The sequence below is a fragment of the Haliotis rufescens genome, unplaced genomic scaffold (genome assembly GCF_023055435.1).
Source record: "Haliotis rufescens isolate VD_foot unplaced genomic scaffold, xgHalRufe1.0.p SCAF_9, whole genome shotgun sequence".
NCBI lineage: Eukaryota > Metazoa > Mollusca > Gastropoda > Lepetellida > Haliotidae > Haliotis > Haliotis rufescens.
This window is the reverse complement of record NW_025964383.1, coordinates 17,799,185-17,871,273: the sequence shown is the minus strand read 5'-3', so window position 1 is coordinate 17,871,273 and position 72,089 is coordinate 17,799,185. Positions and strand designations below refer to the sequence as shown.

The 72,089-nt window shown below is 43.7% G+C and overlaps 3 protein-coding genes and 1 long non-coding RNA gene across 7 annotated transcripts in view; 2 read left to right on the top strand and 2 right to left on the bottom strand.

Moving 5' to 3' along the window:
• Positions 1-4,259, top strand: part of LOC124119848 — an 8,500-nt gene extending 4,241 nt beyond the window's left edge. The window contains exons 2-5 of one of the 2 annotated variants that reach the window (XM_046482507.2): positions 1-87; positions 991-1,106; positions 1,313-1,388; positions 4,069-4,259. The exon at positions 1-87 is cut by the window's left edge and continues 61 nt beyond it. In XM_046482507.2, coding sequence (XP_046338463.2) covers positions 1-87; positions 991-1,106; positions 1,313-1,388; positions 4,069-4,174 — 385 coding nt within the window. In that variant the 3' untranslated portion in view covers positions 4,175-4,259. The remainder of the gene's footprint in view (positions 88-990; positions 1,107-1,312; positions 1,389-4,068) is intronic. The other variant, XM_048391190.1, reaches the window with a different exon arrangement.
• A 2,947-nt stretch (positions 4,260-7,206) lies between these two features.
• On the bottom strand, positions 7,207-9,106 carry LOC125377528. Its single transcript, XR_007219680.1, has 2 exons — positions 7,746-9,106; positions 7,207-7,565 (listed from the first exon to the last, which is right to left on the bottom strand). It is a non-coding gene; the product is annotated as an uncharacterized LOC125377528 (long non-coding RNA).
• A 1,212-nt stretch (positions 9,107-10,318) lies between these two features.
• LOC124119836 lies at positions 10,319-24,103 on the bottom strand. 2 transcript variants are annotated; one of them, XM_046482492.2, is made up of 4 exons: positions 23,979-24,103; positions 20,484-20,662; positions 15,522-15,611; positions 10,319-12,923 (listed from the first exon to the last, which is right to left on the bottom strand). In XM_046482492.2, exons 2-4 carry the CDS (start codon positions 20,611-20,613, stop codon positions 12,292-12,294), a joined length of 852 nt encoding a protein of 283 aa, XP_046338448.2. In that variant the 5' UTR covers positions 20,614-20,662; positions 23,979-24,103; the 3' UTR covers positions 10,319-12,291. The 2 variants fall into 2 exon arrangements, with proteins under 2 accessions (XP_046338448.2, XP_046338447.2); XM_046482491.2 differs by having other exon boundaries at positions 24,078-24,094.
• Positions 24,104-28,421: 4,318 nt separating this feature from the next.
• LOC124119851 (alanine--tRNA ligase, cytoplasmic-like) lies at positions 28,422-69,919 on the top strand. 2 transcript variants are annotated; one of them, XM_046482510.2, is made up of 22 exons: positions 28,422-28,476; positions 30,555-30,786; positions 32,468-32,656; positions 39,462-39,607; positions 42,080-42,271; positions 44,078-44,222; positions 46,174-46,319; positions 48,051-48,171; positions 48,577-48,615; positions 51,545-51,691; positions 52,400-52,520; positions 53,214-53,380; positions 56,500-56,616; positions 57,672-57,809; positions 58,022-58,162; positions 59,341-59,420; positions 60,049-60,157; positions 62,831-62,941; positions 63,129-63,248; positions 64,983-65,054; positions 66,449-66,550; positions 68,278-69,919. In XM_046482510.2, exons 2-22 carry the CDS (start codon positions 30,577-30,579, stop codon positions 68,458-68,460), a joined length of 2,796 nt encoding a protein of 931 aa, XP_046338466.2. In that variant the 5' UTR covers positions 28,422-28,476; positions 30,555-30,576; the 3' UTR covers positions 68,461-69,919. The 2 variants fall into 2 exon arrangements, with proteins under 2 accessions (XP_046338466.2, XP_048247178.1); XM_048391221.1 differs by having other exon boundaries at positions 28,435-28,476; positions 30,539-30,786.
• Positions 69,920-72,089: the final 2,170 nt, after the last annotated feature.

Here is a 72,089-nt window from a genome sequence, read left to right as displayed (position 1 = left end):
GAACGTTTATGCACAAATATTTGGGGTCATGTTTAGACCAAGGTTTAGAAATCTTATTGAAGATGGCAGACTGAGCCTTGATTGCAGGTCAGTATCGTAATTCGCTAATAAAATGTTTTAAAAACAATAATTGTTAAGCTGTTTCCTTTCAGAGAAAGTAATCGTCTACCTCTGACGAGTGAGTGAGTTAAAATTTAACGTCGCATCGGCATTATTCCAGCCTTATAGCGACGAGACCAAGTTAATAAGTTTACAATAGAGTTATTTATCTAAAGTTATATTTAAAAACTATTTATGAAACATATTTGAGCATAACAATATCATGTATACATTTAAAAACACGGGCTAATGGCAAAAACAAACATGCCGTGCCCCAACCCCACCCAAATATCGAATGACTTGGCCTCAAGAAAACGTACCCATAATGCAGTTCCTGGGTAGTATTTGACATGATATTTCCTGTTATGAAAATCATTCCAAGGTCCAGTGGATTGCTGAAATGTTGTTCTAACAAGGAAATCAGTCCACTATCAGTAATTATGTATATCGTAACTCTCCCATAGCCTAGAGTGTTATTGATGTCAACTATTGATATTTGAATTTGCCACCTTTGTACTGTCACGGAGACATGAACAATTGCCATACATTGGTAGTTCGAGCAACCATTACACTCATTAATCGTAACCATACAATCCCATCCGTATGTAATATGCTACATAGTAGAAGTCGGGTAAAGTTACAAGAGCCATTTTGTAAATATGACAACTTCTTACTAACTATTATTTAATGTGCCATATTGATAAAGCTGTTATTATTTTCACCGAACCACCGTAACATTGATAATGAAGAGGTTGGCACACATTCAAATTAATTGAAATACCAACGACTTTTATCAAGTTGATTTACTTTACATTCTTCTTACCTTCTACCTTCAGAATATAATTCGAATGTTAGGCAGAAAGACTTGCAATAAATATTTTCTCTTTGCAGCCAAAGGACGCTGACAAGAGCAGATGAATGCCAACGATCAGGGTATTTGAGAGGATCACGTTTCACAAATAAACATCTGAACTTTGCCCTCAATACCTTCTGTAGCCACAAACCAGGTATACGCATGTCCAGTTTTCTATGAGCAGCTGCTTCTGAAATGTTAGCCCGTGTACCACCTTGAGTGACATGTTGATACCTTAAATTGAACAATGCTATCCAAGATAACTACTATATACTATGGCAGATGTGTTTAACTTTACAAGACCTTCATAAATAACCATCAGATGTTATGTGTTGAATTCATCAAATCTTTCTGTTACAGAAATCGAGGGAGAGGCGTCATGTTGGACCAGTAAAGAATTGCCGGGGACTGTTGTTTCGTGTTTCAAAAAAGACAAGTAAGATGACTGCACAAGTGTCCATTGACATGTACTGAATAATACCTTAAGACAACTTACACAATCAGATTAACTATACCTTCTGTACATCTAGATGTCTAGATAAAACATATGGATTGATAGACTATACAATGCGTACATCTTGAAGCCGAATTATAACATACATGGATAGGTGAACTGTTTATTAGGTACATCTACAGGTGCAATGATAAGAGGTGAAATAGGATTTAATGTCACGTTCAGAATGGGTTGACTTGATAGTGAGTTCTTATTGTAGAAGTAGGGCCAAAAATAATCAACATAACATTCCCTTGGTCACGTCATGACGGCCGTTCTGCGATAGGTTCCATCATAAATGCCTGTCTGTGCACAGTATCGTCTGTAAGTTCTGGTGAAGAATAATATTCGAGGAAGAATTCACCTTTCTAAGTATAAATGACGATGAAGACGACAGAAATTGACATTTTAATTCAAGGAGTGTTGACCGTAGGTACCGGAAGTTCAGACGATAAGTACATTCGGAACGTTTCTGTGCGACTTCAATTACCTCGTATTTCATCACAACGAATTAATTCTAACTGGCATGTACACAGTGTCGCTATGTGGATGTGTGACGATATGTGGTGTCTGTACGGACAGATGGCCCCTTGAAGTGTCCAATATTTTCATGAAATGTAGACGACTTCCATGCATCTTTTGTAAATGCATTCGTGATGCATGTAAACTTACTGGATCTTTGCTAGACATCAGGCCGGTGTCAGTCACAAACGTCAGGGTGCGTACGGTAACGCACAATTACCCTTTAAAAGAAATTTAAATCTTTATTAATGCTTCAGTTGTGAGTTACTTTCGTTTGACTTTAAGACCAATATATCAGCTTCCAGCAAGGATCTAAACAGTAGCTTACTCTAACACTAGTTGGTTGGTTTGTTGTTTTACACCGCACTCGGCAACATTCCAGCTATATGACGGCGGTCTGTAAATATTCGAGTCTGGACGAGACAAGCCAGTGATTGATATCATGAGCATCGATCCACGCCATTGGGATCGATGACATGCATCAACCAAGTCAGCGAGTCTGACCACCTGATCCCGTTAGTCGCCTCTTACGACAAGCATAGGCTCCTTTTACGGCAAGCATGGGTTGCTGAAGACCTATTCTATCTCGGATATTCACGGGGCTGCTCTAACTGTGATGGTCCCAGTGTTCACGTTACTAACAGCATCGACACAATGCCCCTATATATATGAGTATCTGAGTGAGTATGGTTTTACGCCACTTTTAGCAATATTCCAGCAATATCACGGCGGGGTGGGTCTAAATAGATAAAAATTGCACTTGTTTATATACGGCCAAATGTTAAGACTCAAGGGTAGGAAAATAAAAGCAACAATAAGTCATTGATGCGTCAAATTTGAAAAATATTATTCTTATAAAATACTTTCAACCGTAAATTCGTTCCTGTAATCAAAAGAAAACGACTGTTAAATCATGTGTTTAAGAACCACTATCGGATTGTGGCTATTAGACCATTACTGATCGATCTAATAAATCTATATTCATGAAGTTTCAGAGAAACACTCTCAGCCAAATGGGTTTTTCATTTTGCCAGTCCAAGCAGAAATTCCGATCGATTTGCACAAACATACATCTCATCAAGGTGGAAGCAAATTGGACGCCCATGAGGATGCCTTTTTCTTGCCTAAATGTCCTGTCCCCAAATTTCCTATAGACGTTATGCACAAGGAAGTCGAATACTAGTATTTCACATATTGTTTTCTCAGCAAACCACAGATGACATTTGCTTTCAGTATTGACACATTATCCTGACCCTTTGGAAATAGTGATGAATCTATATAAATGGTCACCACGTTAGTGACAAATGGGGGACAGGGGTGGCCCAGTCGTCTAAGGCGCCGCCATTCGCTATGCAGAGTTGCGTCCCTTGGGCACGCAAGAAACCTATGATTGTGGGTTCGAATCCCGGTTCGCCCCGATTATGTTTTTAGGTTTGTCAGCACAATACCCGTGCTCGTGGATTTCACCGGAATGCTAAACGTCTGAAACCTGCATCACTTTGGGCTTTCCTCCCACATTAAGTTGACACGCCGTGATATAACTGGAATACTGTTAAAAGCAGCATTACACCCAACTCACTCACTCACTCACTAGTGACAAATGCCCTATTGATCAAGGTATTAAGTATGTCCTGAAGTTGGGATAGTGGTGTACTAAGTTAAACAATCAAATGTTCTGACATGATTGAACTTTGTTGTTTTCTGGGAGTAAACAATTCAAGCCAATCCGCTGAGTTTTCACATGGTCTCAATGCCATTTGTCTGAGATACTTGTGATTGTAAAGAAAGACCTTCCTTCTTAGCATTAAGGGTAATGGTAAATCTTTGAAACAGGCATTCGGGGGTACATTTGTTGGACCAAGCAAACTATTTCTCTTCGTAGTGGAAGCATCATCTAAGACCTGCCTCACTTCCGGTTTTCCTCCCTTAAGTTGACCTAAATAACAAATTTGCACCTTTATTATTATAATAAAAAAGACACTTGTGACGAGATAATTGCAATATATGAATCAAATCTCTCCATTAACGCGAGTGCCATATTTGGCAACAAGATGTACAATATACATGTAATTATTTACTAAATATATCTATTCTGTTTCAGATTTGCTTTTGCTGAGTGTGCCTACCAAGGTGTGAGCAATCTCAGAGAGTGTACCAACACTATTGGCGCCATCTTCCGGCAGCTGATTTTGGGTGTTTTTCGTTAGACGTATCCATGCAAACACACCTTCTGATAAAAGTGGAGCAAAACATCATGTTATGTTTGAATCTTAATAAATTAGTCTGAATTTCGACCATCGTTTCTTATATTTTGAAAGAATGTTATTGACTTTTTCTGTGTGTTGTTTAATCGATGAGAAAAGATATTGATAATAAGAACAGCGTGTGATCCATCCTTTTAAATATACACTTGACTCTGGGATGCTCTTGTTGAATGGAAGTCGCGGTATCAGGTGAGGTGAGGTGAAATTGGGTTTAACGTCGCGTCCAAGATTATTGCACTTATATAGCGACGTGCATGCACGTGTGTGTGTGGCTGCTTGTACTAGTCCGGACAGATGCCGATTTATAGTGCTAGCACACTGAGATACCATGCCGCAGTTTAACATGAATACCCAACTCAGACACAGTATACTGACTCCGAGCCGACCAGTCCTTGTTTTAGCTCTTTAATGCCGAGCGCCAGACAGGGTAACAAGTACCAACTTTTAACGTCTTTTGATATGACGCGCCCGGGGATCGAACCCCGGACCCTTCGCTCTCCGGGCGGACGCTCTACCACTAGACCACGGAGGCGGTCTAGTCGCGGTATCAACAATCCACCCCTTGTCAAGGGGTTCAAAGACACAGTGGAAATATTTGGTAGTTATCATGCCACCACGGGGTTCAATGGGAGAGTAAAATATTTACTGGGTACTCGTTCTCTCATCATGACTGGGTTGAAAAAGAGAGACGTGTTGATATTGAAATGGTTGTCTGACTTTCACTGATTTAGGATGCAAAGGGCACAGAACTGATGAATAAAGAATTGCCTGAGTGTGTATTTGGTTTGAGCTCCAGTGAGTTATGAATCGAAAAACCCATGTGCAAACCGCGTGAATCCGTGTAATTGATTATGTCATGAATATGTGATCATAAATCACCATCAAATGGTACCAGGTGTTCGCGAAAAGGTGAGCGCATCCTGCACCACCGGTGGCACCCGTCACAAACACATGCAAAAGCAAGTCAATTGTTCACCGGAAGTAACAAATCCAAATAAGGAATTGCATCTGACATAATTTTTGTCACGTATACGTCAATTTGGAAATGTCCTCAACATAATAAGTTTTATATCTTTACTGAGGCTCTGAATGTTGTAACCTTGATCAAACAACTTTTGAGCAAGAGTCGGTTGACGCTCTTGTCTCCATAGAAAGCAGATTCCATGGTTCCCCAGAAGTTTTGTTTGTTTGTTGTTCAACACATATTCCAGCTATACGACGGCGGTCTGTAAATAATCGAGTCTGGACCAGATAATCCAGTGATTAACATCATGAGCATCGATCTACACAATCAGGATACGATGACATGCATCAACCAAGTCAGCGAGCCTGACACCCAATCCCCGTTAGTCGCCTCTTACGACAAGCATTGTCCACTTTTACGGCAAGAATGGGCTGTTGAAGTTCTATTCTACCCCGGATCTTTACGGGTCCGTTGGATCTGTGACGGCTTCGGGATGTGATTGTACGCTCGTCGAACCATTTTCCCTAATAAGGGTCCTGTGGTTCGTGATATTCCTCTGTTGGGTCTTGAAGTCGATAAATCCAGACTTAAACATGTCAGGAATATATTGAGAAAGTTTGTTGACACCAACCGGCTGTGACGATAGTTAACAGATAGTTTCTCCCTAATTTGCCATTGGTCTTTTGTACAACCGTCCAAGTTTGACGAGTGATGAATACTTCCCTTAGGGGGCGGGGGGGGGGGGGGGGGGGGGTCCGGGTAGCCTAGTAGTTTGCTCGTCACGCTGAAGACCCAGGTTTGATTCCCGACATGGGTACAATGTGTGAAGCCCATTTCTGGTGTCCTCCGCCGTGATATTGCTGGAATATTGGTAAAAGCGGCGTAAAACCACACTCACACACACTTCCCTTAGATTGGCACAACACAGCCAGGGTTAGTTAGATCTGCGTATTGTCTGATAGATTTGGGCGTGGCTTTGCTGTCAATGGCACCACTAACGGTCTTCAAAAGTCGCCCTTCAAAGTGAGCCAAGGTTTGACCGTTGTAGTTCACACCAATAGAAAACTGATCAGTCTGTAAATTTACTTGTTCGTCTTGTGTAGATTCCAGTTTACAGTTGTAGAAATAAGTGATGTATGGCAAACCTTGGGCTGAGGTGACATTAAAAATAACAGATTCACACAAAGTAGGATATAAATCTTTAAAAATCATATATGAAATGATTTTTTATCAAAGAGAGAGTATGTTTACCAAATAATTTTGAGTTAATAGTTTTTTCTAAATTGGGTAAATACTTCCATTGCATTTTTAAAATATGTTTTCCCGTTTCTCAAAAATTGGAGTGTCCATTCCGTGGGGACCACCTTGTCTGCCAGAATGTTCCGACGTCTGGGGGATATTCTTGGCTAGAAATCGTAGGCCCAGACGATCCACCAGAGGAAAGAACCGAAAGGCCTCTTGAAGGAGAGAGTGTGTCGTCCCTCAGGCACCAAAACCACCGTCTTGGTGGCGATGGCAAGTTGAGTGTTCCAGGGGTGTTCCTTCCAACGTGTTATCACCAGTATAAGCAGCTAACTACAGGTTTTTGATGTTAGTTGAAAGTTAGTCAGGCTTTTTGACTAGCCCTGGTACCATTCTCTGCTGAAAGATTGGTTGGTTGGTTTGTTGTTTAACGCCGCACTCAGCAATATTCCAGCTATATGACGGCAGTCTGTAAATAATCGAGTCTGGACCAGACAATCCAGTGAATGATATCATGAGCATCGATCCACGCAATTGGGATCGATGACATGCATCAACCAAGTCAGCGAGCCTGACCACCCGATCCCGTTTTAGTCGCCTTTTACGACAAGCATAGTCTCCTTTTACGGCAAGCATGGGTTGCTGTAGACCTATTCTACCCTGGATCTTCACGGGTCTCTGCTGAAAGAAGTCGTCCACCTCAGCATCGTTCCACATATGTAAACTTTACAATCAGTAAATTACAACAACACACAAAACCAAATCCCAGTTGTTTTCAATATATGGTTTATTCTCCACAGAATCGGTTGGAATGGGTTCAAATCTCACACAAGAGGTGTACGGGATGAAAAGTTCTCTAAAATGGGTGGAATGTAAGTAGGTTGACTAAATACAATCACAAAGTCCTTCTAAAAATATTCATGTAATGCTGATAAAAAACATCTACATACAATTATTTATTATTGCATACATAAACCTAACTTTAAACACCTTACAGTTATCATCTAAACTGAGGTACAGACCACACAACACATATATTGCTCACTTAATAACATTTTCATTTTGATCAGTGAAAACAATTCCATATATAATTCTTAACCAAATGAACTGTCAACATATGTGACCAACCTTGAGTGAGTGAGTGAGTATGGTTTTACGCCGCTTTTAGCAATATTCCAGCAATATCACGGCGGGGGACACCAGAAATGTGCTTCACACATTGTACCCATGTCGGGAATCGAACCCGGGTCTTTGGCGTGACGAGCGAACGCTTTAACCACTAGGCTACCCGACCGCCCCTCGACCAACCTTGAGATCAGGGACCTTATGGGTAAAAAATCAAATTTTGACTTCTCAAATTTTAGTGAAGGAGTGAGTTGGGTTTAACACCGCTTTTAACAGTATTCCAGTAATATCGCGCGTGTCAGCTTAATGTGGGGGGAAGCCCGAAGTGATGCAGGTCTCAGACATTTAACACTTCGGTGAAACCCACGAGCACAGTAATGGTGCTGACAAACCTAGAAACATAATCGGGGCGAACCAGGATTCAAACCCACAATCATAGGTTTCTGGCGTGCCCAAGGGATGCAACTCTGCACAGCTAATTGTGGCACCTTAGATGATTGGGCCACCCTTTACTTTAATGCCCTAGATCAGAGCATGGGGAATGTAATAAGTATTATATATTGGGACTTCTTTAATGTTCGAAAATGGATCTTGCACTTATTGCACTCTTATTAAGCCCTTTAAACATTTAATGCAATAATTATCTGTAGAATGTCAGCACCTGGATGTTTTCCCACAGGAGATAATGGTCAAGTATGCACAATAATATTTGTTTGTGTGTTGTTTAACCCCACGCTCACTCTAAACACAATAAGGATGTCTGCTCATGTGGTCTTGATTTCACTGCATATTCAGGATGTGTCTGAATGAATCAGGAGTTCAATATATCTATCTTGAGTTTATCTCTCACTAAAATGAAGCCGTACAACCCAGAATCCTAGACGATTGGTCAAATTGTCAAAGATACAGCGTCATATATCAAAGAAAAAGTGAATCAATTCACATTTAGCGACAGGTCAATAGAGTAGCACCACAACATAGTTTAAGTTATGATGATTTTAGCCTGCTTAGGGCGTGCTTATTGAGTAGGGCACTTAATACGGCTACTATGGTAGTTTATATTGATATAAACTTTATTGCGACATCATTGTGTCCATTCTGTGCTATAATGCACTGGAATTTAATTGCTGTAGAAAGCATTCAATTGCATAAGTCAGATGTACTTTTGACATAACTGACCAATCACAACTGACCAATCACAACGCTTCATTTCACAATCTAACAAACCACATAATCATAAAAAGAATCACATTTCTATGATGGTACAAAAATGATACAATAATCATATACAGATGATACATCTGGCCAGTCTTATAGGAAAGATACATCATTGATACATTGAAATGAAATAACTGCTGTTAGTTGATATGTTGGGAGGATGAGCATCTTTAAAGTGTAAAAATCCACTATTGTTGCCACATAGCAATATTCCATCTGTATGACGGCAGTCTGTAAATAATCAAATCCGGACCAGACAACCCAGTGATTGACAACATGAGCATCAGTCTATGCAATTGGGATACGACATGTATCAACCAAGTCAGCAAGCCTGACCGATCCCATAAGTCACCTCTCACGACAAGCATAGTCGCTTTTTACAACAAGCATGGTTTGCTGAAGACCTATTCTACCCCGAAAATTCACAGGAGGGGTGCATAAATGTGTCACGCTTGTGGAGGGTGACTGGAGGACAAACAGACACACATCTTTCTTACAGACGGCTCTGAACAAGAGGGCCTATATACAAATGAAATCAAACTCCCTTCACCAGTAATATGTATGAATAGAGGCAGATATGTGGCCAAAGGCATACTGAAAATATCCATAAATATTTCCAAATGTTTCAGTGCTGTCTATCATCATTCTATTTTAATATCAATAGTTGGTACGAAAAAATTTAAATAGAAAGTGAAAAAATAATCTAAATTTCATTTCATGCTTAAAAAATAGGAACTTATATTAGAAAAAAAAGGTCAAACTTGCCAGTCTCAGGTACCTAACTGAACCTCCTCAAATGTGCCTTATCTTCAATTGGTAAGTATGCCATTGTACCTCAATATCTATTCGATTTATGACGGAACACAGGGCAATTTTTTTCAACCTATCTCCATGATCTGCAGTTTCAGAAACTTGTAACAATCTAAACAATAATCATGATAATATGAAAACAATTCAAACATATCATACATACAAAACATGGTGCCACAATAATGTAGCTCACCTGGATCTGAAGTTGAAAATGTCATCAAGGACAGGTACTTAACTTCAGTTTCTGTTATCACTCATATGCAAATATCTCTGCATAAATACTGAGAGTAAGTTGGGTTTTAACTTTTAACAGTATTCCAGTTATATCACGGCGTGTCAGCTTATTGTGGGGGAAAGCCCCATGTGATGCAGGTCTCAGACAATTTACCACTTCAGTGAAACCCACGAGCACAGGTATGGTGCTGAAAAACCTAGAAACATATTTGGGGCGAACCGGGATTCGAACCCACAATCATAGGTTTCTGGCGTGCCCAAGGGATGCAACTCTGCACAGTGAATCGCGGCACCTTAGATGACTGGGCCACCAATGCCCCCTGCATAAATACCTGAGGGTTAGGGCTTGGATGAGTCCAAATTTACTACCCGGGTACCCGCCCCCCTATTTCCCTACCCTACCCGGGTATCCACTGTAGGTCTCAAAATGTCCGATTGGGATCTTTTTAAGCATAGCCCTGGCAAAACATATTTAGATACATGTATTAAACAATCTGGTCATGCATATGCTGAAGTTGACTTAAGTTATATCTTTATTCAACCATATGAAAAATCAGAAGGAATGGGTGCATAGTCAGAAAGAAAAACAAACATTAATGACTTGTAGTGTAACCATAGATTTCTAGATAAGTTTATTCATTAGACAATATATCATGTGACTAACCACAGGTCCGGGTAGTCCTGTGGATACCCGTATCCTACTCAGTACCTACCCGAAACGGGTACCCGAGTTACCCATCCCAGCCCTACTGAGGGCCATAAATAACACTAACATCCTAATGAGGCATATGCCAAAGTTTCTCTTCCCCAATCTGCCAATTATCAGAGAAGATGCATCTTGTGAGAATTTAAGAGCATAGTGAAAACAGAATGGTTAAATCAAGGTCATCATTTACACAAATGCTTAAAAAAACAGAACGTGTGTTAAGCCCCTTCAAACAAAACACATACCAAATTTCATTAACTTTTGGACATGTGGCTGAATGATGGCATAACTAGTTTTTTCAATATGGATGCTGTGGCATATGATATGAGATATGATTACTATGCTTTGGCAGATGATGAACGATGGACAACTGACAAACAAGCAACAACATCTGCCCTTCTGACTTTCAGCCAGGTGAGCTAAAATTGAGTTATTGCTAAAATTTGTTCAGAATATATGTTATATGTTCAACAATGTTATAACTGCTTGACTGGAAACAGTCATGATCGTCACTTTGGTATATGTTTAGGTACACACTATACCTACAGAAACAAACATAGAAATGGAAGGACTGTACCAAAGTACTCAGATATACATGCATTCTGATTGGTTCATACTGTTTTCACACAGTGCCTAGGTGGACGAGTCTTCTTGATAGGTACGGATAGGAGCAAGTGGTTACAAAATGAGATAAATATACTCTTTGAGAAAAACTGATTTCTTTTTCCTGCTTATTTACAATTTTCTGACTTACCTTACTCCGTAAGTCATAGTATCAGAGGCAGACTGAAAGAAGTTCTGGCACAAAGTATTTGTTTCACTTAAGTTGAATTGAGTGAAATATTGTTGTTATATTTGCAGATAAATTTCATCACTAGGTACATCCTAAGTTATCATTATGCAGACAGAAGGTGCCTACACCACAACCTTAATCACAGACAACTTTATTTCCTAATCATCAAACCGCCGACTCATGCACACGAAGATTTCGTTGGAAATAAAGAGTGAGTGGGTATGGTTTTACGCCGCTTTTAGCAATATTCCAGCAATATCACAGCGGGGGACACCAGAAATGGGCTTCACACATTGTATCCATGTCGGGAATCGAACCCGGGTCTTCGGCGTGACGAGCGAACGCTTTAACCACTAGGCTACCCGACCGCCCCTGGAAATAAAGAACAATATCATTTGAGCTTGTTTTGTATGTCTACCAAATTTGTTATTGCAATATGGCACATTTTATATGATCACAGATAAGATACATTTAATATGATTACGGATAAGATGCATTTAATATGATTACGGATTAGATACATTAAATATGATCACGGACTAGGTGTATTGCAGATTCAGCTGTATTTCAATAATACAACAGTGCGTCAGCTTTGCGTCAAGGAAGATCCAGCCTTTTGGAAAAAAATAATTTATGACTCATCCCCAGGACTAATTGTAAACCATAATTCACTAGTCCTCAGAATTTGTATCTAGTCTTGCTTGAACCAGTAAAAAAATGTTTACTATGTTAAATGTCAGTCTCATTCAGTTGCAATTTGCAGCCAAATTGATGCCATTCTTTGACAGATTAACTATAGTAATATGAAAGAATCGTGTGGTCCTTAACTTCTTTTGAATAATATATCATAATAGAACGGTACACTGGATAATCGGGGATGTGATGCTGTATTAAGATGCAAGATGCACGAATACCTACAAAGTCTAATGACACTTCACATAAACAAACTAAGCAAATTCCTAATTCTACTACATCACACGTCCCAGCACGGTACCGAGCGTTGTCAAGACAACACACATAATCAACTCCTCCTTATAACACAGCTGAAAGAAAGGAATTTCATTTTTCCTCGCCCATCTGAGAAACACAACAACAGGAATAACAACGTGTAAGAAGTCCGGTATCATCAAGCCGATATTCCGAACATTCTGGAACGCTGTTCCATGTCCCTCCAGAACGTGAGAAATAAACTGATCCAGTCCGCTGACAAGAATATGAATAGTGTTGATGGTAACGATGGCAGAGATCTTCCACGATGCTACATCGTTCTGCGCGTTGCAGAGGCTGAGGACGATGACAGTGGCGATGATCTCGGTGATGGCGAAGAACATGTGGTGTTTGAAGTAGGTGTAGAACTCCTCGTTGTAGTAGCTGAAGAAGGACCACCAGGAGTAGTAGTGGGGGTACAGGTTGGCGACGTACAGCAGGAACATGCTCCATCGCACTGACCCGCGGCGGAACAACGCCACCAGGTACTTGACGCTCTCGTAGAACAGCAGAACGAAGATGACTGTAGCGATCCAGATCTTGAAGGTTTCCTTCGTAGCGTTGAAGTAGATGTGCTTGTAGGCAACACCCGGGCCCGGCATCTCGTAACGACCTGCGAATATTTGATTGAGTGATTGAGTGGTTGATTGATTGATTGATTGATTGATTGATTGATTGATTGATTGATAGGGAGTGAGTGAGTGAGTGAGTGAGTGAGTGAGTGAGTGAGTGAGCAAGTGAGTGAGTGAGAGTTGGATTTAGCGCATTTTAAAAGTATTCCAGTTATATCATGGCGTTGTGAATATTTAAGCAATATGATGTTAGTAACACAAGAATTATATGTAAGTCTACCAAGAAAAACAAGAAAAGAATTTGACATTTTTCAATGAATTGTACATTTACATACTTATCCTATCTCACATTATATCTTTGAACCACTTGTTGGTTTGTTTTTCCCATGCATGATTTCTTGATGTTTACGACACTGGGCAGTGTTTCAAATGTTTTATTTATTTCGCTGTTGAGAACCAGCTTCTTCGTGTACGTCTCACAGTTGTAGTCTTTACAGGCTAGGGTATCTGCACCCCAGCATCCAAACGTGGGATAAACGCATTGAGACAGGATCAGAGTAAACATTAGGAAATTTTCCAATAAATTGTATATTTATATACTTATCTCAAGACAAGGTCTTGCACCAGGATATATCAAGAACATGATTTGTGAGTATGAACCTAGACGTAATTATGCGTTCAGGTGATCAACATTTACTGATTTGGTGATTGCTGCTTTGCACAGATTCTCCAACATTGTCGAACAGCCTACAACTTGACATCAGAAGTTCACAAGACCTGGTGAGGTGAGGTGAAATGGGGTTTAACGTCGCATCCAAGTTATTGCACTTACCGTATTTTCTTGAGTATAGTGCGCACTTTTTTTCGAAAAAACACAGCTGTGTAGAAGGGGGTGCGCATTATACACGAATTATGAGTTTGGATGTTTTTTTCCCCTAAGGAAAGACATTACCGTGAGCACGAAACACCGGGAATACCATGTCAACAAATCCATACTGAAGTACGCAAAATAATTATGTAATTACACTGTCTGGCTATAAAAAGTGTTCTTTGTATATCTGGACTTATGTTTGTAACTTATTTCATTGATTTTATTCAAAATTTCTTATAATATTGTTTTTATTAATTTCGGCGAAATCGTGTGTGAAGCGATCGGAAGATCGCACAACTCACCGTTATTAACAGCAACCACAGCCAGAATACCGCTATTGACGCCTTGAAACAAACTTTAGTTGACAGAGAATGGATACATATATCATAAATGAAATACTTTGACTCGTTAAAAGTCATATTTGTTTTTGTTTGACGATTCTATGTCAACATAAAATTCTCGCGATCACGTGATCACGTGCGCGTGAGCCTTGACGGTGACTGGTCAGACATGTTCCATGTAAAAAATAATACCCGGGAATAGCGATCAGCTGCTTCGCTTAGGGTTATTATTATTTTAAATATGTTTAGTAAAGGTTGCATATAATTAAGAAAAAAATGGAATATATTATTCCTGATAAATAAAAATAGTTTCAGATACAATTGTTGCCGATCCTTGCATTAAAATTTTTATAAAGTTATATCATTGGGTGTGTCTTGACCGAATCACCGGTCGATTCCAAGAAAACGTGTGTACAGCTGATTGCTGTTTCCAGCTTAGTTTACGAGAAAATACGCAAGGTAATCTTAATCCCTAAATATAAAACAATGCCTAGCAGAACAATAAATACTATTTAAACGGTAAATAAACATGTCTGGTGATTTTTTATCTCAAATTTCGAATTTGTACTGACGAAGTTTCTCAGCACCCGTTCGTTTGCCGGACTTCGCTGAAAGGGTACGGTGTAAAAAATTTCTGCGCATAATATTCAAATTTCTTTTTTTCCAAAATATTGAACCCGCTGGAGGGGGGTGCGCATTATACATGGGTGCGCACTATACTCAAGAAAATACGGTATATAGCAAAGTGCATGCACGTGTGTGTGTGTGTGTGTGGCTGCTTGTACTAGTCCGGACTGATGCCGATTTAAAGTGCTAGTTCACTGAGATACCATGCCGCAATTTAACATGAATACCCCACTCAGACACAGTATACTGACTCCGAGCCGACCAGTCCTTGTTTTAGCCCCTAATGCCGAACGCCAGACAGGGTAACAACAAGTACCATCTTTTAACGTCTTTTGGTATGACGCGGCTGGGGATCGAACCCCAGACCTTCCGCTCTCCGGGCGGACGCTCTACCATTAGACCACGGAGGCGGTCTCCCAAGACCTGGGCAGCTTCCAGAGCAGACTGAAGACCTACCTCTTCAGGAACACTTACTTGTAGTAATAACCCCTCTGTGGCTTCCCTTATTATTATTATTATTATTATTATTATTATATGCCCACCCAACAATCCCTGCATCTTAGGTCCTCTTGCCTGTCAGCTCTGATGAAAGAGAATGATGTGTCAGAGATAGACACATGATCAGGTCGTGTAAGGTCACTATGCACAGGATTACGTGCGTGACCCATTTGTAGGGTGGTGACCATGGTGATGCTGGGATGTGTTCAGGTGAATTGTTTTCAGGAGCTGGAAACTTTGTTCAAGCAAGCAAGCTACCTGGGCCAGCCCTAGTCTACATTCTCCTACAGACAGCTTCTCACCTCTGAACACTGTGTCGAAGCAGGTACATCCGCAGCCATACCTGTCAATGGGAGGTTTGTCTGGCACCCAGATCAGCCGGTAAAACACCCCTGGAACAAACAATGTCTCAATGTTGCTTAATGTTGCACTCAGCAATATTCAAGTTTGATGACGTCAGTCTATAAGTAATCAAGTCTGGACCAGACAATCTAGTGATTGACATCATGAGCATTAATCCATTAATAACTCGGACACGATGACATACATCAAACAAGTCACCAAGTCTGACCACCTGATCCATTTAGTCATATAGAATACTAAACGAGCTCCCGCGTAATACCAATTTTATGAAACGAGTGAATAGTTGTGGTATCTGACAAGCGAAAGTTTCATAAAATTGGTTTTACACGGAAGCGAGTTTAGTATTTTATTTATTACTTGCAATTTATAGCGTTTTTTGAATTATACTGTTGAGTATGAATAGGCTGACACCTACATGATCCACGACATAGTCCAATTGAGTTTAACAGAATAATACTTCAAACACGTCAAAAGTTGAAACGTATGAATTTCATACCATACAACGGGTCTACCTTTAGAATTCACAAAATTATCGTAGGGCTAAGACTTTCGCATCTCACATACTTTAACTTAGACCAACGACTGTCGTTGGGCTACAATACGATCGCCTTGTGGAACGGGCCTTGCACCTCAAAGTTTTCAATAACGTCACAATACCCGAAGACATAATTTGTGGAATTTTGATGCAAGATCCATCGGCAAAACAATGCCATGTGACGTCAGCCTAGCAACAAGGTTGCTGGGGTCATTGAGTGTGCATAAGATCCTCTCAGTGATCTATCAACTCCACACGCAATGTCGTTGAATAAGCCAAGAGATGTTGAGAGCTTTCAATATTTGTCGTGAAACGTGTTCCGAGAGTACATAAGCACGTGTTTTGGTATTACACAATGTGTAATACAACTGTATGTTTATTAAACGGGTGATCTCTTCACTGGCAAGTAATAAACCTATTTATGACACGCATGGGTTGTTCCCATGGATCATTCACAATGTGTGTAGTACAGGGTTATCATATATGTTTGTTTGTTGTTTAACACCACACACAGCAATATTCCAGCTATATGACAGCAGTCTGTAAATAATCAAGTCTAGACCAGACAATCCAGTGATTGATATCATGAGCATCGATCCACGCAATTGGGATATGATGACATGCATCAACCAAGTCAGCAGAGCCTGGCCATCCAATCCCCGTTAGTCGCCTCTTAAGACAAGCATAGGCGCTTTTTATGGCAAGCATGGTCTGCTGAAGTCCTATTCTAACCTGGATCTTCACGGAAGGGTTATGATATAGGTAGTTCTTGGTTATCATATACGTTGTACAGGGAGAATGATATCATTCCTACTAAGACTCAACGAGATGAAGTTGAAAAACTACTCACGAATGTATTACAGGGTCATGTATATCTGGTATATGTTTTGGTTTGTTTGTTTGTTTGTTTGTTAATGCCACACTCAGCAATATTCCATGACATGGTCTCACTGAGGGGAGACACCAAGAAAGGGCTTCACACACTGGACCCAGTGTGTCGATCCATCCACTTACCCACTGCCCTGAATGAGTGAAGATGTTCTGTTAACTAATAACTGATGAAGCTGGCTAATTGTTTGTTTGTTTGTTGCTTAAGGTCACACACAGCAATATTCCAGCTATATGACGGTGGTCTGTAAATAATCGAGTCTGGACCAGACAATCCAGTGATTGACATCCTGTGCATTGATCTAAGCAATTGGGATACAATGACCTGCAAGAAGATATTCGGCTTGTCCCGGAATAACACGAGTTGGTCACGAATGATTTCATCACAACGAATTAATTCTAACTGGCATGTACACAGTGTCGCTATGTGGATGTGTGACGATATGTGGTGTCTGTACGGACATATGGCCCCTTTAAGTGTCCAATACTTTCATGAAATGTAGACAACTTCCATGGATCATTTGGTAAATGCATTCGTGATGCACGTAAACTTACTGGATCTTTGTAAGACATCAGTCCGGTGTCAGTCACAAACGACAGGGTGCGTGCGGTAACGCACAATTACCCATCAAAAGAAATCTAAATCTGTATTAATGCTTCAGTTGTGAGTGACTTTCGTTTGACTTTAAGACCAATATATCAGCTTCCAGCAAGGATCTAAACAGTAGCTTACTCTAACTCTAGTTGGTTGGTTTGTTGTTTTACGCCGCAATATTCCAGCTATATGACGGCGGTCTGTAAATAATCGAGTCTGGACCAGACAATCCAGTGATTGACATCCTGTGCATTGATCTAAGCAATTGGGATACAATGACATGCATCAACCAAGTCAGGGAGCATGACCACCCAATTCTGTTAGACGCCTCTCTAGACAAGCACAGTCGCCTTTTACGGCAAGCATGGGTTGCTGAAAACAAGCATGGGGTACTGGGGACCTATTCTGCCCTGGAATCCCCACTTGAAGACAAGCATGGGGTACTGGGGACCTATTCTGCCCTGGAATCCCCACTTGAAGAGAAGCATGGGGTACTGGGGACCTATTCTGCCCTGGAATCCCCACTTGAAGACAAGCATGGGGTACTGGGGACCTATTCTGCCCTGGAATCCCCACTTGAAGACAAGCATGGGGTACTGGGGACCTATTCTGCCCTGGAATCCCCACTTGAAGACAAGCATGGGGTACTGGGGGCCTATTCTGCCCTGGAATCTCTACTGGAAGACAAGCAAGGGGTACTGGGGACCTATTTGCCCTGGAACCACCATGTGTAAAGACACATACCTATGTGTAGGAGGGAGACAAACCTATGTGTAGGAGGGAGACATACCTATGTGTAGGAAGGATACATACCTATGTGTAGGAAGGAGACATACCTATGTGTAGGAGGGAGACATACCTATGTGTAGGAAGGAGACATACCTATGTGTAGGAGGGAGACATACCTATGTGTAGGAAGGAGACATACCTACGTGTAGGAGGGAGACATACCTATGTGTAGGAGGAAGACATACCTATGTGTAGGAAGGAGACATACCTATGTGTAGGAGGGAGACATACCTATGTGTAGGAGGGAGAGATACCTATGTGTAGGAGGGAGACATACCTATGTGTAGGAAGGAGACATACCTATGTGTAGGAGGGAGACATACCTATGTGTAGGAAGGAGACATACCTATGTGTAGGAGGGGGACATACCTATGTGTAGGAAGGAGACATACCTATGTGTAGGAGGAAGACATACCAATGTGTAGGAAGGAGACATACCTATGTGTAGGAGGAAGACATACCTATGTGTAGGAGGGAGACATACCTATGTGTAGGAAGGAGACATACCTATGTGTAGGAGGAAGACATACCCATGTGTAGGAGGGAGACATACCTATGTGTAGGAGGGAGACATACCTATGTGTAGGAAGGAGACATACCTATGTGTAGGAGGGAGACATACCTATGTGTAGGAAGGAGACATACCTATGTGTAGGAGGGAGACATACCTATGTTTAGGAAGGAGACATACCTATGTGTAGGAAGGAGACATACCTATGTGTAGGAAGGAGACATACCTATGTGTAGGAGGGAGACATACCTATGTGTAGGAAGGAGACATACCTATGTGTAGGAGGAAGACATACCTATGTGTAGGAGGGAGACATACCTATGTGTAGGAGGGAGACATACCTATGTGTAGGAAGGAGACATACCTATGTGTAGGAGGAAGACATACCTATGTGTAGGAAGGAGACATACCTATGTGTAGGAGGGAGACATACCTATGTGTAGGAAGGAGACATACCTATGTGTAGGAGGAAGACATACCTATGTGTAGGAGGGAGACATACCTATGTGTAGGAGGGAGACATACCTATGTGTAGGAAGGAGACATACCTATGTGTAGGAGGAAGACATACCTATGTGTAGGAGGGAGACATACCTATGTGTAGGAGGGAGACATACCTATGTGTAGGAAGGAGACATACCTATGTGTAGGAGGGAGACATACCTATGTGTAGGAAGGAGACATACCTATGTGTAGGAGGGAGACATACCTATGTTTAGGAAGGAGACATACCTATGTGTAGGAAGGAGACATACCTATGTGTAGGAAGGAGACATACCTATGTGTAGGAGGGAGACATACCTATGTGTAGGAAGGAGACATACCTATGTGTAGGAGGAAGACATACCTATGTGTAGGAGGGAGACATACCTATGTGTAGGAGGGAGACATACCTATGTGTAGGAAGGAGACATACCTATGTGTAGGAGGAAGACATACCTATGTGTAGGAGGGAGACATACCTATGTGTAGGAGGGAGACATACCTATGTGTAGGAAGGAGACATACCTATGTGTAGGAGGAAGACATACCTATGTGTAGGAGGGAGACATACCTATGTGTAGGAAGGAGACATACCTATGTGTAGGAGGGGGACATACCTATGTGTAGGAAGGAGACATACCTATGTGTAGGAAGGAGACATACCTATGTGTAGGAAGGAGACATACCTATGTGTAGGAGGGAGACATACCTATGTGTAGGAAGGAGACATACCTATGTGTAGGAAGGAGACATACCTATGTGTAGGAGGGAGACATACCTATGTGTAGGAAGGAGACATACCTATGTGTAGGAAGGAGACATACCTATGTGTAGGAAGGAGACAAACCTATGTGTAGGAGGGAGACATACCTATGTGTAGGAGGGAGACATACCTATGTGTAGGTAGGAGACATACCTATGTGTAGGAGGGAGACATACCTATGTGTAGGAAGGAGACATACCTATGTGTAGGAAGGAGACATACCTATGTGTAGGAGGGAGACATACCTATGTGTTGGAGGGAGACATACCTATGTGTAGGAAGGAGACATACCTATGTGTAGGAGGGAGACATACCTATGTGTAGGAAGGAGACATACCTATGTGTAGGAAGGGCAACATAACGATGATCAAAGCCCCGAAGAAAACTGCATAAAATTTGTCCTTGAAGTTAAACCCTGACTGCTGGTAATGTAGGTCAGTCAGCTGTTTCTCCATGTACGCTTTCATCCTCTCCCGTGTCCCCGCGTCCTTGGACAACAGTCCGTCTTTATAATATCTGAAATGTTATATAATCCACTATTTTAATAGCGTTATTGTTGTTCATGCTTTAATACAGCAAAGCACATTTATTTTACCATTACATTCTGAAATAGTGAATTGTGAATGGTCCCTGAGATGTAATAAATAAATTGCAAGCGATTCTGTGAAATGTGATTGGCTGAGCAAGCAATTTGTTTACCTTCATGTTTCCTTAAACTGGAATAATATAAGGCCATGCAACTTGCAAGCTGTCATCATTTTTCACATTTGGGTAAAATATGTTTAAAGCTTGTACATTTTATCAACATCCTTAAAGAGGCTGTACAAAATGTTGATATCTCACATAAGAAATAAACGACATGTGAGCCTCTCATGGTTTATTATCCCTGCAGTGTTTTATTGTACGATAAACAACTCCCAATCATGGTTTATTTCTTAAGTAAAAGTGGTGCACACTTTAGGTTGGTTGTTTGTTTGTTGTTTAACGCCGCACTCAACAATATTCCAGCTATATGACGGCAGTCTGTAAATAATCAAGTCTGGACCAGACAATCCAGTGATTGATATCATGAGCATCGATCCAAGCAATTTGGATTGATGACATGCATCAACCAAGTCGGCGAGCCTGACCACTCGATCCAGCGAGTCGCCTTTTTACGACAAGCATATTCACCTTTTACGGCAAGCATGGGTTGCTGAAGACCTATTCTACCCCGGAATCTTCACGGGTCTGCACACTTTAGGACTCCACATGGCTCACAACAGTTGCTCAAGGGAGGATTGTTTGACTCATTTTTACAGGGTATCTGTAGAGGACTTTAAATGTCACACATTGAACAACTTTGAGTATTATTGTTTAAATTATGGCGTGGACACATAAAAGTCAACATAGGGGTACTAGAGTGAGAGAATGAGTGGGGTTTTATGCCCCTTTTAGCAATATTCCAGCAATATCATGCAGAGGACGCCAGAAATGGGCTTCACACATTGTACCCATGTCGGGAATCGAACCCGGGTTTTCGGGGTGACAAGCGAACACTTTAACCACTAGACTACCCGACCACACCAGGTGTACTTGAATAAATCATCACTGATCCCTGAATGACCCTCCAACCTTTTGAAAATTAAACTCAACCGATGACATATAGCTCATAAATCTGCAAAAACCAAAGAGCCAGAGGATATTTCTCGGCAGACAAACTATTTTCAGCCTTAATCGTACTATGAGTATAATGAGTTTCTGAAAAAATAAAATGTCATACATGTATTATCGACTCATTTAATTGAATTGATAAATCAGTCATGTTTTAATCGGGGCGGTAGGATTAATGAAATTGTGTTGTGATGTTAATTTATATATGTTCGCTGTGAAATGAAAGAAATTAAACATAAACTAGACATGAATCTCCTCCACTGGGGTGATGGCTGGCATTTGCGTGTGATGGAGGTCATATGAATGTTCTAAACTTAAACATGTACACTCCAAAGAAATTGGAACATCCGATTTTTTCACAAGACCTGATTGAGACTCTTTCAAGCGTTACTTTTTTTGTGTTTTGTCCATTTTGTTGATAACCATCCTGTACCAGTGTTTAAACATGCCAAACTGTGCCAGAGTTAAAACATTCAAGATCGTCCCCAGTTTTCAAGCAATAATATTGATGTCTGAACAATAAAAATATCTGCAATTCCTGGGAATGACCAGATGACCCTTCCTTTGAAAACGTTTTTGTGGCCCTAGGACCTTCTCAGTTACCGGTATCTATTTCTTAACCAATTTTTTCTTGTTGGATGTTTTTCAGAAAGGTGAACCAAACCGAAATACAACATGTACAAAGAGTCAGTGGCTGTGGTCATTATTGAGACATGAAAAGGACACAATAGTAAGACACCCATGCGTCATGCAACAACATAGAACATCACTAGGCAGGTGCAGGAGGTAATACAGGGTGCACTGCAGACAGGAGGCGCTACATGCGTTCATCAGATCGAGGATTCATTCATCACATCAAGGATAACCACAGGTACTGGGTCCCCCTCCACAATATTACTTTAGTGCTATGACTGTCGTACGTATGGGCGTTACGCAAAGATCAGATTGTGGAACAGGACTCTGGGTTGAATGACCATTTTGCGTTGCACTGGTGTATCATGATCAGTGAGTTGTTTCAGAGCAGAATTAAACCATGTGGTATTTATGTTGTACATTCAAGCTTCATCAAATTCTCTAGAATGAAGTACTGTATTGTTTTATTCGTGCCCCATGACCAACTTCTAGACTAATCTTGAGTAATCTTCTTAAGCAACCCTACCAAGATCCAAAGTTTACATGACAGTCCATATTTTGAGGTGTATATAACAAATCTTCTTACAGAAAATGCAGCAGTGTAGAACAGGTATATTTTTTTCTGGTAACTATCATCAAAAATGTCTTAGTTTCATAGATGTTCAAACTACATCATTTCTCTACCACAAGATCACTGACAACAAATGTAATGCTTTGTGCATGTTTTAATAAGCACCCTCCTTTGTCAATTTAGCATCCAGTGTGCTTGTTACAACAAACATGAATATATTCTATAATATTCTAAAATATTGGCTCCAACTTCTAAGTAACGATCATGATGATGAAGGACAGGGATGGACCCTCAAACAATGGCACTGGTCAATAAACCTTGCAGATGCATTTGAAATTGATTTATTATTTTACTTTGACTGGATTATTTGATATGCTCTGATTAAGGTGTCACACCCCGATTTTCATAACCAGAAACCACATACGAAGCACACACACACACACACACAGACACACACACACAGACACACACACACACACACACACACACACATATGATATATGATATAGTCCCTGACTCTTTACCAAACTGTCCTGCCAACAATAACCACACATCTAATCTCCAAAATAGTGTATTACTGGTACACACAAAAATGTATAATTTTATGTAAATTAAAATATTAAAAAGGGAAGATTATCTTTGCTTTGAGCCAACAAAACTTTCACCCCAAAAAATTATACATATAAATTTTCGCGTGTGAATGTACACGATAACCAAATCAGGATGACACAATTTTCTCATCATAGAATGAAAAGGTAAAAATAAACGGTGTACAAAAAGTGTATTGTGCTTTCCAACTGAAATAACGAAAAACGTTGTTATACACTCTCCTGTTATCCCATACGTGGTGCCTATATATATCTAAGGGAACTACACACATTTTTCTAGTCAGTAACTCTACTACTAGTCTGATTTTTTCCATGCTTGTTGGGTGCAGGCAAAGCACAGTGTCACAACAACAAGTGATACCGTTACCTCGAAGATAAATTGAAAGATAATTAGAAGTTTGCCCCTGGAATCGCTTTCACAGAATACGAGGCGATAATAATGAAGAGAAGGAAATTTCAAGCCCACCTGTCCGCCATTCTGAAATAAACAAGGTCAAGGTAAAATACGACTTCCGGGTCCATTGGTAGGTTAGTCAAGCTCCTCACAGCGATAGCCCGTTCGCGGTGCTCTCTATACTGAGAGTGTAACGAAGGTGTCACGCGCTGGGAAGGAGCTTGTAGTCTCCTGTCTACATTTGCAACGCACCAATAGTAGAACCGGTGAGGAGCGCGTCTAAAAATAATAATTATTGAAATTGTAACGTGATGTTGACTATATGCTTGAGACCATGGTCTCTGACGATGAGAAACGTAATGACTCACGTGGTATTGATTCTGTCCAGTTTTAACAGCTGATCTCATTGTAAAATTTGGGAATTCTTTTAAGTCACCGTTATTCTTCATGTGTTTCATGTGCATACACACTGATAACAATGGGGCGAAATGTATTAACGTTAACCATAGGGCATGGGCGGATACAGAAGGGGGGGGGGGGGGGGGGGGGGGGGATGCGGGGATGTTGTTTCAAATTTCCCTTCTCATTATTCAAGGTAGACCCTTATTTCTCTCGATGAATCCGATGCAATAAAGTTATAAAATAATAATTTATGCAATCTCCTCCCTGAAATCAAGGATCGATGGTATTTTTATTTGAATTTGAGATATGGCTTGCCATACAATAATGTCAAACTCCCTAGGTGTGACTGCCGAAATTGACAATACTCTAGGAGTTAATTTAAGGCCTCGTTAAAAGGCAATTATGTCTGAGACAATATATCACCATACGTGTTGAGTGAGTGAGTATGGTTTTACGCCGCTTTTAGCACTAGTCCAGCAATATCACGGCGGGGGACACCAGAAATGGGCTTCACACATTTTACCCATGTCGGGAATCGAACCCGGGTCTTCTGCGTGACGAGCGAACGCTTTAACAACTAGGCTACCCGACCGCCCCCCACACGTGTTGAAATACTGATGGTTGCCGAATCACAGTAAATGAAGAATTAGTTTTGCCCATAGTGAAAAATTAGTCGTGAAGATTGCAACACAACTTCAAGTTCGTCAACAATGATAAACTGTGACGTCATTATGAAACGTGACGTCATTACACAATTACGTCATATTGACGAAAACAGTCCGCTTTCGCTCGATCTTTTTTTATACCTCAGAAAGTCCACTCGTTTTATCTAACGAAAACAAGATAACTTTGATTCACTCCGACGCAGTGGTGGCTTGGCATAACACCACTGCAACAGGTTATTTTCATACCACGTGACCAGACGTTTCCCTTGTTTGTAAACGTAACGCATATTCTAAAATCAGAACATACTGGTCTAAAGCAAGCTTTCAGTGCGCTTTACATATTGTTTTGCATATATATGATAGATATGCTACTACAACCGCGACGGTGAGGCGCATGACAATACAGCTTTATACATCAAAGTGGCCGTGTCGATATATGTCCTTTGGCATTCAGGGGGTTAATGCCGCTTTGAACAATATTCAAGTTACATCACGGCGTGTCAGCTTATAGGAAGAGGCATATACATCGTAAGACGATGAGCACATTGTTGCTAAATATCAGTCTTTGTTTTAAAGAATTTATTTTGAAATATAGATTATTATATCCACACCAATATATGGTAGTAAAAAGGCATTTACTTATATTATAAGAGAATAGACATGGTCACCTTGAGACCTCAAACATCTAGCGGTCGCGTCCGTTGTCTAGTGGTAGAGCGTCCGCCTGGACAGCGGAAGGTCCGGAGTTCGATCCCCGGCCGATCATACCAAAAGACGTTAAAAGATGGTACTTGTTGTTACCCTGTCTGGCGTTCGGCATTAAGGGGCTAAAACAAGGACTGGTCGGCTTGGAGTCAGTCTGTGTCTGAGTGGGTTATTCATGTTAAACTGCGGCATGGTATCTCAATGAGCTAGCACTACAAATCGGCATCAGTCCGGACTAGTACAAACAGCCACACACACACACACACACACACACGTGCATGCACGTCGCTATAAGAGCTATAATCTTCGAATCGACGTTAAACCTAATTTCACCTCACATCAAACAAGCAGCTGAAAGGGCCGTGTGGCATTAAATAGTTTTGTTAAATCAGGGTTTCTATATAAGTTAGGCTCCTTAGTTAACCAAAAGCAAAAGGGTTCTTCATGACATAAATAAAGACATGGCGGATGGATTACGTCGAGAAGATGGGTTTATAAACAATACGATGCAGCATTAGTCACATATGTGCATTCATCATCACGGTGAGTGAGTATTGTTTTACGCCGCTTTTAGCAATATCCCAGCAATACCACGGCGGGTGACACCAGAAATGGGCTTCACACTTTATACCCATGGGGGGAATCGAACCCGGGTCTTCAGCGTGACGAGCGAACACGATTACCACTAGGCTACCCTACATCTTCTGACCACATTAAGCGAGTGAGTGAACAGGATTTAACACCACCTTCTATAGTATTCCACTTTGTCACAGCGTATCAGCGTTTTATAGTGTGACCAAACTCCACTGCGACGAAAGTCGGACACTTTTACCTCTGTGGTGTGAGTGAGTGAGTTTGATTTTACGCCGCTTTTAGCAATATTCCAACATCACGGCTGGGAGGACATCCTTCTGTGGTGAAAACCGATACGATGCCGACGGGCCAAAATACAGTTTTAAAATCTTAGATACGAACCCACGGTCATCCCAAAGAGAACAAAATGTGAAAATAGATACAGTACCAGCACGAAATAATTCCATCGCAGCTACAACACGTCAGCTTGACGACCGTCCCTTCTACTGCTGAATGTATATTGCGGGTCTCTCTGTGCGCCTCTCTGTGCGAAAGTTTGTAAACATGACAAGATAAAGACAAGTTTGTCCGGGAGGCGCCTCGTGCAGACTGTGCCACCTGTATTGTTTGTCTGAATGTGTTGATATTTATTTTTATGTGTGGGGACTGGACGAACCGTGCACAACAAATAGTTCATGTTAGACAATGAAAGTTCCCTCTGCGTCTGTGGTTGGTTGGTTGGTTGGTTTGTTGTTTAACGCCGCACTCAGCAATATTCCAACTACATGTATATGACGGAGGTCTGTAAATAATCGAGTCTGGACCAGACAATCCAGTGATTAATATCATGAGCATCGATCCACGCAATTGGGATCGATGACATGCATCAACCAAGTCAGCGAGCCTGACCACCCGATCCCGTTTTAGTCGCCTTTTACGACAAGCATAGTCACCTTTTACGGCAAGCATGCCGAAGACCTATTCTACCCCGGAATCTTCACGGGTCCTGCGTCTGTGAATCTCACATGCAACATCCATATACCATCAGTATTATGATAAAATAATATGGCCTCTTGAACCAGACCCTTAATGGGTTCGTGTTTTCTTATTCCAAATGAATTTGTAGAGTGATTTGTTTGTTTGTTGTGTAACGTCGCACTCCGCAACATATTCCAGCCATGTGACGGCGGTCTGTAAATATTCGAGTCTGAACAACACAATCTAGTGATTGACATCATGAACGTCGATCTACAAAATTAGGATACGATGAGGTGAGGTGAAATGGGGTTTAACGTCGCGTTCAAGATTATTGCACTTATATATAGCGACGTGCATGCACGTGTGTGTGTGGCTGCTTGTACTAGGCCGGACTGATGCCTATTTATAGTGCTGGCACGTTGAGATGACCCACCCAGACACAGTATACTGACTCTGAGCCGACCAGTCCTTGTTTTAGCCCCTTAATGCCGAGCGTTAGACAGGGTAACAACAAGTACCATCTTTTTAACGAGTATTGTTACGAAGAAAAATTATCAAAGAAACCAAAGCCCTATTTGGTTCTTTTCTGGTATAACATTGTTGTATTCTAATTTAAACAATATATAAAACGTCTTTTTCTTGTTTCAATGTTATATTTTCTTTTTTGTTTAAATAGAAACTATAGTGTGAGATTTCAAACAGCAGGTTAAAATTAGATATATTGATTAACTTTCACATATGAAAATTAGGTAGTGATCGACATTCTGGAATCTATTTTAATAAACGAGTTTATTCGTGACCGACTCATGCCGTTCTGGGACAAGCCGAAAGATCGAGACGGTAGATTACGGAAAAATGCGAGTGATGACAAGGGCGCTTATCTCCCTTCGACTACCGGATATGCACTTTAACCGGATCACAATTACTTATTAAGTACACTTTACAAGCGTATCGAACAAATATGCTCCATTACTTATGTTCTTAGTATAATATTAGTGTGATAGTGATTAATATTAAAACATACAAACTCTGAATTTCAATATTTCGAATATATACATGTTAAAAATATATTTGTCCGTATGTTAATATTTCCAACATGGCTGCGCCCATGAGAGACATGTCAATGTCAAACCCGCTTGTCTAGAAAGGTATTGGCTCGAGGGAATTTGGTGATACAGTATAGACATGTACATGACAGTCACACTAATGTTATTCTCCCTTGTCTCTGTGATCTTGGCCCTTAAATATTCTTTCCTCACAGGACGTACAACAGTGGAAACATGCACCGGTTGTGATGCAGGCTTAGGCTTATTAGGCTAATTATCGCTATGTATGTGTACTGGAGGTTATAACTAAAACGACAGCGCTTGAGAACGACACAAATTGCAAGGGAAACAGCATCTCGACCTCCGGAAAACGACAACGTATCTTCATATCATCTTTGCAGGTCACTCAATGAGATAAACATGTTATCAGGTTATATATAGATGCAGGAAAAGACAAATATGCAATGGTACCTTACTTTAGCAGATTTCTGTGTGTCATCGAACTTCTCTCAAAGAATTATAACTGTATCAGGAAAGGAGACATATTTCCAACAATACGTTTTTTATTCATTCTTCTATCCAAGAGGTGAGGTGAAATTGGGTTTAACGTCGCGTCCAAGATTATTGCACTTACATAGCGACGTGCATGCACGTGTGTGTGTGGCTGCTTGTACTAGTTCATACTGATTCCGATTTGTGGTGCTAGCACACTGAGATACCATGTCACAGTTTAACATGAATACCCCACACAGACACAGTATACTGACTCCGAGCTGACCAGTCCTTGTTTTAGCCCCTTAATTTAATGCCGTGCCAGACAGGGTAACAACAAGTACCATCTTTTAACAGCTTTTGGTATGATGCGGCCTGGGACAGAACCCCGGACCTTCCACTCTCCGGGCGGACACTCTACCTCTATACCACGGAGGCAATCCTTCCACCCAAGAAGAATTCCAGTTAGAATCTTATGCCCGTTTTAGCCAACTTGGTGTCATTTGAATGTGGTGCTGTTTTAGCCTGTATGTAGCAGGGCGTGGAGTCAACCCACAGATGACATCTTTACATTGTCAGCTTGCTGACGGGGTTAACCCCTTTGGTCATGTGGACAAGGCGTCCGACCACGGTCAGAAGGTCTGTGGTTTGAATCCCATCACAAGACTCGGAAATTTTATGGCCGCTACATTGGCGCCCAACTTGGAGCTGAGCACGTTCATATTAAATTTGAGCAAAATAAGCCTCAGTACCCTACTATGAGGCCCCGGACGTGCCTTCTGTTGATGAGGGAGTATTTTGCAGGGCATGGAGTCATCCCACAGATGACATCCTTACCTTGTCAGCTTGCTGACGGGGTTAACCTCTTTGGTCATGTGGACGAGGCGTCCGACCTTGGTCAGAAGGTCCGTGGTTCAAATCCCATCACGAAAATATTATCGCCGTTACATGAATATATAGTATCTATTTCAACTGAATTCCCTTAACAACTCTATAGTCTGGAAGTTAATTTATGGTACTGACGTTTACTACAATATCTGAAAAACTATTGGACCTACTCCATTCAAAGTTGGTATGAGATTATTAAACAGTCATACATAACTGGATATTACATTTAAAGACAATCCGTGCATGAATAAAAAATCTGTTTATTTAGCTATCACTATATTTCATCAACAACCAGACCTGGTCGTCACGGGTGGAACGAGCATTCATTGTAACAGTCATGTGCATAATGCTACCCCTGCGTCACAAGGCCATATGACACAGTTGAACCAATCAACTCAACTCGAAAGGGTGCACGGGAATCACGCACGCACGAATACGGTGTTAGCGTTGGGCGTCTCAAGCAGTTATTTAATAATATTTATCCAATTATTTTTGCATTAGGAGCAAATTCACTCACGGCAGTTAGTGAACCCTAGAGGGCAGTGTTAGACAGCCGGGTAGAAGCCAGAGATTAGTGCCCCTTTAAATATTTTGTGTAGGGTAAAACCCCGAATGCTTGCTTGCTCGCTCGCTCGCTCGCTCGCTCGCTCGCTCACACTCACTCACTCACTCACTCACTCACTCACTCACTCACTCACTCACTCACTCACTCACTCACTCGCTCACTCGCACACACACACCCACCCACCTAAACTCACTCACTCACTCACTCACTGACTCCTAGTGTGCAATGTTTTCAGAATCTCTGCTCCACTGTACAAGATGTACTTGAGGATTCTCTTCAGACTTCACATCAGCAGTCCCCGACTTCACCCGTCATGGCGATACAGCAGTTCCTGGAGCAGCAGCAACGTCCGCGGCGCCTTCATCTCCTACTTCAAAGACAACCACGACCACGTCCATGTCCCCTCCTCCTCCGTCATCCCAAACAAGAAACAAGGCACCTACTTCACGAACGCTGGCATGATGCAGGTACACGCAGGCAGGAACTCCACCAAGATTTACCTACGATTCAAACAGTCATAACAAAATTTGTCATTTTGTTCAAAATTGATATTTACATAAATACAGAAACCTACGGTTATAACGAACTCAAAGGGACCACTAATATTTGTTTGTTATAACCGTAGTTCGTTACAAGCATATATACAGTATATATATACATCAAATGTTTGGCACTAAAAATAGTTTCGTTATATCCATCAGTTCATTATAAGCATGTTCATTATAAACATAGTTTCCCCCCTTAAATCAAGAGGTATTTCAACATGGCATCAAATGTAAAAATGTAACACACTCTCATTCTAAGTTCTGTTATCAGAGGGGCGGTCGGGTAGCCTAGTGGTTAAAGTGTTTGCTCGTCAAGCCGAAGACCCGGGTTCGATTCCCGACATGGGTACAATGTGTCCCCTGTCGAGATATTGCTGGAATATTGCCAAAAGCGGCGTAAAAACCATACTCACTCACTCTGTTATCAGAGTAATATGAGTCCCCTCTGCAAAGCACTAACATTAGTTTTTGTTTGCAATCAGTTGGAAATAATATGAATTGGGAACTATTTCATTTCAATTTGGGATTTATTACTGACATCTACTATATATGACTAGCTGACATATTCATGACATGACCAAAGGGTTTACAGGTTATTACACCACACCAGGGACCAGAGAACAGACATAAGCCCTTAGGGTTGATGGGTTATTAATTCACACCAGGGATAAGACAACAGAAAGCATGACGGGTTTATGGGTTAAAACCATACAATATGTCTTCTCAAAACTTGGCACATAGATAGGTCTAGTGGTGAACCGGTGCCTTTTGATATTTTGGGATTTTCGACTAAAATATTTTTCTAATTTCCATGGCAACAACTTTGACTGAGGCTTGAAATGGTAGTAGTGCTCATTTCTGGAGTAGATCTTGAAAAACATACAATATTTCTTCACCAAACTTGGCACATAGATAGGTCTAGTGGTGAACTGGTGCCTTTTGATATTTTTGGATTTTTTGCAAAAATATTTTTACCATTTCCATGGCAACAACTTTGACTGATGCTGGAAGTGGTGGTAGTGCTCGTTTCTGAAGCAGTGAAAACCATACAATATGTCTTCTCCAAACTTGGCACATACACAGATCTAGTGGTGAACTGGTGCCTGTTGATATATTGGGATTTTCTAAAAAGAAATTCTAGTTTCCATGGCAACAAAATATATATAAATATGATTAGTTGACATATTCATCACAAGTATTCCCCATTGAAGGGGATTTCGATGACTTTGTCCCTTTGTTTAAATACAGGTAAATATATTTAAAAGCTTGTAAACTTTAATATCATCCTTAAAGAGGCTGTACATAATGTTGATATATATTGTAATAAATAAACAACTCATGGCTTTTGTTTATCATACAATAAGACACTTCAGGGAGAATAAACAAACACCCCAAGTGGTATATTCTTCCTGCAGTGTTTCTTTGCACGATAAACCCCTCCTCGCCTTGTATTTCTTAAGCAAAGTACAATCCAAGCATTGTGTGAGAGCCTGCAAATTATCTGTCAGCATAATAGTGGCCCCTAATCATTGAGAAAAAGATTTTGGAAGTGACGAAGTAACGGCCATGTTTCTGAGATGAGGAAGACAAGGTGTTGTTTCAGTTCAAGCCGCTGTTCCTCGGCGCCGTGCAGCCAGGGAGTCGACTCGAGGGCCTTCACCGTGCGGTCAACTCACAGAAATGTATCCGCGTCGGGGGCAAGCACAACGACCTTGAGGATGTGGGTCATGACCTCACCCACCACACGTTCTTTGAGATGCTAGGAAGCTGGTCATTTGGAGATTACTTCAAGGTATGGCACTGTGAAGCAACCCATTCTTGGTCAGTGCAAGGAGTTTGTGCTGATGTGATACACCCATGGCGCCAGTGCATCAAGACGCTACCATTTACATCATTGATTTACTGTGATTTCACCTTGTAGTTATTTCATAGCAAAATGCAAGGATTTATCTCAGGGAAACTATTTAAATATATTCAGGTATTATTTTCTTGATTAAAACTGTTGTGTATCTATCTTTTTTAGGCAGCTGAGATTGCACGTCATTATACCCAATGGCGTGGACAATTGATCGTAATTTCTATAACAGGATTGTCTGGTTCCACATATTCAAACTTTACAATCAGTAGACCCGTGAAGATTCGGGTTAGGATAGGTCTTCAACAACCTATGCTTGCCGTAAAAGGCGACTATGCTTGTCGTAAGAGGCGTCTAACGGGATTGGGTGGTAAGACTCGCTGACTTGGTTGATTCATGTCATTGTATCCTAATTGCGTAGATCAATGCACAGGATGTCAATCACTTGATTGTGTGGTCCAGTTATTTACAGACTGCTGTCACATAGCTGGAATATTGCAGAGTGTGGCCTAATGCAAACATACAAACAAACATTACATTAAGTAATACGTTACCACTGTTATACCGAGGCTGTTGTCTCCCACAACTGCTGCTATAGCGAAATCTACCACAGAGATCTCAATTACCTCATGCAGCACGTGCGTAGCCACCTAGCTGCCATGTGACACCCTTCACTCTTGTCTCCTTCGTCTGCTTAGCAAGACGTGTTTTCTCCTGCTGAAGCGTTCCTTGAAGATTTGGTGATATTTATTATCGTTTATTCTCTAATAAACTGTGCTTTTATGGGGCGTTGCGGTAGCTACGCTTGGTTATAATTTTCCCGCCAAACGGAAAATTTTTCCCGCCCTTTTTTCTATATACTTGCGGGGTTCGCGTATGCACGTTGTGTTTTACGTTTCCCCTGTTCTTGTATGTTTTGGGGGTTAACATAACTTATTTCTTTAGTAAAAGTTATATGTGTATGTTATATGTTCACATTGCTCGTTTATTTTCTTGTGAAAATGTTCGTTTGTGAATCATTGTGGTGCGTGCGTTGTAACCATGTTTTGTTCTTTGTTTCTAGAAAACAATCAATGTCTGACATGGATATGTCCCCTGTCTCCACCCCCTCTACCCCTGCTCCTCGGAGTTGTGGGGTGTGCAGAAAGTTTTTGTCGACCCGGGATCCCCACGATCGTTGCCCGCGGTGCAGGGTTCCTTGCGAGGAAACCCGGTGCACCCTGTGCGAAGGTCTGGGACCTGCGGAGTTTGAGCGGTACCGGCTGTGCGCGCAGTCCGTTTCCACCCCTGTGGTGGCCGGTTCGTCCGGTCGGGGCCCCCGTGCGGGCACCTCCTTGTCAGCTGCGGCGGATCCCCTTGCGGCCCTCGGGCTGTCTGGGGCTTCCGTCGCCGCATTGTTGTCGCAAATTGTGGACTCCAAGCTGGCGGCCTTATCGCAAGATAGGCCGCTGGCTGTTCCGTCCCCGGCCTCTTCGGTGGCCGCGGGTTCGGATGCGGGGTCCACCGGTACGGCGCCGGCTGCCATGGTTACCGGTCCTTCCCCCGAACCGTTGCTTCCGCTATCGGTTAAGGACCGCGTGGCCATGGTGTATGACCTCTTCGAGGACATGCCAAAGCCCCTGCCGATACCGCGGGGTATCCACGGTTCCGTGGGTTCCTCCGAGGTATACAACGAGTCGTCCGACAAGGCTTTCCCAGCATCAACCTTGCTGCGCGGGATTAAGCCGTCTTTGGAGAAAGCCTTCACGGCTGCCTCCGGTCGGGGTCTCCCGTTACCTCCCCCGTCGTGGAGAAAAGGGTCTTTCCCAGTTCATGACCTTGCCTTTCCCGAGGCTGGTCCTTCTGCGGAAGCCCATGTGGAGCGTTTGGGGGATCCGTGCCCCGACGGTTGCCACGGTACCGCAAGGTACCCTGCAACAGCTGGACACCCTCGCTCGACACTCCATGCTGGCTATGTCTCACGGAGACACATACCTGGCTGCGGCGGCCAGTCTGGTCGAAGGTTCTCCCACGGACCGTGACCAGCGCATTTACAACTGCTTGCTCGGTTTGAATGCTTCCCTGGAGTACGTTGCCGGGGCTTCGGCCTTTGTTTCCGGCACGTGCCATTTTCTTCGGCGCCAGTCGTATCTGGTTGCTTCAGGGTTGGACGCTGCCAATCAGGAGGTGCTCCTTTCGCAGCCTTGGTCTGCTCGGACCCTGTTTAATAACAAGATCCCTGGGGTTCTGAAGGAACAACAGGCCGCTGTGTCTGCCGAGGCCTCTCGGCACACACTGGATCTTGTAGGGTCCTTGCATAGGCGCCTGGGTGCCGCTCCGAAGCGGAGCGCGCCCCAGGTTGCTGCGTCCGGCAGGCCTAAGGGGTCGGGTCCTTCTTCCTTCGGGAAGAAGCCCCGCTCTGAGGGCTCCGGTAAGGGTTCTCAGCAGCCCTTTCGCGGGAAGAAGGGGAACTGGGGGAAGCCCAAGTCGTCGACGGACGGCAAGGGCCCCTCCAGGTGACTCTCATTGGAGGGGTTCGTATGCCGACAGCGCCAACTTCGGTTGGCCCGTAGGCGAACCCGAGTCACACGGCCCTGGACAGTTGCGCCTGCCGCAGCCCGTCCGGCCCCCCTCTCTTTCCCCAGTGGGAGCCAGACTCCAGACTTACTGGGAGAATTGGGAACAAGTGTTCGACGACCCGTGGGTGGTCAACACGATTCGGTACGGCTATCGGCTCGATCTCAAAGCCCCGTCGGCAGGTTTCTATTCGGAAACCGATCTTCCCTTCCTCGCCGATGCCATCGGCAGGTTGGTGGAGAAGAGGGCAGTTCGGGAGTTAGCTCTACCAGAAATAACACCGGGGTTTTACTCCAGAATATTTCTCGTTCCCAAGAAGGACAGTGCCGAACTCAGAATGATTCACAACTTGAAATCGTTCAACGAGTTCTACCTGCGCAAGCCGCCCAAGTTCAGAATGTTGAGCTTGACGGACCTGAAAGCACTGATCATGCCGGCCGACTGGCTAGCTTCGATCGACCTGAAGGATGCTTATCTGCATGTTCCGATTCACTCGGATCATCACAGGTATCTCAGGTTTGTCTTTCAAGGCAGGCACTACGAGTGGGTTGTACTCCCATTCGGTCTTTCGTCCGCTCCCTGGCTGTTCACCCGGTTAACCACCCCCATAGTGGGGTTCCTCCACCGGAGGGGTGTCCGGTACTTCGCGTACCTGGACGACTCGCTAGTAGCAAATCGAATGTCGGACACCCTGTCACGCCATCTCGTTTTCGCACGTCGGCTCTTGGAGCAATTGGGGTGGATTGTCAATCTCCCCAAGAGCGAGTTAACCCCTTCTCAGAACTTGCAGTTCATCGGAGGTCGGTTCAACATGGTGTCCCATCGCCTATTTGTCCCCCCAGACCGGTGGCACAAAATTCAGGCGATGATTGCCAAAGTCTTAGCGGTGCAACAGACTGTTCACTTTTGGGAACAGCTGTTAGGGCTACTTGTATCAGCCCAGGACTGCACCGTACGGGGTCGTCTCCAACTCCGCCCGCTGCAACGGTTTTTAATCCAGTTGTTAGCAACGGAGGTGAACAGTGCGACCGTCGCCCTCCCGGATCGGCTCCGACCGCATCTGGAGTGGTGGACGGTCCCTTACAATGTCTTATCAGGAGTCTCTATGCGGCCCTACCGGGCCACGTTGAACCTGTATACAGACGCCTCTCTAGTGGGCTGGGGCGCCCATCTAGAGGGGGAGGTGAGCTCGGGGCTGTGGTGCGTAGACGAACTAGGTCTTCACATCAATTGTCTCGAGTTCAAGGCAGTGATCAACGCAGTCAATCACTGGAAGCATCGTCTCGTCGACGCCCGGCTCATGCTGGCGACCGACAACACGACGGTAGTGTCCTATGTGAACAAACTGGGGGGAACCCACAGTCACTCGCTGCTCGATCTCACGTTCGAGTTTTACGCTCTGGTGGACAGTGTCCCGTGCCAGATACGCGCCCGTCACATCCCAGGTGTGCGGAACGTACTGGCCGATGCTCTATCGAGGCCTCGGGATCCGAGCCCCACAGAGTGGATGCTGAACCCAGTAGTGTTTCAGTGGCTGTGCGAACGTTTGGGTCGTCCGATGGTCGACCTGTTCGCAACGCGGTTCAACAATCAACTCCCGTTGTTTGTATCACCAGTCCCGGACCCGAGGGCCATCGATCACGATGCTCTCGCGTTAGACTGGACGGGCTTGGACGCTTATGCTTACCCGCCGACAGCGTTGATACCACACATTCTAAGCCGGCTTCGAGGAGTTCGCTGTCGAATGTTACTGATCGCACCCATGTGGCCGAACAGATCGTGGTACCCCGACTTGCTGACCCAGGTCACGCAGTCGCCACTCCCACTGCCTGTGAGACCGGATCTCTTGATCCACCCTCACACCCGTCAGCTTCATCCAAATGCAGGGCAGTTCAATCTGCACGCGTGGATGTTGTCACCGAGCGTCTGAGGAGTAAAGGTTTTTCTCGCCGGGCGTCTTGGGCATACGTTAGTATGCATCGTGATTCTACCCAGAAGGTGTATAATGCACGTTGGGTTATTTTCACGAAGTGGTGTTGTAAACATCACATTCATTCGCCAGATAAGGTATCTGTGCAGGATATTGCTCGTTTCATGTCTCACTTGCGAGAGACCCAGAAACTCTCCGGGGGTTCCATTGCCAACTATGTCTCGTCCATTGCTACGGTACGGGACGTTGCTATGGGTACCAGTCTCTCCAAAGAGCCGGTGATACGGGGTATTATCAAGGGTTTCAAACAGCACGATCTTAAGAAGGGCCGCCTTCGGGCACCGGCCTGGGATCTTTCCCTAGTGTTGCAATCACTTACGGAAGCTCCGTATGAACCCTTGCATAGTGCTTCGTTCCGGCATGTGACTTGGAAAACAGCATTTCTCCTCTCCTTTGCCACGGCGGCACGTGTATCCGAAATTCATGCACTCGATGTCGCCAAGGTACGATTCGATAGGGGTGACGAAGGAGCGGTCCGCCTGGGCCTGCTCATGGGCTTCGTCGCCAAGAATCAGAGAGTCGGGCAAGCGGAGAGAGAATTCACTGTAAGATCACTCAAAGAAATCTTACATCCTGCTGATACTGAGGACAGAGCGCTGTGTCCGGTTAGGGCCCTTAAGTATTATCTTAAGGCTTCGAATGAACGCAGACAAGGGCGTGACCGTCTGTTCATATCGTGTAACCCTAATCGCACGGTTGACATAACTCGCAACTCGATTGCGTTGTGGCTTCGTTCTGTCATCAATCTGGCGTACCGGTCTCGGGGGTTACCGGTAGCGGGGTCAAACCCGCACGAGATCAGGGCGCTAGCGGCAACATTTGCCCTACACTCGAATATCTCTGTTCACAGAATATTACGAGGTTGTTACTGGCGTTCTGACTCGGTTTTTGCCAATCATTACCTCAGAAAGGTTTCTGATGAAGACGTGGAGGGGGTGCACCGTCTTGGGCCGCTGATCGCGGCACAAGCGGTCATCTAGGGGGTGTGTCCAGCGCAATTTCAAACTCCGCAGTCGTCAGTCCTTGCACGGTGGTCAATCTGGGTCGTCTCCAATGTTCCCACGCCGTGGGTACAGGAGTGGGGGTCCTGCAAACCAGCGCACTCACACCAGAGGTGAGGCGGCTTTTTGTGTGTTTTGTCCTTATTTGTATTTTGACAATTATGCATTTAATTGTCTGTCGTGTATTCCAACCTTGCGATACATGCTTACGAATACTGGAATTAGGTCACGCGCCTAATGCATACTTTCAGTAGGCTTGCTCTGGGATATACGGTCTGAAGGAAATTAATTTCCCTCTTTTCGACTGTTTAACCTGATCTAAGATTTAGCTCACGCGGATACAGTGTTCTCATCCGCTGCGGCGATGAAATACCTATCCAGTGGGGCCGTTTGGAGTCACCAATCGTTTTGGCAATGACGATTGAGCCTTACGGTATGCGCATGACAGTGCTTTGGTATTCCTATAGGGTAACGCCTAGCTAGGTGCATGCGCATCGAGTGCTTCCGCCTTGGTGTTTACTTCCGCTGGTCGGAAGGAACGCTAGCAGTCAGGATTCGGGTTGTAGGTGCTCCCCACCGCCTACTGTGGTAGTCAGCCTCGGTATAACAGTGGTAACGTATTACTTAATGTAATTTGTAGAATTTTCCTATTCGGAATATTCTATAAGTAATACGTTACCACTGGGCTGCTGCCCGCCCGTCCGTCCCCCGAGCACTTGCTCTCGCAGGAGACAAGAGTGAAGGGTGTCACATGGCAGCTAGGTGGCTACGCACGTGCTGCATGAGGTAATTGAGATCTCTGTGGTAGATTTCGCTATAGCAGCAGTTGTGGGAGACAACAGCCTCGGTATAACAGTGGTAACGTATTACTTATAGAATATTCCGAATAGGAAAATTCTACAAAATTAGCCAGCTTCATCAGTTATTACTTAACAGAACATCTTCACTCATTCAGGGCATTGGGGCAGTGGGTAAGTGGATGGATCGACACATTGGGTACCAGGGTCCAGTGTGTGAAGCCCTTTCTTGGTGTCTCCCCTCCATGAGCTGGAATATTGTTTAAAGCATCATCAAACCCTGCTCTCTTGCACACAGTCCTAAAAGTTGTTTTTTATTTGTTTTCTTAATCAATGAACCTTGGACCATAAATCTTGGATATCTTTATTGAAACATTGATTTGATTGCATGTTTGCAGCAAGAATCCTGCCAGATGGCGCTGGAGCTGTTGACGCAGGTGTACAACCTTCCGTTAGACAGACTGTACTTCACCTACTTCGGAGGAGACGAGCTCTTGGGACTAGCGCCAGATGTGGAGTGCAGGGACATGTGGCTGGCACTGGGGTCAGGGGTCTTTATTTACACATTGTGGAACACCCTGTAGATTCCTGTTTAGTGTAGGCCCCCAGCAACCTATGCTTGTTGTTAGAGGCGACTTAACCTTTAGCCTTTAATGGGTTCGCCTGCAGCTTTAGTGGATTGGGTGGTCAGGTTCGGTGATTTGGTAGATCATGTTTCATCATTCCCCAACAGCGTCTGACGTTGCTCATGATATTAATCACTGGTTTGTCTGGTCGAGACTCCATTTTCTTTTTACAGGTGGTCATTATATGCCTGAAAAGGTTCCAACTGTGGTAATGAATAACAAACAAACATCTTGTTTAATGATCAACGGAGAAACACTTTTGATTGTATGTGTTACTGGGGTCATATTAATCAACATATCATACTACCAATCCAGTCTGTGTTTAATTTACGAAAATGAAAATATGTTTGAACCAACACAGAAACTACTAGGAGACTGTAATACTTGTAACTGTTTAAAAATTCCTGAGATATGTTTCCAAAAATCATAGAAAGCAATGCAAAGTTCTTTTATTCCTTCATGTGCTTTAGTGTAGCCGAGTGGTTAAAGCGTTTGCCCGTCACGCCGAAGACCCTGGTTCGATTCCCGACATGGGTACAATGTGTGAAGCCCATTTCTGGTGTCCCCTGCCGTGATATTGCTGGAATATTGCTAAAAGCGGCGTAAAACCATACTCACTCACTCATGTGTGTTCCACGTTCCCTCAGTTTTGTTTGTACATTGTTTAAAGAGAGTCAGATATTTACACAACACCCTAATGGTAACATTCTATTCAGCAACTAAAATATGAAGCTTCTTGGTCCAATGACTGTCGCATTCCTTGTAAAATTAGTGCCCCATCTCATTATAATCAGATCTTTGTGCTTGCTGCCGCTACACACAAAGATCATTGTCATTTCATTGGGTGGTCAAAGTGTGCAAGGGGTCATTCTGATGTGACCCATAATGGAATGTCCTCAGACATGTCCTTAGCAGTAGCAAGAACTAAGATCTGATTTGAAGGAGGTTGAATTAGTGCCATGTTGTATTTGTCCTTGTGTATGCCAACTAACTCTTGTTTCATTAATTTTGCCATAACTGCTTTTTTTCCCACACTTATCTCATAGCTCCCCTCGTTTGATAAGATGATTTACTGTAGCGATCCTAAATGAAGAGGAAAATGCTATTACCGTATTCGACGTAATAAGCGCCCCGCTCTAATAAGCGCCCACTTCGATATTTGCTAATATATTGGCTAGTGAACAATCCCAATTAGCACCCCTTCCGACCCCTAATTGCATATAATACGCACCGCTTCCTTCCCCTATTCACGTATCATACGCCCTCGTGTGTTATATGCACCTTTATTATTGGCAATTAAAATTCTGGAAAAAAATATATCTGTCATACATAAACATTTAAGGCTGTCAGCATAAACCACAAAATTTATCTTTCAACTTTTTTATTACGTCGAATACGGTAATAAACGTGATAATGATTCATCTTCATGGTATTCTTTCTGAAGATCTTAGCATTATTGAGAGGAAACATATAGAGGTTAATTTTTTACTAATTTCTATTTCTTCCAAGACATCGTCCTGAGACCCCAATATCTTGCAAGTACCGTATTTACTCTATTAGACGCCTCCGTTCCACATGGGCCTCTAACTAGTCTGTCTTACAGACCCTGATACAAATATATATCAAATACAGCCCATGCAAGTCTATAATGTTTGGCAAGTCTAGATCACTGCAGTATCTGAAAATGAAGAGAGTCACTGGGCTCCTTTTTATTATATTTTTATTAAGATAACTGAACAACTGTTTTTTTTATGTACGATATGTTCATTTCAGAGACTAGATTTTAGTCTAGCCTCTAACTAACACTTGGTCATATGCTCTGTCCAAAATATAGAAGTCGGGTCTCTGTTATATCCCAGGTCCATCATTTGATGAAATTATTGATCCCTGTCACATTAACTTACAGTAAGTTATTCCCTTTTAATGATAAACCCTGTAAATGTAACCTTTGGGTGACTGGAATTCTGCATTGAGTAAGGCTAAAAAAGATAATAGTTTTGGTTCTCAGGCACCACCTGCATCATCATAAAGTCTGCCACACACTTTGTTTTTATTTCCATTTTCAAAAAAACATGAAAATCCTAAAAACACAATGCACAAAAAAAATTGAAAATGGAAACAAAAACGAAACATGCAATGAACCTTATGATGATGTGGGCAGTGCCTGAGAACCAAGACTATTATTTTTTTAGCCTAAGGTAGTCAGTTGCCACACTGCCAACATTACCAGAATAGATGCTGGCCTTTAACAGATGTGGAGCCAACATCTTGCGTAAAAGTACTTAACGCCAGGGTGACTAATAGAGGAAATACGGTACACTGGTATTACAGTCTGTTTCCATGCACTGATATGACTGAATGATAAGGCTGTATCAACTTCTGTCTTCCAGTGTTCCAGCCAATCGGGTGCTTCCTTTTGGGATGAAGGACAACTTCTGGGACATGGGCGAGACGGGGCCATGCGGGCCGTGCACTGAGATACACTTCGACCACGTTGGAAGTCGCACCTCGTCTCACCTCGTCAACGCCGACTCCCCAGAAGTGGTAGAGATCTGGAACCTGGTCTTCATGCAATATAACAGGTACAGGGTCGACCTTCCTTAATCATGTCAGACCTGCAGTGGGGGCGGAGGGGTACAGGGTCGACCTTCCTTAATCATGTCAGACCTGCAGTGGGGGCGGAGGAGTACAAGGTCGACCTGCCTTAATCATGTCAGACCTGCAGTGGGGGCGCTGGGGTACAGGGTCGACCTGCCTCAATCATGTGAGACCTGCAGTGGGGGCGGAGGAGTACAGGGTCGACCTGCCATAATCATGTCAGACCTGCAGTGGGGGCGGAGGTGTACAGGGTGGACCTGCCTTAATCATGTGAGACCTACAGTGGGGGCGGAGGAGTACAGGGTCGACCTGCCATAATCATGTCAGACCTGCATTGGGGGCGTTGGGGTACAGGGTCGACCTGCCATAATCATGTCAGACTTGCAGTGGGGGCGGTGGGGTACAAGATCGACCTGCCTTAATCATGTCAGACCTGCAGTGGGGGCGCTGGGGTACAGGGTCGACCTGCCTCAATCATGTGAGACCTGCAGTGGGGGGGGAGGAGTACAGGGTCGACCTGCCATAATCATGTCAGACCTGCAGTGGGGGCGGAGGTGTACAGGGTGGACCTGCCTTAATCATGTGAGACCTACAGTGGGGGCGGAGGAGTACAGGGTCGACCTGCCATAATCATGTCAGACCTGCATTGGGGGCGTTGGGGTACAGGGTCGACCTGCCATAATCATGTCAGACTTGCAGTGGGGGCGGTGGGGTACAAGATCGACCTGCCTTTATCATGTGAGACCTGCAGTGGGGGCGGAGGGGTACAAGGTCGAGCTGCCTTAATCATGTCAGACCTGAAGTGGGGGCAGAGGGGTACAGGGTCGACCTGCCTTAATCATGTCAGACCTGCAGTGGGGGCGGAGGAGTACAGGGTCGACCTGCCATAATCATGTCAGACCTGCAGTGGGGGCAGAGGTGTACAGGGTCGACCTGCCTTAATCATGTGAGACCTACAGTGGGGGCGGAGGAGTACAGGGTCGACCTGCCTCAATCATGTGAGACCTGCAGTGGGGGCGAAGGGGTACAAGATCGACCTGCCTTTATCATGTCAGACCTGCAGTGGGGGCGGAGGGGTACAAGGTCGACCTGACTTAATCATGTGAGACCTGCAGTGGGGGTGGAGGGGTACAAGGTCGACCTTCCTTAATCATGTCAGACCTGCAGTGGGGGCGAAGGGGTACAGGGTCGACCTGCACAATCATGTCAGACCTGCAGTGGGGGCAGAGGGGTACAGGGTGGACCTGCCTCAATCATGTCAGACCTGCAGTGATGGCAGAGGGGTACAGGGTTGACCTGCCTCAATCATGTCAGACCTGCAGTGGGGGCAGAGGGGTACAGGGTCGACCTGCCTCAATCATGTCAGACCTGCGGTGGGGTACAGGGCCAACCTGCCTCAATCATGTCAGACCTGCAGTCGGGGCGGAGGGGTACAGGGTCGACCTGCCTCAATCATGTCACAATGTCAATTTTATAGTGCTAGCCCACTGAGATACTATGCCGCAGCTTAACATGAATACCCCACTAAGACAAAGTATACTGACTCCGAGCCGACCAGTCTTTGTTTTAACCCCTTAATGCAGAGCGTCAGGCAGGGTAACAACAAGTACCATCTTTTATCATCTTTTGGTTACACCCAACCTTCCGATCTGCGGGCGGACGCTCTACCACTAGACAGCGGAAGTGATCGCCCATGCCATTAAAATATATTAGAAACCTGTAACAGGCTGATATAATAATACAACACTAAGATACTAAGGTCTGAGAATGATTTAATATCAATTCCACAGAAAACATGACAGAAGTCTGGAGCTGCTTCCGAGTCAGCATGTTGACACTGGGATGGGTCTTGAGAGGATGACGGCTGTGTTACAGGGGTCAAGGTCAAACTATGACACTGACCTTTTCCAGCCTTTATTCAGGAGAATACACAAGGTAGGTCAAGGTCGATTATTTACAAGATGCTGTCAACTTGAATATTGCTGTCAGTTAAACAAAGACTCAGATGGATCTGACAAGATTCAAAGGGTTTCACAGCAGACTTGATTCATTTTCTAAGATTTAAGATTAACCTTGTGTTTTATTAGAGCTGGGTTTAAATACAATCTGTAATGACCTGGGGAGTAAGTTGAACAGGTCTTACTGATGGGCTCTTCCACCTAATTGTCTGCACCCTTACGTCAAGGGACACATTTATGTTTTGAACATAATACAATACCACCAAAATGGGAACTTCATTGTTTAAATAGGTCACATTTCATGATCCGTTCAGTGTGTTGTTATCTGTATTCCCATGTGGCAATAGGTAGGATTTAAATTTAAGTTTTTTTATTTATTTGCTTCAATTTTACCATGTGATTCGAAACATTCCTCAAGTGCGTTGTGAGGCAGAACTAACACATGTAAACATAGCCGAAGTTTGGTATCGCTGGTTATTGTGACTTGAGGTGTTTTCTGTCATACAAGTTGTAACTTTGTTTCCGCCACTAATGTTGGCAGACTGCAGCAACTGGAAGCCATGAAAATAGTGTGCTTACCCAGTTGGTTGCGCTACATGATACCGTAAACCATGAATCGAAGGCGTGGGGTGTGATATTGCATCGCCGTAGGACGAACATGGCGGAGGAAGAGAGTGAGTGAGTGAGTATGGTTTTACGTCTCTTTTAGCAATATTCCAGCAATATCACGGCGGGGGACACCAGAAATGGGCTTCACACATTGTACCCATGTCGGGAATCGAACCCGGGTCTTTGGCGTGACGAGCGAACGCTTTAACCACTAGGCTACCCGACCACCCCCGGAGGAAGAGAAACAGTGGCTGTTTTGTTTGACTGGTGTGTATTGCTAAATGCCGTAGGCTGAGCAACAGGTGCACATGTTGTTATGAAACTGCTCAAGGCTTGCTCATGCCAGTGTCCAATCTCATTAAAATCAGATCTTAGTTCCCGCTATCGCTATACAAAGATCTCAGGACATCCCATTAGGGGTCACGTCAGAATGACCTTTCATCTGACCAATCAAAGCATCGCTTACCAGATCATGAAAGTGACATTCGGAATGTGTTTTCTAATCATGAAACCTCGTAAACGTGAAAACGGGGTATTCCGAATGACAGTTACAGCCCGTACGACTGATTCCGTCAAAATTATCATCTGTTTCTTGCTTCCGTGGGATTAACATTTGAACGGAGGAGGCGTTGCACAGTACGTGGGAAGGACTGCCATACAATCGCAACCATATATTAGACATTCCGGAATGTTCGTTTGTTCAGTTTTCAAAATTTTAATCGAGAACTGTGTCAACATATTTTTCAAGCTTAGTCTGAAATGGAAGTCGCCAAGTTGAAATGAGTGCTGTAAAGCTCGAAAAAGCTGCTTTCTCATTGGTTGATATGGACTTCTTGTTATTCGTTTCAGTGGTCGGTCAAAGTTCGCGAAAGGTCGTTCTGACGTGACCCGTAATGGGATGTCCTCAGATCTTTGTTTTAGCGGCAGCGAGAACTTAGATCTGATTTTAATGAGATTGGAGACAGCCATAGGGCACTAACAGACAATTTTGTGACTGGACACATTGGTTTGAATATGTTCAGGTTTATCACCTGTGGCATGAGACATGGTTGACATCATCTTGCCATTATTCTTTCCCGGTAAAAGTATTCAAATTTTCGACAAGTTTCACCAAATTTCACCGAAAATTGATGTGGATCTGCCATCCTGCTTGATGTAATGAAAGAACGATGTTACCAAGGATATGTTAGATCACTAGGGAGGTAATTTGAACAGCGCCATGACGTCAGTCCGTACACAAAAAGTGTACTTTATCACAGGCTAAGTACAGTCAGAGCCTTTGATCTTTAGTGAAATTGCAATTTGAATCTGCGGTTCAGGTGACTGGTGCTCCAGCCTATCAAGGATTGACCGGCGCGTCTGACCACCATCGGACTGACCAGGCGTATCGGATCTTGGCTGACCATGCCAGGATGATGTCTGTAGCAATAGCGGACGGTCTGCTGCCAGGCCGAGACGGACTGCAGTAAGTTAACACAGGGAGATTCCTGGTTAGAATAGGTCCCCAGTCACAGATGCTTGTGGGGGGCACGGGTGGCCCAGTCGTCTAAGGCGCCGCGATTCGCTGTGCAGAGTTTCGTCCCTTTGGCACGCCAGAAACCTATGATTGTGGGTTCGAATCCCGGTTCGCCACGATTATGTTTCTAGGTTTGTCAGCAGCATACCCGTGCTCGTGGGTTTCACCGAAGTGGTAAACGTCTGAGACCTGCATCACTTCGGGCTTTCCTCCTACATTAAGCTGACATGCCGTGATATAACTGGAATACTGTTAAAAGCGGCGTTAAACCAAACTCACTCACTCACTCACTCACTCACTCACTCACTCACTCACTTGAAGCAAATGCAAGTGATAAGAGAGGTGGAATCTGATTGGTCAATAGGAGGACAAAGAAGGGATATAACTCATAATAGCAGCTGGTGGCGCTACGATCGAGCCCAGAAAGTCCAGCCTAGTTCCAGCCTAGTTTACAGTCAGTTTACTCCCTTGTCTCAGGAAGATGGGTTAGAATAGGTCCCCAGTCACTGATGCTTGCTGTAGGATTAAAGGGATTGGTTGGTCAGGTGACCTGGTTGTTATGAGGTCGGACGCTGCTCGTAGTATCAATCTCAGGTTTGTCAGGTCAGGATTTCATTATTTAGAGGACATTGTGATACAGCTGGAATATTGTTGACTGGTGTGTTAAACAGCAAACAATGTCACGATATGCCGTCCTCACTTATTTATGCATATCATAATACTTGAGTGACTATACAATAATTATCACAATGCCTACAATTTGTCCCCATCAGCCTATGCTGACCATAAGGCTAAAAAAAGTAATACCGTATTTGACGTAATAAGCGCCCCGCTCTAATAAGCGCCCACGGTGACATTTGCTTAGATATTGGCTAGTGAACAATCCCAATTAGCACCCCTTCCGATTGATCAATGTACACAAGACTTATTTATTCGCGTATAAAAAGCACTCATGGGTTATATGCACCCTTAATTATGGGTAATTGAATTATGGAAAAATATATCTGTCGTACATAAATATTTCAGCATAAATAACGATATTTATCTTTCAACTCAGTTTTTTTCACCTTAATAATATTCAAGTAAGACCCCCTATTTCTAATTTTGAGAGCGCCCTGGGCGCCTATTACGTCAAATACAGTAGTCTTGGTTCTTAGGCACGGCCCGCATCATCATAAAGTCTGCTGCACGTTTCGCTTTTATTTCCATTTTCAAAATTTAAAAAAAAATCCTATTATAAATACTTAATACTATGCGATCCATATAGCATGCAGTTACTTCCCTTTGGGATCACTGAAAATAAACATAAAATACTGTTTGTAAGAGTGACGGTTGGGTAGCCTAGTGGTTAAGCTTTCGCTCGTCACGCCGTAGACCCGGGTTCGAATCCCGACATGGGTACAATGTGTGAAGCCCATTTCTGGTGTCCCCCGCCGTGATATTGCTGGAATATTGCTAAAAGAGACGTAAAACCATACTCACTCACTCACTGTTTGTAAGTTTGCTTTAACAGACAGAGATCGAAACCATCAGGTTAGTTCACTAATGAGCATATAGTAAAACCCTTAAAAGGGCCAAATTTCTACTAGTCCTTATGATACATTAGCTATTGTGAAGTTTGGCAAGACTATAGGACGAGTGCCAATTTCTACGGCTGACAGAGCATAATGTGCATTTCAGGCATAAACTTCGCTTGATAATTCACCGAGCTATCAGTGAGTTGGAAGTGACATTTAGGACCGCAGAGACAGAAAGTGGCAACATGCTGGGAGATTTGTCTCAGGACGTCGTGGAATCACTGGTGAGATCCTCTCTGTATATCATGATATTTGGAATAACTTGATTAAGTTGATAAGTCAGTTTTATAATATTACTGCCAGCAGACATGTCACATTCATACTTTTGAGAGTTGGAAATTTAACCTCTAGCCTGCTGAATTGTTTTCACACTCCCTACCTCTGCCTTCTGGTTAAAGCGTTCAGTCGTCGCCCTGAAGACCTGGGTTCGATTCCCGACATGGGTACAATGTGTGAAGCCCATTTCTGGTGTACCCCGCCGAGATATTGCTGGAATATTGCTAAAAGCGGCGTAAAACAAAACTCACTCACTCACTATGTAAAAACTATCACTGTACTTTAATATGTAACACCTGCTTTTATGGTGAAACTATTGTTCACTTTTTTTTATTCTTTATGTGCTGTTTTAGGGAGAGACATACCCTGAGTTGGCCAGGAAGTCCACTAAAGTAAGTGACCTATGAATAGGTCTTCAGCAACCCATGCTTGCCATAACAGGCAACTATGCTTGTCGTAAGAGGCGACTTACGGGATCAGGTGGTCAGGCTCGCTGACTTGGTTGATTCATGTCATTGTATCCCAATTGCGTAAATCGATGCTCATGATATCAATCACTGGATTGTCTGGTCCAGACTTGATTATTTACAGACTGTCGTCATATAGCTGGAATATTGCTGATGTATATTTTAAGAGTTTTCACTCTGTACAGAGGATGTGAATGAAGCAATTAGTTGTTATATTTTGTGAGATATTTACCGATTTTTTGTGTCATATGTGAGGTGCCCCCCTTAATCCCCTATTGTCTTACCAATCGCCTGTCATCTACCAATTGTCTATTTCATGCGGTTTCCCTTTTTCAAATTCAGTTTTGGTCAATCATTTGTGATAAGTTTGCCCTAAAGTATTAAAATCTCCAAAGTGGCTATGTTGACTTTACTTGCCCTTTAAAAGGGCTACACAACATTACTTCATGGGCATATATAGGCTAGGTTTATTTAATAATAATAATAATAATATGCATATTTATAATGCACCAAATTCACACCCTAAGGGGGCCACGGTGGCCCAGTTGTCTAAGGCGTGATTCGCTGTGCAGAGTTGCGTCCCTTGGGCACGCCAGAAACCTATGATTGTGGGTTCGAATCCCGGTTCGCCCTGATTGTGTTTCTAGGTTTGTCAGCACCATACTCGAGCTCGTGGGTTTCATCGATGTGGTAAACTTCTGAGATTCGCATCACTTCGGGCTTTCCTCCCACATTAAGCTGACACGCCGTGATATAACTGGAATACTGTTAAAAGCGGCGGTAAACCCAACTCACTCACTCACTGACTCACACACTAAGGTATTCTCAAAGCACTACATTTTTACCCCAGACAATGGATCAGTGTGCGCTAGATTTTTATTCTCAACTCCCTGGGTAGTATACAACCCAAGCTGCCTATAAGGCGCTGGGTTAACAGTCACATTCCCCTTCCTCCTACCAGGTACCCATTCTCTACTGGGTGAACAGGCACATTTCAAACAAACCCACTTGTCTAAGAGGACCACATGTTACATGACCGAAGCCCTAGAAACTCTCAGGAGGCAAGATGCTGAATGTCCCCCATCCATCTGATGGGTAATGTTTCGAGAGGTTTCAGGTGATATTGCTTGCTAGACACACCAGAGACAAGAAATAGAATCATCTTCATGTTTTCTTGATTATTTTGATTGTGTATTTTTGGGAGACACACATTGGATCAGTGTCCAAAATAACTGCTTGCCCGTCTGCCCATGGCTGGTAACTTTTCTGTCAGGATGCATGAAATTTTCCTCAACCTGCCCAACTGTCTCGCACTCCTTGTAGTTTCTTAAGTAATTGTTTGCATCATTTCTACTGAATCAAGACGTGATTTGTCTTTTGTAACTTTGAAGATGGGCAGGCAACTCTTATGGGTCACTGCCCGACTTTCTTGTTGGGTTTTAGAATTATTTCACTGGATGACATTGTACAAAACAACCTTAGCGCCATGCCTGTCGCAAGTCTGTGTTAAGGTATGCGTGTTACGATCACCTTAGTGCTACGCTTGTCGTAAGTCTGTGTTAAGGTATGCGTGTTACCATCACCTTAGCGCTACGCTTGTCGTAAGTCTGTGTTAAGGTATGCGTGTTACCATCACCTTAGTGCTACGCTTGTCGTAAGTCTGTGTTAAGGTATGCGTGTTACCATCACCTTAGCGCTACGCTTGTCGTAAGTCTGTGTTAAGGTATGCGTGTTACCATCACCTTAGTGCTACGCTTGTCGTAAGTCTGTGTTAAGGTATGCGTGTTACCATCACCTTAGTGCTACGCTTGTCGTAAGTCTGTGTTAAGGTATGCGTGTTACCATCACCTTAGTGCTACGACTGTCGTAAGTCTGTGTTAAGGTATGCATGTTACCATCACCTTAGTGCTACGCTTGTCGCAAGTCTGTGTTAAGGTATGCGTGTTACGATCACCTTAGCGCTACGCTTGTCGCAAGTCTGTGTTAAGGTATGCGTGTTACGATCACCTTAGTGCTACGCTTGTCGCAAGTCTGTGTTAAGGTATGCGTGTTACGATCACCTTAGTGCTACGCTTGTCGCAAGTCTGTGTTAAGGTATGCGTGTTACGATCACCTTAGCGCTACGCTTGTCGCAAGTCTGTGTTAAGGTATGCGTGTTACGATCACCTTAGCGCTACGCTTGTCGTAAGTCTGTGTTAAGGTATGCGTGTTACGATCACCTTAGCGCTACGCTTGTCGTAAGTCTGTGTTAAGGTATGCGTGTTACGATCACCTTAGCGCTACGCTTGTCGTAAGTCTGTGTTAAAGGTATGCGTGTTACGATCACCTTAGTGCTACGCTTGTCGTAAGTCTGTGTTAAGGTATGCGTGTTACGATCACCTTAGCGCTACGCTTGTCGTAAGTCTGTGTTAAAGGTATGCGTGTTACGATCACCTTAGTGCTACGACTGTCGTAAGTCAATGTTAAGGAATTGGAGTTGCGATCACCTTAGCGCTACGACTGTCATAAATATAGGTTAAGATATGGGAGTTGCGATTACCTTAGCGCTACGACTGTCGTAGATCTAGGTTAAGGTATGGGAGTTGCGATCACCTCAGTGCTATGACTGTCATAAATATAGGTTAAGATATGGGAGTTGCGATCACCTTAGCGCTACGACTGTTGTAAATCTAGGTTAAAGTATTGGAGTTGTGATCACCTTAGTGCTACGACTGTTGTAAATCTAGGTTAAAGTATTGGAGTTATGATCACCTTAGCGCTAAGATCGGTTTGTACAACAGTGCCCTTGCAGCCAATGACAGTGGTGGTGTGTCATCCTCCACATCAGTAGAACATCAGGTAACATCTGTTGCAGATCAGGGAAGTCCTTCAGCTGGCTGCAGATCAGTATCATCAACTCCAGAAGAAGATCAAAGCCAAGAAAATCCATCAATCTTCCAGTTCAAATCAAACACAACTAGAAAAATCTGATGGATTTTACCGCAGAGGGTTCAAATGTGAGGTAAGTCACTAAAGTTGTCAACATCGCTGGTTGGCATCACTGGGCTTTCCCCGAACATTGAACTGACATCATTCAATAGACATGCAACATGTGTAAACCCAACTCACTTGACCTTTAGACCCGTGAAGATCCTGGGTAGAGTAGCTCTGTGGCAACCCATGCTTGCCGTAAAAGGCGACTATCGTTGTCGTAAGAGGTGACTAACGAAACGGGTGGTCAGGCTGGATCAGAATCAGGTTTGAAATAAATGTCAAGTGTTGTTGTTTGTTTGTTGTTTAACGCCACACTCAGCAATATTCCAGCTATATGACGGCGGTCTGTAAATAGTCAAGTCTGGACCAGACAGTCCAGTGATTGACATTATAAGGATCAATCTATGCAATTGAGATATAATGACATATCTGACTACCCAATGATATTTGTCGCCTCTTACCACAAGCATAGATTGCTGGGGATCAATCCTAACCCGGTTCTTCACGGATTGATTCATTTGATTGAAATGGATAAATATTTTTTCAGCATTTGTTTCATAAATAGTACTTTTTATATGATCGATTGAATCCTGTGATAGGAAAGATATGTAAAAGAATTTAATCCATATCTCATCTTTCATTAGCATGATTAAAATGTTTAACTGAAAAAATTCAGATAATCCATGTATGTATTTCAGCATGTTCCCAGCTCTGATTCAGTATAACCTTCATTCAGGCAGGTATGGTGCAAGCGGAACTGTTCCTGCCGAAGTTAGCCGATCTCCAGGAGAAGGGCGTGGCCAGAACCGATGACACATACAAGTACACGGTGTACGCCAGGACAAGTGAGGGCCATGGTATGTTGGTTGTGGGAAGTTTTCAGTTGTGAATTCCACAGATAGGAGACAAAGATCAGAAAATAAATTATAAACAGTCTCTATGCTAATGTAGTGGCCATAAAAATTCTGAGTCCCATGATGGGATTCGAACCATGGACCTTCTGATCCGAGGGTTGGATACCTTGTCCACATGACCAAATAGGTTAACCCTGTCTGCAAGCTGACAAGGTAAGGATATCATCTGTGGGATAACCCCACGCCCTGCTACATACTCCCCCGCCAACAGAAGGCACGCCCCGGGTCACATAGTAGGGTACTGAGACTTATTTTGCTCAAATTTAATACGAACATGCTCAGCCTCACATTTGGCCCAAAATCAGTGGTAATAGATTTTCCGATTATTGTGATGAATCGACTATATGAGCCATCCCTTGTGCATAAAGAATTCTGAGAGCAGAAGGGGGTACTGGTGGCCCAGTCGTCTGAGGCGCCGTCATTCACTGTGCAGAGTTGCTTCAGAAACCTATGACTGTGGGTTTGAATCCCAGTTCACCCCGATTATGTTTCTAGGTTTGCCAGCACCATACCCGTGCTCGTGGTTTTCACCAAAATAGTAAACATATGAGACCTGCATCACTTCAGACTCCCACATTAAGCTGACACGCTGTGATATAACTGGAATAATGTTAAATTCACTGACTCCCTTTTCAGATTTCTCTTGCCAGGATGTTGAGGCCAGGGTGGTCGGCATCGTGACAGGGGCGGAGCTGTGTGGGCGTGTCTCCAAGGGCCATGTGTGTGGGGTGGTGCTGGACAGAACCTGCTTCTACTCCGAGTCAGGGGGTCAGGCGGCAGACACTGGCCATCTCCGGACACAGGTAACTCTGTCACCATCTGATGTAGATTGACCTAATACTATTAGTTACTAATGCATGCAGAGCTGGGAATAGGCCCCAAGTACCTGCTTGTCTCCCCATGGGGAACCGGGTTAGAAGAGGTCCCCAGTACCTGATTGTCTCCCCAAGGGGAACTGGGTTAGAAGAGGTCCCAAGTACCTGCTTGTCTCCCCATGGGGAACCGGGTTAGAAGAGGTCCCCAGTACCTGCTTGTCTCTCGATAGTGAACTGGGTTAAAAGAGGTCCCCAGTACCTGATTGTCTCTCGATAGTGAACTGCGTTAGAAGAGGTCCCCAGTACCTGATTGTCTCCCCATGGGGAACTGGGTTAGAAGAGGACCCCAGTACCTGCTTGTCTCTCGATAGTGAACTGGGTTAAAAGAGGTCCCCAGTACCTGATTGTCTCCCCATGGGGAACTGGGTTAGAAGAGGTCCCCAGTACCTGCTTGTCTCTCGATAGTGAACTGGGTTAAAAGAGGTCCCCAGTACCTGATTGTCTCCCCATGGGAAACTGGGTTAGAAGAGGTCCCCAGTACCTGCTTGTCTCTCGATAGTGAACTGGGTTAAAAGAGGTCCCCAGTACCTGATTGTCTCCCCATGGGAAACTGGGTTAGAAGAGGTCCCCAGTACTTGATTGTCTCCCCATGGGGAACTGGGTTAGAAGAGGTCCCCAGTACCTGATTGTCTCCCCATGGGGAACTGGGTTAGAATAGGTCCCCAGTACCTGCTTGTCTCTGGATAGTGAACTGCGTTAGAAGAGGTCCCCAGTACCTGATTGTCTCCCCATGGGAAACTGGGTTAGAAGAGGACCCCAGTACCTGCTTGTCTCTCGATAGTGAACTGGGTTAAAAGAGGTCCCCAGTACCTGATTGTCTCCCCATGGGAAACTGGGTTAGAAGAGGTCCCCAGTACTTGATTGTCTCCCCATGGGGAACTGGGTTAGAAGAGGTCCCCAGTACCTGCTTGTCTCCCCATGGGGAACTGGGTTAGAATAGGTCCCCAGTACCTGCTTGTCTCTCGATAGTGAACTGCGTTAGAAGAGGTCCCCAGTACCTGATTGTCTCCCCATGGGGAACTGGGTTAGAAGAGGACCCCAGTACCTGCTTGTCTCTCGATAGTGAACTGGGTTAAAAGAGGTCCCCAGTACCTGATTGTCTCCCCATGGGGAACTGGGTTAGAAGAGGTCCCCAGTACCTGCTTGTCTCTCGATAGTGAACTGGGTTAAAAGAGGTCCCCAGTACCTGATTGTCTCCCCATGGGAAACTGGGTTAGAAGAGGTCCCCAGTACCTGCTTGTCTCTCGATAGTGAACTGCGTTAAAAGAGGTCCCCAGTACCTGATTGTCTCCCCATGGGAAACTGGGTTAGAAGAGGTCCCCAGTACTTGATTGTCTCCCCATGGGGAACTGGGTTAGAAGAGGACCCCAGTACCTGCTTGTCTCTCGATAGTGAACTGGGTTAAAAGAGGTCCCCAGTACCTGATTGTCTCCCCATGGGAAACTGGGTTAGAAGAGGTCCCCAGTACCTGATTGTCTCCCCATGGGGAACTGGGTTAGAATAGGTCCCCAGTACCTGCTTGTCTCTCGATAGTGAACTGCGTTAGAAGAGGTCCCCAGTACCTGATTGTCTCCCCATGGGGAACTGGGTTAGAAGAGGACCCCAGTACCTGCTTGTCTCTCGATAGTGAACTGGGTTAAAAGAGGTCCCCAGTACCTGCTTGTCTCCCCATGGGGAACTGGGTTAGAAGAGGTCCCCAGTACCTGCTTGTCTCTCGATAGTGAACTGCGTTAGAAGATGTCCCCAGTACCTGATTGTCTCCCCATGGGGAACTGGGTTAGAAGAGGACCCCAGTACCTGCTTGTCTCTCGATAGTGAACTGCGTTAGAAGAGGTCCCCAGTACCTGCTTGTCTCCCCATGGGGAACTGGGTTAGAAGAGGTCCCCAGTACCTGCTTGTCTCTCGATAGTGAACTGCGTTAGAAGAGGTCCCCAGTACCTGATTGTCTCCCCATGGGAAACTGGGTTAGAAGAGGTCCCCAGTACTTGATTGTCACCCCATGGGGAACTGGGTTAGAAGAGGTCCCCAGTACCTGATTGTCTCCCCCTGGGGAACTGGGTTAGAAGAGGTCCCCAGTACCTGATTGTCTCCCCCTGGGGAACTGGGTTAGAAGAGGTCCCCAGTACCTGATTGTCTCCCCATAGTGAACTGGGTTAGAAGAGGTCCCCAGCAACCTGTGCTTGTCTCCCCCTGGGGAACTGGGTTAGAATAGGTCCCTAGTACCTGATTGTCTCCCCATGGGGAACCGGGTTAGATGAGGTCCCCAGTACCTGATTGTCTCCCCATGGGGAACTGGGTTAGAAGAGGTCCCCAGTACCTGATTGTCTCCCCATAGTGAACTGGGTTAGAATAGGTCCCCAGCAACCTGTGCTTGTCTCCCCCTGGGGAACTGGGTTAGAATAGGTCCCTAGTACACTGCTTATCTCCCCATGGGGAACTGGGTAACATGAGGTCTAAGTACCAATGCTTATCTCTCCATGGGCAATTGGGTTAGAAGAGGTCCCCAGTACCTGATTGTCTCTCCATAGTGAATTGGGTTAGAAGAGGTCCCCAGTACCTGATTGTCTCCCCCTGGGGAACTGGGTTAGAATAGGTCCCTAGTACACTGCTTATCTCCTCATGGGGAACTGGGTTACATGAGGTCTCAGTACCAATGCTTATCTCTCCATGGGGAATTGGGTTAGAAGAGGTCCCCAGTACTTGCTTTTCTACCCATTGGGAATTGGGTTTGAAGAGGTCCCCAGTACCAGTGATTGTCTCTCCATGAGGAACCGGGTTAGAATAGGTTTTGAAACAAATGGCATAAACAGTACAAACAGTAATATTTATATCACTAAATAAATCGGTTCATAAGGGTAAGAAATTCATCTACCGATTCTATTATTTTCCTGTTAACATTTTCAGCTTATAGGTCAGAATATAACGTCTAAGAGAGTTTTAATGTCAAGACCATTGGTACGGACATACCTATTGGATCTGTTAGTCTCTCGGAGGTATCAGGAAGTGAAGGGTACTGCTGCTGGCTGCACGGAGGCTTTTTGTTGCAGGATGGTGTGTTGGAGGTACTCGATGTACAGGTGCATGCTGGGTACGTCGTCCACGTCGGCGTGGTTGTGGAAGGGGAGGTCGTTTTGGCACAGTCTGTGCAGATGGAGCTAGACCAGGTAGATATACCTCGTATCACACATTGTATGTCTTGGCAGATAGCCAGGATAGGCTGTTGTGTATTCATCATGTGTTACATCATGAACTGTCTTGTTATGTCTTGCCAGATAGCTCCAGATAAATCACTGTAACCCAACAACTCAATATATACTAAAAAGTAGAACAGCACTGTGCATACTATAACCCCTATCATCTACAGGCAAAGCGGGGCCTGGTTTCATATACCTATGTACAAGCAAAGCTAGAGCCTGGCCGACATGTAAATCATGGCTAATTTGATAATAAAAAAAGAAAGAAAGAAAACCAGAGACTGTTTTCATGATCCTATCTGCAGGCAAAGCTAGTGTCTGTTTTTTTTAAAAATCTCTACATACAGGTAAATCTTGTGTCTGTTGTCATAATCCCTACATACAGGTAAAGTTAGTGCCTGTTTTCATGGTCCCTACATACAGGTAAATCTTGTGTCTGTTGTCATAATTCCTACATACAGGTAAATCTTGTGCCTGTTGTCATAATTCCTACATACAGGTAAAGTTAGTGCCTGTTGTCATAATCTCTACATACAGGTAAATCTTGTGCCTGTTTTCATAATTCCTACATACAGGTAAATCTTGTGCCTGTTGTCATAATCTCTACATACAAGTAAAGTTAGTGCCTATTGTCATAATTCCTACATACAGGCAAAGTTAGTGTCTGTTTTCATAATTCCTACATACAGGTATAGCTAGTGTCTGTTTTCATAATTCCTACATACAGGTAAAGCTAGTGTCTGTTTTCATAATTCCTACATACAAGTAAAGCTAGTGTCTGTTTTCATAATCCCTACATACAGGTAAATCTAGTGCCTGTTGTCATAATCTCTACATACAAGTAAATCTTGTGTCTGTTGTCATAATCTCTACATACAGGTAAATCTTGTGCCTGTTGTCATAATTCCTCCATACAGGTAAATCTTGTGTCTGTTGTCATAATCCCTACATACAGGTAAAGCTCGTGCCTGTGTTTTTAATCTTGTTACCTGCAGGTAATCACCTCGTTATGTCTATCCCCCCAGGTGAGACGTGTAGGGCACATGTGCAGCCACACCGGGACACACCTCCTGAATGCGGTGTTGCGGGCAGTGTTGCAGGAGACAAAGCAGCTCGGCTCCGACGTCCAGGACAACAAGTTCTCCTTCGATTTTGCTTCCGTGGTATGTAAATGTGATTCAGCAATCGTCAATCCACAATGTGTATCAGGAGGATTTCTGATGGGTTTCACTGGAATTTCTTAAAGTCATTCAGTACCCAGATTTTGTTTACGAATTGTCTATCTAATAATAATCGGTCCTGGATTTCTCTGGAATTACTTAAAGTCACCCAGTACTCAGACTTTGTTTATCTAATCTAATCATCATGACACCAGGGCACTGTGAGTCCGGAACAAACGGCTGCCATCGAGAATCTGGTGCAGCAGCACATAGTTGAAGGTCACAGTGTGTCGCACCTACAGATGGAGCTCAACGTTGCCATGGCGATGGAGGACCTCACAATGATGGAAGATGAGGTATGTCTTTTTTTCAAATTAATTGTGGAGAGGCCTAGTGGTTAAAGTGTTAGTTTGTCATGGTGAAGACTTTGGTTTAATTCCCATGTTCATACCATTTCTGGTGTTCCTGCCATGATGTGGCTGGAATATTGTTTAAGATACATACCTATGAAGATCCAGGGTAGAATAGGTCTTCAGCAACCCATGCTTGCCGTGAGAGGCGACTATGCTTTTCGTAAGAGGCGACTAACAGGATCGGGTGGTCAGACTCGCTGACTTGGTTGATGCATGTCATCGTATCCCAATTGTGTAGATTGATGCTCACGATATCAATCACTGGATTGTCTGGTTCCGGCTCAGTTATTTACGGACCACCATCATATAGCTGGATTATTGCTGTGTGCGGCATTAAACAACAAACAAACAAGCTTAAGATATGTAAAACTGTAATCACTATGGATTCTTTCTTCCTGAAAACATTCCCAGTACTTGAATCAGAAGTTGCTATTTATACACTCTTAAATAATGAAAAATTGTAGAACAATTTTAAATCTGAAAACCCAAGGCTTTTTTTCCACCATGATTAAACTTTTGTGTTCACCACATACAGCATGTGCACATAGTAGGTTAAACTTCTAGAAAAAACAAAAACAAAATGTCATTAACAATGCCTTTAAGAAAGTTGTCAGATGTATCAAGTGTTATATGTGGGATAGCACTTTCTTAGTAAGTACAGGGGGGATGGTGTCGCCTAGTGGTTAGAGCAATCGCTCGTCATGCCAAAGACCTGGGTTCGATTCCCCAGATGGGTACAATGTGTGAAGCCCATTTCTATTGTCCCCCACCATGATATTGCTGGAATATTGCTAAAAGCAGCGTAAAACCATACTCACTCACTCACACTCAGTAAGTACAAATTCTAGTACTTTTTGGGTAGAGTCCCATCCGGGATTCAAATCTTCAATCCAGGATGGGTCTCAACCCCCAAAATGTACAAGAATTTGTACTTTACTAAGAAAGTGTTATCCCAAATATAACATTTGTTGAAAATGTCTGATTATTTATTTTTTCTAACTGTCAAGAATTGAAAGAAAAAAATCTGTGAACTAAGAAATGAAAGTCTTGCCTCAGTACCTCAGTAGAGATATGCTTGCCAGTGTTTTTTTTGTTAACGTATTCCATGTTGTTTGTTTTAGGACTATCCCTCCCCTGTTCAAGTGATTCGGATTGGTGGAGAATCCTCGCCCTTGACATCTCTAGAACTGTGTGGTGGAACGTAGGTGTTCATATATAGTGAAACCCCTTACGATCAGAAACCAGAAATCTGGCTGTCTGGACAATTATTGTAAGGACTGTCTAGAAATAATCCAGGAGTATTACTATGAATTGACTAATTTTCTCCCTAAACGAAAACAAAATATTGTAGTCAATTCTTGTAAGGGACTGGTCATTTCTTATAGGGAAATGGGGCCGGTGGGATTCAGGCGGGGTCATGAAAAAATTGCACAGCAAAGGGGGTAGGGGCAGTAGGGGGAACCATATTTTATCACAACTATAAGGGCGGGGGGAGGGGGGGATTTCAACATTATTTAGGGACAGGTCATTGTAGGGAGAGGGGGAGAAGGAAAAAATGTTACAAGGATTTGAGGAAATAATTTTCTGATATTTGCTTTTAAACAATTCCCAATGCTGATTGGTCAGTTGTGAAGGGGTTAAGTAACATGATGTCACAGTGGTTCATTGTTTAGAGCAATAAGGTATGACGTCTTAATGTCCACACAATGTCATATGAACAATGGTCTGACTTTGGTGAAGTTTTTATCATATTTTCTACTGTAAAACGACATTGAGTGAGTAATTCAGGAGTTTCTGCCTGTAAGTAGTTGTATGTCCTGTGTTTGCAGTCATGTGAGCAACACCAGCGACCTGGACGGCTTCTGTGTGGTGAACCTGAAGGGCGTGGCTCAGGGGACCAAGAGAGCCACATGTGTAACAGGGCAGGTAGCCAGACAGGTGTGTCTTCATTACTCTCTCATAGCCAGGGAGGTGTGTCTTCATTACTCTCTCATAGCCAGGGAGGTGTGTCTTCATTACTCTCTCATAGCCAGGCAGGTGTGTCTTCATTACTCTCTCATAGCCCGGCAGGTGTGTCTTCATTACTCTCTCATAGCCAGGCAGGTGTGTCTTCATTACTCTCTCATAGATCTGTCACTGTGTCAGCCATTGGGGCAGGTAGCCAGGCAGGTGTGTCTTCATTACTCTCTCATAGCCCGGCAGGTGTGTCTTCATTACTCTCTCATAGATCTGTCACTGAGTCAGCCATTGGGGCAGGTAGCCAAGCAGGTGTGTCTTCATTACTCTCTCATAGCCCGGCAGGTGTGTCTTCATTACTCTCTCATAGCCAGGCAGGTGTGTCTTCATTACTCTCTGATAGCCAGGCAGGTGTGTCTTCATTACTCTCTCATAGCCCGGCAGGTGTGTCTTCATTACTCTCTCATAGCCCGGCAGGTGTGTCTTCATTACTCTCTCATAGCCAGGCAGGTGTGTCTTCATTACTCTCTGATAGATCTGACACTAAGTCAGCCATTGGGGCAGGTAGCCAGGCAGGTGTGTCTTCATTACTCTCTGATAGATCTGTCACTGCGTCAGCCATTGAGGCAGGTAGCCAGGCAGGTGTGTCTTCATTACTCTCTGATAGATCTGTCACTAAGTCAGCCATTGAGGCAGGTAGCCAGGCAGGTGTGTCTTCATTACTCTCTGATAGATCTGACACTAAGTCAGCCATTGAGGCAGGTAGCCAGGCAGGTGTGTCTTCATTACACTCTCATAGATCTGACACTAAGTCAGCCATTGAGGCAGGTAGCCAGGCAGGTGTGTCTTCATTACTCTCTGATAGATCTGACACTAAGTCAGCCATTGAGGCAGGTAGCCAGGCAGGTGTGTCTTCATTACTCTCTGATAGACCTGTCACTGCGTCAGCCATTGAGGCAGGTAGCCAGGCAGGTGTGTCTTCATTACTCTCTGATAGATCTGACACTGCGTCAGCCATTGAGGCAGGTAGCCAGGCAGGTGTGTCTTCATTACTCTCTGATAGATCTGTCACTAAGTCAGCCTTTGAGGCAGGTAGCCAGGCAGGTGTGTCTTCATTACTCTCTCATAGACCTGTCACTGCGTCAGCCATTGAGGCAGGTAGCCAGGCAGGTGTGTCTTCATTACTCTCTCATAGACCTGTCACTGCGTCAGCCATTGAGGCAGGTAGCCAGGCAGGTGTGTCTTCATTACTCTCTCATAGATCTGACACTAAGTCAGCCATTGAGGCAGGTAGCCAGGCAGGTGTGTCTTCATTACTCTCTCATAGCCCGGCAGGTGTGTCTTCATTACTCTCTCATAGCCAGGCAGGTGTGTCTTCATTACTCTCTGATAGCCAGGCAGGTGTGTCTTCATTACTCTCTCATAGCCCGGCAGGTGTGTCTTCATTACTCTCTCATAGCCCGGCAGGTGTGTCTTCATTACTCTCTCATAGCCAGGCAGGTGTGTCTTCATTACTCTCTCATAGATCTGACACTAAGTCAGCCATTGAGGCAGGTAGCCAGGCAGGTGTGTCTTCATTACTCTCTGATAGATCTGTCACTAAGTCAGCCATTGAGGCAGGTAGCCAGGCAGGTGTGTCTTCATTACTCTCTGATAGCCAGGCAGGTGTGTCTTCATTACTCTCTGATAGCCAGGCAGGTGTGTCTTCATTACTCTCTCATAGCCCGGCAGGTGTGTCTTCATTACTCTCTCATAGCCCGGCAGGTGTGTCTTCATTACTCTCTCATAGCCAGGCAGGTGTGTCTTCATTACTCTCTGATAGATCTGACACTAAGTCAGCCATTGAGGCAGGTAGCCAGGCAGGTGTGTCTTCATTACTCTCTGATAGATCTGTCACTAAGTCAGCCATTGAGGCAGGTAGCCAGGCAGGTGTGTCGTCATTACTCTCTGATAGATCTGACACTAAGTCAGCCATTGAGGCAGGTAGCCAGGCAGGTGTGTCTTCATTACTCTCTCATAGACCTGTCACTGCGTCAGCCATTGGGGCAGGTAGCCAGGCAGGTGTGTCTTCATTACTCTCTGATAGATCTGACACTAAGTCAGCCATTGAGGCAGGTAGCCAGGCAGGTGTGTCTTCATTACTCTCTGATAGATCTGACACTAAGTCAGCCATTGAGGCAGGTAGCCAGGCAGGTGTGTCGTCATTACACTCTCATAGATCTGACACTAAGTCAGCCATTGAGGCAGGTAGCCAGGCAGGTGTGTCGTCATTACTCTCTGATAGATCTGACACTGCGTCAGCCATTGAGGCAGGTAGCCAGGCAGGTGTGTCGTCATTACACTCTCATAGACCTGTCACTGCGTCAGCCATTGAGGCAGGTAGCCAGGCAGGTGTGTCTTCATTACTCTCTGATAGATCTGACACTAAGTCAGCCATTGGGGCAGGTAGCCAGGCAGGTGTGTCGTCATTACTCTCTGATAGATCTGACACTAAGTCAGCCATTGAGGCAGGTAGCCAGGCAGGTGTGTCTTCATTACACTCTCATAGATCTGTCACTTTAGACAATTTCAAATACAGTTTCCTGAATGATAAGTGTCTGGGCGTGGAACAGTTAGAATCAAACATCATTAAATATATCAACTATGGACTTCCAGGCCATCGAGAAGGGTCAGGAGTTGGAGTCAAGGTTGTCACAGCTGGTGTCAGAGGTCAAGTCTGGCGAGAACATGGATGCATGGACGGAGAAGGTCAAGGACATTAATACAGTAAGTGCAACATGCTCCATGTACATGAGGCTACCTGAAGGGAGGCCAGTGTAGAATGGTCCGCAGTATCCGATGCTTGTCACAAGAGGCGACTGAATGGATGAGGTGGTCTGACTGTGACTTGCATCTTTACAATGTTGATCTGCATCATTACGTTTCTTCAGGTCATATTGATTCATGTTTCCAGAGTTTGTCTCAAGACTTGTTGCCCAAGTTGGTGAGGGACCGGGTCCGAGAGCAGCTGGACGTGACAGTCTCAAGGATCAGGACGGAGCAAAACAAACTCCAGCAGGCCTCCTTACAACAAGTGAGTGAGTGGGGAGGGAGGGGTGAGTGAGCCAGGGAGGGGAGAGCAGCTGGACGTGACAGTCTCCAGGGTCAGGACGGAGCAAAACAAATTCCAGCAGGCCTCCTTACAACAAGTGAGTGAGTGGGGAGGGAGGGGTGATTGAGTGAGGGAGGAAGGGAGGAAGAGAGGGGTGAGTGAGTGAGGGAGGGAGGAAGGGAGGGGTGAGTGAGTGAGGGAGGGAGGGGTGAGTGAGTGGTGTCCCCCGCTGTGATATTGCTGGAATATTGCTAAAAGCGGCGTAAAACCAAACTCACTCACTCACTCACTCACCTCAAAGGTATCATGGCAGGTGAAGTCAAGCAACGTTTTCAACTCAGAAGGGGATTAGTGTCCTGTTTGTAGGCAGCATGAAGTAGCTCCTTAGGCAAGTGAGATGGCACTGATAAGGTGAACAAAATAATAGTTTTGGTTCTCAGGCTCTGCCCTCATCATCATAAAGTCTGCACGTTTCCATTTTTAATAAAATGAAAGCATCCTAATGTCCCTAAAACTAATGCGTTCCGATATAGCACGCAGTTACTTCCCTTTACATGTGTACTGCTTTACTGCGCATCAAGTGTTATGGTCATCGGAGTTTGTATGCTTGTTTATGTAGGGAGACCCTTTCCGAGGTTGATGGTACATAATTGTTTATTTAGTTACATACTAGTTGGTTACGCACTATATTTTCAAAAGTCATTGGGGGCGGTCAGGTAGCCTAGTGGTTAAAGCGTTCGCTCGTCACACTGAAGACCAGGGTTCGATTCCCGACATGGGTACAATCATCTGCCCGAGGGAAGAGAGTTAACTGACTATAAAAGTCCAGTTTCCACCCTTGCCGAACTAGGCTGTTATTATGGAGTTACATTTTGGCTGGACTAACGAGTCTATGTATAGTCAAAACAAAATTGCGCAACGAAATCGAAATCCGGTTCGTAAACTGCCTTGCAGATTTCTGTCGATTGCAGGATTTGCAAAGCATGTGAACCGCCAACTCGTTGTCAACAGATATTTTCCAAATCTTTTCATGTTTTTAATCAAGGTGCTAACGTGATTTGATGCAGTTCGCGATGTAAGACCCGTTTTATCACAATATAGACCTTGATTGTCGATCAGATTGTCTTGATTGAGAGCCACTGTTTTGTTTGAACTAAATGCAAGTGATATGAGAGGTGAAATCTGATTGGTCGATAGGAGAGGCCTTGAAGGGACATAACTCGTAATAGCCACTGGTGGCGCAATGATAGAGCCCAAGAATTCCAGCCTAGTTCGGCAAGGGTGGAAACTGGACTTTTAAAGGCAGTTAACTCTCTTGCCTCGGGTAGATGGGGTACAATGTGTGAAGCCCATTTCTGGTGTGCCCTGCCATGATATTGCTGGAATATTGCTAAAGGCGGTGTAAAACCTCACTCACTCACTCAAAAGTCATTGTCTGTGAACCAATTTTTTTAAGCCTAATGCAACTGGAATGTGAGTGAGTGTGTGAGTGAGTGCATGTGTGAGTGAGTTCATGAGTGAGTGCATGAATGAATGCATGAGTGAGTGTTCAGTGCTACAGTCAGCAATGTTCCATCTGTCAACGGCCTATTAATAATCAGGTGATGTGGTTTGAACATGTGGAGTGGAGTACAGGTAGTGTGGTTCACAAATTGCCTATTATTATCATTATTGTTGACGTTCTTGTAACAGTTTGCTGCATGTCCTGGGTTACAGATGGTCCTAGGACTCGCCTCAAACAGCTCCGAGGACATCATGATACAGCATTTCACATTTGATGGAAAACTGGTAAGGAATGTGTACCACAGGTCCTTGTGTCATTGCTTCAGTATTTCTACTTCTATTAATATCACAAGTGTCAGAAAGCTATACAGATTAGTGCATTTCTGATACTCATGATATTAACATAATGCTCAAAAGAAGTTAAGGACCTTCTGGACATAAGAGATTAATAGAAATATCTAAGCAACAACACAAGGGCAGGATGACGGAGATAAGATGTGTTTGTAATAAACTCTGTTTTATAATGTCAATAACAACACGACAACATATAAAAGAACAACATTTATTAAATTTTTTGGCATATATATGGGGATTCTCGGTATATTCATATATACATGACACATAAACATAGTACATGGAAGACTAACTTCAGCCAAGTCTCTAATATCGGAGTAGCGCACTCCATACTGTTTGAGCGTGCTGAGACTTGGCTGAGTATACGAACAATGGACGGTGAAGAAATATACCCGATCGGCGGGCTGTACCTCTGCCAAGTAATACAAGTAGGAGTCGCGCACCCCAAGACTTGCTCCCGAGCGCCAGGAGTACCTGGCAGAGTAGACGAATGATGAAAAAACAAAAAAGAGATGAATGTTAAATTACTTGCAGGGGGAATAGTATCCGCCTGAATTGCCCTCTGATAGAGCGGATAGATTGCCCATATTATTATTAATGATAATTGTGAAATTGAGTTGATGAGAATCCCCAAAAGTAACACATAGGCAGGGTGACAGAGATAAGATGTGTTTGTAATAAACTCTGTATACTTAACTCAATGTTTGTGGGTAAAACTTCAGCCCTTAACTCTCACCTCGATTTTTTTTTAAAACATAACTCCTGACAAGATGTATAAAGAAATCATCTATGTTATACTTTAAATATGAAGTGGAAAAAGCAATAGGTACACATATTTACGGGTTGGGGTTAAAATGTAAAGGCGTAAATCTTTCTTTTTTCTGTGTGCATCTGTTTTATTTGAGAAGAAAGCCCATAGCATGTCTTAGATATGTCTCCTCTTTGGTGAAACCCAGAAGCAAACCTGCACAGTTGGTGAAACCCACAAGCAAATCTACACAGTTGGTGAAACCCCCAAGCAAACCTGCACAGTTGAAGCTTTCAAGCCAAGGATTGTTTTACAGCAATTATTTGATTTATGCCTACAGTCATTAGATTCTGGCATGCCTAAGGGAGGCAACTCTGCACATCTATTTGCACTGCCTTAAAATGACTGAATCATCCTGGCCGCCATTGGAGTACCACCAGACGAGAAGGCTGGCTGTCGTTGTTAAACATTTGTTTATATATTAAACTGAAACATATAACTGACAAGACAAATCAGACATCCCAGTTACCTCCCTTACATCAGTCACTGAGCATCAGATTCGTGTTGTCTGTTTCAGATGATGAAAGCACTCTCTGCTATCGAGATCTCCAAGCCGGTAGTTCTTGTCTCTGATGGTGAACGAACGTCCTATGCATTGATAGCAGCCCCACAATCAATGGTGAGAACAGTTGCAGACAGTCGGCGAGGCAGACAGACAGGTTCTTTGTACTGCAGACAGTTTGTCCTTATTGGTAGAACGCGGGGATTAAACACAGGATAGACTCTAGGGCTGGGACGAGTCCAAATTTACTACCCAGGTACCCACCACCCTATTACCCTGCCCTACCCGGGTACCTGCTGTATGTCTCAAGAGATAGGTACAAAATGCCCGATTGGGCATGTTGGGAATAGTTTGACCGTAACCCAGGAGAGAATGTATTTAGATACACATATAGAATGATCTGGTCATGCATACACTGAAGTTGACTGAAGCCTTATCTTCATTCAAACACATAAAGTCAGGAGGAATGCATGCATTGTCAGAAAGAAATGCGAACATTAGTGACTTGTAGTGTAACTATATAGTTCTAGATCATTTTTGTCATCAGACAATATATCACATGACTAACCACGGGTCCGGGTTGTCCTGTTGGTACCGGGTCCTTCTCAGTACCCACGTGACCCGAGTACCCGAGTTACCCGTCCCAACCCTAAGCTCATTAATCTTTAACCTTCAGCCTGCTGGATTGTTTTCACACTTCTTGCTGGATTAATTTTAGTATAAGGTGCTGTAAAGAGGGTGGGGGAGTTTAAACAGTCGAGGCTTTCTTAAACATGGGACGAATTAACCAATATTTCAAATTTATTACTGATAGAAAAATACACATTATTATATAAAAAATATCCTGACATTTTCATGGATGTGATTCTGTCAATCGGAATATGTCGTTAGTTCTGACTTCTGACAATGGTAATTGACACGCCTCAGCCGAATATAGGCATGCAGTTTTCCAGTTTCCTTTCACGACAGTAGTCGCGACACACACTGGCGTCAATGGTAGGCCTGCGCAACAATTGTGAGGCGGCAGTCTAAGAGATAACCCGTTATTACTGTACATCGAGAAATGGTTGCCCCAATGGCGATTCGGGTTAAAATAGGTCTCCGCAACCTATTTTTGACGTAAGAGATGACCAACTGGATTGCGTGGTCAGGCTCAGTGACTTGGTTCATTGCATGTCATCGTACTTCGACGGTTTGGATCATTGTTCATAATATCAATTATCTTCCAAAACTGGCTGCTCCCACAGGAGATACATGTATCACTAGGGTGAGATCAAGCGATATCTACATTGTAGATATCGCTGCAATGAAATTGCATCACAATACTTGGCAAACCATTGTGACATCACTGTAACAATGACATCACAATCAAATGACATCACTAATGGCTCTGCTACTGAAACTGTTAGCAGTACTTTTTACACTTAAGACACTGCTTATTACTGTCTACAAACTGAAAAGTCGGAAGAAAGATGTGGGATGATAAATAAAATCTCACCCTTGTGTCTTTTTATATCGAATATATCAAAACTCGTTGATATATTTGATATCAAAAGAGACTTGGGTGAGATTCTCCATTTAACAGTTTGTCTGGTCGATATATTGATTTGGTAGTCAATATATTTTTACTCCCTCAGGTCATGTGATGCAACTGTGTTATAGTGAAGAGAATGTATGTATGTATCTCAACATCTTTATTATGACTTCCATAAATTCTCTTCCTTATGTGTATCACTTCTAAATGCCTTTCAAAGTCTTGTGTTATAGTGTATCTCAACCTGTAACTAGATTCAATGTCAACTGATGACAGGAATGTTTTGTGATCTTGTCTGGTTTATTTTCAGGCTGGAATCTGTAAATCGCTATCCACGTCCTGTCAAGATGAGTTAGGTGCCTCTTCCGTGACGCAAAGTAAGGCCAAGTGTGGACAGGACAAGGCGGCCATTTTATTGACACTGAAAGGCCGAGCAACCGCAGAGAAACTGTACACTGTGTTGAGGGACATTGTGGAATCTGGAAGTAGATAGCCCCCCTGTTACACGCTGTGCTGTATCAAACATAGACATGAAAGCCGAGGGGTCCATTACACGCATGTTGAATGTCCGACCTAAATGTTGAATGTCCGACCATGTTGAACGTCCGACCGACATGTTGAATGTCCGACGGACGTGTTGAATGTACGACGGAAGTGTCGACGGACGTGTTGAATGTCCGACGGACGTGTTGAATGTCCGAGATTTCGAGGTCCCTAGGTTCTGGTGCTACAGGAGAAAACCACAATATGGATTTCTCAGTTAGTGTGTTGTGATGGAGAAATCATAACAAGTGATCTCTCTGACTTGAAGCATGTTGTGGTTGATGAATACTTTCTCTTATTTTGCATAATGACCTATAAAGCTAAAAAAAATAACAGTTTTGGTTCTCAGGCACCGCCCGTATCATCATAAAGTCTGCTGCGCGTTTCGTTTTTAATTCCATTTAAAAAAAATAAATCCCAATACTTAAAAACAATGTGATACAGAACACAGTTACTTCTCTTAACATGTGCACTGCTGTACTGTGCATCTTGTGTTATGGTCATGGCGGCAATAGGAGTTTGTATGCTTGTTTATGTAGGGAGGCCCTTTCCCAGGTCGATGGAGCACAACTGTTTATTTGGTTACATGCTTGTTTGAACAAGCGGGAAAAAAAACCCAACACACCCGCCTGCCCCATATTTTCAAAAGTCATTGCCTGAGAACTAATTCTTATATTTTTTTAAGCCTGATATTGTCAGTTTTACTTGTTTAAAGTGTACATTCAGAATGGCCAATGGATTCCTGTTTTAGAACAAATAGCAAAACAACAGCGTGACGTCACATCATATTAGTTTTTACTAGATGATTGATTGTTGAAGGCCATACATTAGTGACATATTGAAATAATAATATTTAACATCAATGCCATGCACTTTTAAAGTTATCCGAGACTTACTTATGACATACGGACTGCATGAGATGTGCTCATGTGCCAAGCCAGTAACCGGGGATGATGTCATAGGTCGTAGAATTAAAGTCAAACAGCAACTTACAGGTATAGTCTGTTTGCAAAATAACCAATATAGTGGCTCCTAATTGCAAAATTACTCAAAATCAGGAATAGTCTATCAAATATCAGTATCAGTATCTGTACACGGGAATAAATACCCTGTACCCAACAATATCTGCTGTTTGTTAGTTTTATTCCCATCAGTGAAAAAAGCTGTCTAAGAAACTATCATGTTGTTATGTGTACCAGTTCATATCTTGAACAGAGGGGGGCACAACAGTAGAAGGAATGTCCTCATTTGGAGCTAAACAGACTGTATTAAAGTCTTGGTTAACTTTAAAATTGCACCTCCCTGTTACATTTACAGAATTCCGTGAGTTGAATCATATTTTCTCAGTCAAGCATTCAGAACCCAAGGAGATCATAAAAAATATTCAGTTTTGTTCTGTTACTGATGGGGCGGTCGGGTAGCCGAGTGGTTAAAGTGTTCCTTCATCATGCCGAAGACCCGGGTTCGATTCCTGACAGGGATATAATGTGTGAAGCCCATTTCTGATGTCCCCCGCCGTGATATTGCTGGATTATTGCTAAAAGCTGCGTAAAACCATACTCCACTCACTCACTCACTCACTCACTCACTCATCTCACTCACTCACTCACTCATACTCATACTCATTCCCACACTTGGCATACTCTGACCATATAGTGGTGACACCGCCTTTCCCTTGGGCACTCTAGTGATTGTGTGTTCAAATCCTGGTTCGCCCCGATTAGGTTTGTCAGCACCATACCCGTGCTCATGGGTTTTACCAATGTGGTAAACGTCTGAGACCTGCATCACTTCTGGCTTTCCTCCCACACTAAGCTGACACGCCGTGATAAAACTGGAACACTGTTAAAAGCGGCATTAAACCCAACTCACTCACTGGCCGTATAGTAGCACAGTCCAATCCAATATTTGAATTGATCTAACAAACATTTGTCAACAAGACTGAAATGCTCCTAAAATACTATGACTGAATTGTCCTTCCTGATAAACCCATCTAGACAAACAGTCTTTCTTCCAACCTGCAGTGTTCAGGATTGTCTGATTAGACACCTTGTTGTTGAGTGCTGAGCGTGCAGTAGCTGGTCTCACTGTGTAAATATGTCCATACCCATGTCCCTCACCCAGCTAGCAATTGTGTCTCTACTCCCTTTACAAATCCTTTCTTTACTTTTGTGGGGTTTTGGATTGATATAATCAGAATTAGTTATGATGGTTTGTGGTTTAACGCCGCACTCAGCAATATTCCACCTATATGACGGCGGTCTGTAAATAATTGCGTCAGGACCAGACAATCCAGTGATTGATATCACGAGCATCGATCCACGCAATTGGGATACGATGACATGCATTAACCAAGTCAGCAAGCCTGACCATCCAATCCCGTTAGTCACCTTGCGGCAAGAATGGTTTACTGAAGACCTATTCTACCCCTACAACACTGAAGTGCTGCCCTAAAATCTCTCAAAGTTTGCCATATCACTAGGAGGGAAAATATTTTTGTAGTCAGCACACATGGTGATCTTGACTGAAGTAAGTTGACGTCAAACGTCTCTATGATGTCATAGCACAAGAGTATCCGAGCACCCATAAGGACCCTTTTCTCCTGGTGGGTCACAGATACTACTAACGAAGGATGCTGTTGTGGCTGTCGACTACTGTCCTACCATAGTTCTTTTGGTTTCCCAGATTTTCCCTCTTTTTCCTGGCTGTGCTGGGCCACGTTACCATGTTCGCTTTTGGTTATTATGGAATCTACAGCTCTGGTCCATGTGTAGGGGGGCGGTCGGGTAGCCTAGTGGTTAAAGCGTTCGCTCATCACGCCGGATTCGATTCTCGACATGGGGACAATGTGTGAAGCCCATTTCTGGTGTCCCCCGCCATGATATTGCTGGAATATTGCTAAAAGCGGTGTAAAACCATACCCACTCACTCACTCCATGTGTAGGGAGTTTGCCATTTCAAATACATTCTGGCAAGTTGTGTTACCGACAAGGTCTTTATCGCACATGTCTGACAGACCGCACTTGGCATTGGTCAACTTGGCATCGCCATTTTAACAACAGACCTGTGGCCATTTCATTCCGATTATATATCTGGACTGTCAAAGAACACCCAATGTGACTTCTCCAGGGGCTTCTACATATTGTAAATCTGGAAAGTTTTGCGGCATATAATTATTGTGTGTGGATAACACTAACCTTAGCTTTGTCTGGAAAGTGCATCGACGCCCTGGTTAATAACCAATGACAGACTTACAAATCACGGAATTAACGACCTCACCGATTTAATTAGGTATTTAAGGACGCACACACCACAAGCAATCTTAGGGGTGTGTGCGTCCCTGGGTTGCCAAACTTCATTCACCTTTCGGAAATACATTAAATGGCCTGGCCGGGCCCGTGTGCGAAATACGCTTCAGTCGGAAAGCGCACGTAAAATCTCCAACATAAGTAAGTAACCTAAGCAATCAGTCGGATGAGCGCAACTCGCGCGAAACTAGTAACTATTACTATTGCTTTCAATAGCTGTTTATCTACTGGTGAAGCCTCACCGGTCAGTTTACCCTGTTAAGTTTACCAA

Excerpts from the sequence above, each read along its gene's own strand:
- LOC124119851 (XM_046482510.2), top strand. The coding sequence starts at position 30,577 with ATGTACTTGAGGATTCTCTTCAGACTTCACATCAGCAGTCCCCGACTT. Across the intron at positions 59,421-60,048 it reads CTAGAACTGTGTGGTGGAAC|TCATGTGAGCAACACCAGCG; the intron begins GTAGGTGTTCAT and ends CTGTGTTTGCAG. Across the intron at positions 66,551-68,277 it reads TAGCAGCCCCACAATCAATG|GCTGGAATCTGTAAATCGCT; the intron begins GTGAGAACAGTT and ends GTTTATTTTCAG.
- LOC124119836 (XM_046482491.2), bottom strand. Across the intron at positions 15,612-20,483 it reads GTTGCCCTTCCTACACATAG|GGGTGTTTTACCGGCTGATC; the intron begins GTATGTCTCCTT and ends TGTTTGTTCCAG. Across the intron at positions 12,924-15,521 it reads CTTCGACACAGTGTTCAGAG|GTCGTTACGAGATGCCGGGC; the intron begins GTGAGAAGCTGT and ends AAATATTCGCAG.